Genomic DNA, 60,948 nt, shown 5'->3' on the forward strand with positions numbered 1-60,948 from the left:
AGCGTCTGATGTTTCTCTAAAGACCGCAGGTGAACAGACTCTAGTTCAGGAATGAATTCATCCAGTTTTCACAGCTGAGAGAAGACACCACAGAGGAAATCCTCCCCTTGTGCAAATCAGCAGTGCTTTGCTGAAAAAAGCAGCTTATTTGTTTGGACCCGTGTCTGTACCTTAATTGCCAGTTAGTATATATACTTACTTTTTGTTTGCAATAAATGAAAAAAATGTAATGCACTGACTGCTTCAAAATAAAGAAGCCTGAAATGCTTCAGTATATCATAAAATAAGAACATTTCTCAAAGTGCATGGCTAGGTGAGACGATCTTCTGAGCTTATGTTGGCATACCCCTTTTTCAACCCCTAATATCCCTTTTTTGACAAACCAGAATTGTACTTGCATGGCTGTGGTATTTGCTTTTAAACTATAACTGCCATCTGTATAGCAACATAGCAAAAATACAGCATCTACACAGCAGTAAAGACATTGTAGGAAGTCTGACTTACCAAGTTCAGTGAGGATGTACAGAGTACAGAGATGCGAATAGAGAGGCCTGAATTTCTCTCCTTTTTATATATTTGTCTGACTGAGCCTACTGTGTTTTAAACTCACACTCATCACAAACCAAATTTTCTTATGCACGTCATTCTTTCAATTGGTGTAATTGTTTTTCTTAGTTTGTGACTATTAGTCAGTTCTTGGCTTCCAAAAGCATGACATTGCGTTGCAGTTTTCTTTCATGTTCAGACTTCCTAGATCAATTATATTTGTAGAATTAGTGTGGTGAAATCTGAGTTATAAGAGGAAAGGGAAGGGAAAGAAGGATATTGAGAGAAGAATTGACTGACGTTCACAACCTCAGTTTTGGAGGAATGGACATATTCAGTGTATTAAGTCTGCAATGACTCTGGATTAATTTGAGAAGAATCTCAAAATTTTTGCAGAAATAATAAGCCCTAGAAAAAATTATTGTTTGTTTTTTTTTTATTTAAAAAATACTTTTAATGTCAGAATATTGCCATTATTTGTATTTCTCGTTTGTTTGTATTATTTCCGGCTCAAAACCAGAAGTACAAGAAAGGTGTTTGAATTAGAGAAGAAGTCTGGTCTGTACCTTGCTACAACCAAATACGCATGGATGTGTTCATTGTATGCTGTGACCTGCTACAGGAAAGTAATTCTGTAGAAAATCTTATTTACTTGCTTGCTATACTCAATTACTTTTTCCAAACTTCAAAAGCCACGTCCTAAGACTACGTAGAAGGCAACTGAGGTCCTTTCTGGTGTAAAAACAGTGGAAGTATTTTTCAATAAGGTAGGGATTTGGAGACAAGACTTTATGAGAACTGTAAAGCAGGTAGCAATCAATAATAAATCTAGAGGTTTTCAAGCAGAAACAATGATATTTGAAATTCCCAGGCTTTGCACCATACATAAAATAAACTTATGGAGTCAGTCTTCTGGAGAGTCAACTCGAGCAAGGCAAATTTAATTGGATACAAAAATATCTGCTTAGTGATTGTTTATGCTTTGATCAGAAAATGAATCACTCAGGGGTTCATTAAAAGGAACAAAATAAACCAAACAGCAACACATATCTGTAATAACTGTAGTTTTCCTGAGAATTCCCCCAAATGCTAAATATGGTTTAATGTGACATCTTATTAATGTTCAGGTGTTTAACTTAATGCTATTAATGACAGTGAATAATGCTGAACCCTGTGAATGTGACCTGGTAAGCGGCAACGTCCCGGTCTTTCCTGGTGACCTTCAACTCAAAATATTGCTGTTTACTTGCATCTAAAGGAAGGATAATAACAGGCATGTCAGATGTTCTGGGCCTTTCTCTAAATTTTGAATGTCAAAGCCTTCATTAATGTTTATTAAAGATTCACATGTACAAAGCGATTTATTATTTAAATATTACTGCTATGTTACTGGAGAACGCCCCAGTGTTATGTAACACAGTTTCTAAAAATGTGTATTGGGTTATCCTGCTTCTATAGTTTATTAATGTTGTAATTTATAGCTTCAGAATTGGGTCTCTGAAAGTTTTTTTTCTGAAAATACGTCATATACATACCATTTTAATGCTTATAAGCCAATTTTCTAGATGAATCAATCAGCACAGCAATATCCTATTGCATGACAGCATCAAACCAAAGAGATGGTCTTTCTCCCTTTGGTAGTCACAGAAAATGTTGGAAGGGAATGGTAAGAATACACTGTTTCACATGTCATTAAAGTTATGAAACACATGAAAAGCAGGGACTACCCCTTCCATAGCTATTTCCGAAGAAAAATGTACAACGAAGTACGTGATCAAACATGAATGATGAGGCTTGGCTTCCAAAAATGATATGTTTGGCAATTCATACACCTTTGCATATTCTTTTGACTTGTTGCTGTACTAAATAAGTGAATTCATCATGATGATACCAAGACTTAATTGGCCTATATAGTTTTGAGATGAAAGAAACCTGGAGGGTGTAGCCTGCATGTCACAGTGCTGGACCAATAATCAGAAACCCTGGGGAGAACTGGTGTATCAATGAACTGGAGTCATAAGGGAAGCAAAATGTGTTTGGTAATTAGAGCTGACCCAGGGCACAGACATTCCTTTCACGTGCTGGGCGGGACTGGGAGCTCTATAAAAACCCACGCTGCTAAGAATAGTGCATTCGCTTCTTCTGCATTATCCTTCTTGCAGAAATAGGTAAGTTGGAATAGATTTAGAAAACCTAGTGAATAATGAAAATGTATTTGATACTTCCCCTCTCTTTCCCTACCCTCCTGGTTCCTAATCTACAAATGCTGTAGATTAATGTATTGGGAATTAATGTTGTGATTTATGATAATTATTTATACGTAATATATTCTTTCCTCTCTGAGTTTTCATTAATATCAGTGTTTGAAAATGTGTCAGTCCTGTGCATACCTCTCTTTTCACTTAGAGTCTTTATCTCAATATGGCTATGAAGGATTTTCCAGCTAACTTCCTGACAGCTCCTTTTTGACACAGGTGTCAGGGTTCACAATCACATCTCCCATCATGATCCATGGGTACAGCCAGCGGGGCTGTGCAGGAAAGCTCAGAATGGCTGGTCATGACGGAGGATTAGGGAGACGACCCGGTACTAAAGATCAGGATAAAACAATAGATGATCACAGAGGGTATTGGGCAGCGTGACAGGGTTTTCTGACTCTTTCCTCTCCTTACGTGCTTGCAGCATTTATTTGAGATTTACTTGGAAGCATTACCTTACAGACTTTTTCTTCCCTGCTGTGTTTCAGACTTGCCTCCCTCCATCACACCAAGATGACTTTCTGCTACCAGAACCAGTGCCAGGATGTCTGCTACTCGCCCTGCAACTATGGGACCGTGTACAACTGCCAGACCTACGACTGTGGGAGCCCCTGCAGCTACCAGGGCTATGGGAGTCTGTGCAGCTATCGGGACTGCTACCCCTGCTACAGCTACTGCTACCCCTACTCTTCCCGCTACACCCGTAGATACAGCTGCTACCCCTGCTACCCCTGCTAAACCCAGAAGGATTTCACGGGAAATGACGACTGAGAATTAATTACCAAATTCATGGCTGCTGTCGGGGAAGGGTTTGCAGAAGCTCTAAATCCAAGACTGTGACTGAAAGCTGTAGCATTTTGGAGAGCTCAGTGTTTCTGCAGAACTTCTCCAATGTCCTGTCAAAATATTTTTTCTTCCTTTTTCCCTACTGACTTCTTTACGTAGCTTTGGAGGTGGAAAGGAAACAGAGATTAACATGGATTATTATGGGTAAACAAATTCTTAACTCATTTATAGCTCTTTCCCAGCTAACATTATTGAAATCTAGAGTGTACCTGCACTAGCCTTCCTATGGATATGTTTTTGACTTAACTGCTTTTGAAGCTACATCAAAGAAACTGTAAATCATCTGATCTGGTTTGTTTCATTTGACTTAAAGCAAGTGCAAAAGCTTGAAAATTGATATCGATAGTCAAATGCTACAGCTGTAGCAGCAAAAATGGCACCAACGAAATGGGGAGATTTTCTACAGATATACATTAATCTCTGTATGCATTCTTTCCGCTTCTACTTTCTGTACTATTTTAGATTGTGATAGTGAGCTTTATTCTTATTAAAAATGTTATAGCATCATTACACGTCCCTGTTTTTCCTCTTCTGACTTGGACATACACGGATTTTTGTCCCCCACTTGGTATGTTTTACAGAGACACACTGTGCCCTGTAGCTTTTATGAATGTCAGCTGAACCTGAGCACACATTTTCCAAACTGATAACCCACTAGTATCTCAGAAAATGAAGTTCCCTGTTCTGGAATTTCCTAGGAAGGATTTGGAAATGGTCTTTGAAATTTGCCTAAGCATCACAGTGGATGTGCAGACATTGAACAAAACAGCATGACACCTTCACGATTCGTAAATGCACAGACTGCATGCAGGTAAACAAAATTTAGCTGGGGAATAAGCCAAGAAGTTGAGAGAAAATCCCTCTTTCTCAAGTGCTTTTGTTCTGGCAGTGTTTGGGATGCTTTCTGAATTTAGAGACCTGATCTGTTACAGAGCAGAAAATTGCACACTTCCTGGTCACCTTATTAAGTTCTGATAAGAACAACTGTTTGCAAGTGTAACTGCAAGGCTTCATTTGAATGTCAATGAAATTGCATGAAGTTCCCAGTCTGCACAATCACACATTCGTTATTAGGGTGAGATCCCTTGATGTGAGCGTGAATTGACTTCATGACTGAAGTACCTAACTGGCAGCAGTAGTAAGCTCTTAATAGTACGATGCTGTAACAAAGTCTAGGCGTAAAATAGCCAGTGAAGTGCTTTGAAAGCCCTATTAAACTGCAGAACCCTTATTGTGAATGTAATTGCTGTCCTTTGAACACACACACACACACACACACACACATACAGAGGCACTTTTGAGGGCAATCTCACAAGAGGAACAGAGCTCAATCGTTCTACAACACGCCTGTGCACATGACTACAAAATTAATTGAAAATCTTTGCAAGTAAAGCTGTGGGTTACACTTCCAGCAGCTTTTGGGATGGAGCTTTCTCATGGCTTCTGAGGAACTTTGTTCCTGGGAAGGCACTCACGGACTTTGGTGCCTGACTTGTTCCCTGCAGCAGCACAGTGCAAGCTGCTGTTCAACCTGTATCTTGACATTAAGGTCTATAAATTTAGCTGGAACTGGTCACACTTTCATTTTTTAATTAGCTAAATATGTTAAATAAAATCCGGAAAGTTATGAAAGTAAAAACTGGATAGTACTAAGTGTCTCAGAGTGCACAAGTAAGAATCAATGTTAGCTTAAAATAATTGTTAATATCTCAGTAGTTCGACAGACTGTTATGTACAGGGGACCTAGTTAAAAGAAAGAGTTAGAAATTCATGGAATGCATGGAATTCATGGAAACATATATGTTTCTTCCACTCCAGGAAAACTTAAGATAAGACTAGAAATAAGTCCAGATTTCTGGGATGACAAGGCAAAGTAACTAATTGTAAGGTCTATTACATTTGTTTGTACAGAGCCACATCTGAATGAAAAATTCGAAGGCTATAAAATGAAATTCTGACTAAAGCATATATTGAAATGTCTCAACATGTACTTTTGAAGTGACTATTATTCACCTAACAAGAGCAGTAAGCTTTTAATCAAGTAATAACACACTGGAAATGTATAAAACAGTTACAAGCGTCCAAGAAGTGCTTTGAACTTCTCAGACTCTCATGTGGAAAAACGTAGAGACGTATACTCCTGCTTGAGAAAAGTCCCACTAAGTAACAAATAAATTCACTGATACTTTTCCCTTCAAAAGTTGTCCCTTAATGGGGCTAATAGCGGCTTTGTGTTTATTATTTGCTACAACATAAGGTTGTCTTTCACAAGATGTTGAACCTCTCACAAACCCTGTTTGCTAATCCACTGCCCCTTGGATGTTTAATCACGTGATTTGAGCTTCATTATAACATTTTCCTGACCCATGTGGAAAATAAGAAGAGCAAACTCATACAAACCAACCAAAAGCCAAGTTATTGTTGCAATATAGATTCTTTAATGGGGATGGAAAATGCAATAGACAGTGACAGCAGGAAACAAAACCACATAGAAACAATTAATTGGAAACATGAAAATGACAAGGCTGCAGCAAGGCAAAACTCAGGGCTCCACCACAAAGATTCCCCCTTCCTGTTGCAGGCTGGCAGCCTCAGAGCTGGACAGAGCAGGGGACACTCACGTGGGAGGATGAGTACAGCTTTGTTACATCCCAGCTAGAAGGGGGTTTTTGCAGGTAGTGCTAGAAAATGTAAAGCTGCCAGCTGAAGATGTGCAAGATTATTCTGTGCAAAGTAGCAAGCACCATAAAGTTCAAGTAGCTGCTTTGCTACAGCCTAAAGAGGGACTTAGAGCTTTGTTCTGCTCCTTGTGAAGACCCAGGGCAGAGGCGGTGCTTAACTCCATGGATATCTGGGGCTTAGCAGGGCCCACAGTTGCCATTGAGGTACCTGTGGGCTCGACGCCAGCCACCATATCCACAGCTCCCAAGGGCTCCATAGCCCCCGTAAAGCCCATAGCCCCCAGAAAGCCCGTAGCCCCCATAAAGCCCATAGCCCCCATAGCCTCCAAGGCCTCCAAAACCACCACGGCCTCCAAAAGTGCCGCCATAGCCCCCTCCAACACCAGGGGCTCCCGCCGAGCCAACAACGCTGTGCTGCGGGAAGGAGCTGAGGATGGGCCCAGGGTACGTGACCACCGCAGCCGGGGGCTGGATCACCACAGTGGAGTCGGGGCACTGCCGCACGCAGGGCTCGTTGGTGGTGTCAGCCAGTGGGGCCGGGGTGGCCACCCCACAGGAAGGGACGCACAGGCTGGAGCAGGACATCTTTCAGGCAGGCACGGAGACCTGGAAAACACTCCAAGGATTAGGCAAGACTGCGGGGAAGGGGCTGTATTGAGAGAGGCAGGAAGAGAACCCCAAGAGACTTCCAAGAGCTGGACTTACCCGGTTGATCAGGAGAGTCAAGTAGAGGAAGATGGATAGAGGGCAGTGAAGTCCTCAGCTCTTTTATACATGTCCCAGACCGTCTGGGGCATCAGCCAAGGGGTGGTGGCAGAAGACCCATTGAATCATTAAATCAAGTGACAAGCTTCATGACACTGATTTCATGTGATTTGAGACAATTATCTGCCTCCTCATTGGGGTCACTGGCATGTAGACATGCCCTGAAGAGGATAAAGGTGATGGGAGGGACAGACTGTGACACATCATGACATGAAAGACAAGGTGCTGCTGTAGCTGACCTAGCAGCACCAATAAACTCTGATCTATCCCTAATCCCACCCCTTTACCTAAATGCCAACATCCTGATCATCTTGCAGAAATCCTTTGCAATCCTGTATACAGCCATCACGCGTGTCATAACCTCTCTTTTACAGGCTAGTAAACAGAGACTGAGAGGCTCGCCAAAGGGAGAAGCCACTCCACCTGCTCAGGGTGGCTCCTAAGTGCCCACGTCTCCCAGGACTGGCAAGGGTTGTGGGCTCACAGGGGCTGGTGACATCTCTAAGCCTTGGCTATTTCTATACCCTTGGTGGCTATCTGGGTCTTGCAGGTCCCCTTGATGAAAATGCAAAGAGTATGCTGCCTGACATGCCTGTCCCTCTAGAGAACATGGGCACATGCAGATTGTCTGCTCAGGCAGCCATTCCTGGCCTTACTCTCACTGCCCATCTGAGTAATTGCGTCACTCCAGGGAGGACTAGATGATCTTTCGAGGTCCCTTCCAATCCCTAACATTCTGTGATTCTGTAACTTGGGGAGGACCATGCTAAGCCATGCCCTTCATGGCACCCAGCATGGGCTTGCACTGGTAATCCCAGGCTGTGAGGCATGTGCGGGCAGTGCAGAGGACGCCAGGCATCACCCTGCAGCCTCAGAGTGGTGCTTTATACAAAGGCTCCATCAGTTGGGCGGCAGTGAGGCAGAAAAGCTATCATCACAGCCACAGGCTTCCCTCACTCCACATCCCAACCACGTTGACTCACCAGCCTTGGTCAGCTCCAGCCCTGTTCCTGGCACCGATCCACAGACTGCACAGCACCAATAGGAGTCATTCCCCATGGGCTGCCTGCAGGCCCAGAGCTGTGGGGCTTGGGATATCAAAAGAGCCACCCGAGGGCAAAGGTCCAGGTCAGAGTCATTTGGGAGGCCATAGGTCGATAGGGGAGAGGGTGACCAACCTCCCGCACCTCCACGACTGCCTTGCCTCTATCCTATCCACATTCCTGCACCTCTCCTCTTCCTCCTTCTGCTTCTCTCCGTCTTCCACTGCTCCTTGGAGCACTTTTGGCTTGTCTTGCCTCCACCACGGGAGCAGAACTCCTTTGCAATGTTCCCTGTGTCACCCACTTGCAGCTTGGGTTCATGGCTCTGCCGAGGCAGCACAGGAGAGCTCCCTCAGCCCCGTGCACTGGACCAGACTTTGCTGGCCCTTTGCTGCCCTTCCACACACACCAGCCCACAAACTACTCCACAGTGTCACATGCCCACCCAAAGCACCCAGCCACAGCAACCTTGATAGCATCCCCAAGATCCCCTTCCAACACTGTGCCCTCAGAAGCATGGACGGGACACCGCATGATCCAGGACACAGCAGGTGGTTGAGAGTCAGTGCAGAGGGATCTGGGTAGATATGGGGACAGGCAGAGATGGAAACATCCTCAAGGGGAACCAAAGACATGCAGACTTCTGTTCCAGGAGTGCTCTTGCTGGTTTGCCGCTTCTTTTCCCATCCTCTGTGTTCACAGTTGTACATGACACATCTTTTATTGAGCTTCCCAGCATTGACTGATGTGCTGGCACACTGACCTTCACAATGCCTCCAGCCACAACCGCCTCTGTCCAAGACCATCATGCAGTGCCGAGATCACACATTTAGAAGATACTTGGGAAGGGAGTGATCTCTTGAGGAAAGGCACTCCAACCTCCTGCTCAAAGAGTTCTGTAGTTCCTGTGACTGGATACTCATGGTTGTTTGATGGCTCTGAGAGGAAACTTGGGAAAAGTTGGCTGTGTCTCTTTTACCCCTTGCCAGTGCTCCCAATTCTATCTTGGCTCAGAGGCACGGCCAGCAGCCCTCTACACGCAGTGGTCAGCTCCCCATTTCCCTGGACCTCCAGATGTGACCATGAACAAGCCAAGAAAAGGTGGTAGTGCCAGGTATGCTGGTTGTGCAGAGGATTTGGAAGGGCTTCCTTAAGATGCCTCTGGCACTTTCAGGGTTTTATACTGTGGGCTTTGGGAAGTCATTGTGCTTATAGGTGGTGGGAGAACAGAGAAAGCTCAGTGGGACATGCTCTACATGACCCAGCTGGGACTGTCATCATCAGTTGTAACACACTGACCAAACTGCCCAAAAGTCGCAACACACCTTGTGATTAGGGGGAAACGGGAAAGAACAAGTAAGTATCAAGAAAACCCATGGGTCAACATTGCAATGCAACACAGCTTTTATTGCAGTTTCAAGGGAGGAGGGAGTTGGGAGTAGAGCAGGGCCCTGGCCAGGGCCTTCCCTTATCTCCAGGCAGTGAGGAGAGAGACAGCGAGCCTCAGCTGTGCCGCAGGAGCAGGAACCTAATGCAGGGCTGCGTCATCACGGGCCAGCGAGTCTTGAAGGGATGATCAGCAGGGCAGGAGAAAGGCAGAGTTGGGCCTTAAGTGGGCACAAGGTGTCCAAGGTCCAGAGCACAGCGATGCAGAGGGGAATTTCTTCCTTCAAGCATCAGGTGGGGGTGTGCCAGGGTTTCTGCAGAGCTCTCCTTCTTCTGGGGCTTAGCACGGTCCACAGTTGCCATTGAGGTACCTGTGGCCTCGGGCCCAGCCACCATATCCACAGCTCCCAAGGGCTCCATAGCCCCCAGAAAGCCCATAGCCCCCAGAAAGCCCGTAGCCCCCATAAAGCCCATAGCCCCCATAGCCTCCAAGGCCTCCAAAACCACCACGGCCTCCAAAAGTGCCGCCATAGCCCCCTCCAACACCAGGGGCTCCCGCCGAGCCAACAACGCTGTGCTGCGGGAAGGAGCTGAGGATGGGCCCAGGGTACGTGACCACCGCAGCCGGGGGCTGGATCACCACAGTGGAGTCGGGGCACTGCCGCACGCAGGGCTCGTTGGTGGTGTCAGCCAGTGGGGCCGGGGTGGCCACCCCACAGGAAGGGACGCACAGGCTGGAGCAGGACATCTTTCAGGCAGGCACGGAGACCTGGAAAACACTCCAAGGATTAGGCAAGACTGCGGGGAAGGGGCTGTATTGAGAGAGGCAGGAAGAGAACCCCAAGAGACTTCCAAGAGCTGGACTTACCCGGTTGATCAGGAGAGTCAAGTAGAGGAAGATGGATAGAGGGCAGTGAAGCCCTCAGCTCTTTTATACATGTCCCAGACTGCCTGGAGCATCAGCCAAGGGGTGGTGGCAGAAGACCCATTGAATCATTAAATCAAGTGACAAGCTTCATGACACTGATTTCATGTGATTTGAGACAATTATCTGCCTCCTCATTGGAGTCATTGGTGTGTAAATGTGCCCAGGAGAGGATAGAGGTAATGGGATGGACAGGTCATGACACATTATGACATGAAAGACAATGCACTGCTGTAGCTGACCCGGCCTCCGCAATAAACGCTGATCTATCCCTAATCCCACCACTTTACCTACGTGTCAGTGTCCTGAGCATCTTGCAGAAATACTTTGCAATCCTGTGCACAGCCATCACGCCTGTGATTGCCTCTCTTTTACAGGCTACTAAACAGAGGCACTGTGATGCTGGCCAAAGCAAGAAGCCATTACACATGCTCAGGGTGATTCCCAGAAGCCAGGAGCAACAGGTTAGGAGCATCCCTAACCATGGCCATCTTCATACCTCTACTTGAGATGCTGTATTTGGGGCTCCCTGTTTAATAGCCAGACAAAGAGCAGGGGAATTGTTTGCTGTGTGGAGTGAAGACCCATACACAGAGGGGTCAACACAGACATTAGTGAGAAGTGATGAGATGAGGCAGCAAGTTTGTGTGTGAGCGGAGATGTGCACAGAAGAGCTGGAGGGCAGGAAGGGGACCAGGACAGTCCCAGCTTCCTTGGCCATATGTCTGTGAGTATAGTCCTTCCCAAGCCCTCTCACGAGAGACTTGATTACTCAGATGGGCAGCAAGGGCTGTGCCAGGACACCTGAGCGCCCACAGAGAACCAGGCTGCATGTGGCCATGCTCCCTGCAGACACAGGCATGTGGGTCACTGCTGGACCTGGGCCCGTGGCTGGGCAGCTGCTGAGTACTTTGTCCATGGGATCATCAGCCTGGTGTGGCATCAATGGAGAGAGCAATCTTATGCAAGATGCCTGGGAGTCTTCCATGTAAGCAAAGTGAGGGATTAGGGACAGATTGGCGTTTATTGGTGACGCCAGGTCAGCTACAGCAGTTACATGTCTTCCATGTCATGATGTGTCACAGTCTGTCCCTCCCATAGCCTCTGTCTTCTGGAGAGAACATTTACACACCAATGTCCACAAAAAGGAGGCATGTAATTGTCTTGCATCACATTAAATCAGTGTCATTAATGTTGGATATTTCATTTCATGATTATCTGGGACTTCCGCCCTGGTGCCCTTGGCCAATGCCCCAGACGGTCTGGGACATGTATAAAAGAGCTGAGGGCTTCACTGCCCTCTATCCATCTTCCTCTACTTGACTCTCCTGATCAACCGGGTAAGTCCAGCTCTTGGAAGTCTCTTGGGGTTCTCTTCCTGCCTCTCTCAATACAGCCCCTTCCCCGCAGTCTTGCCTAATCCTTGGAGTGTTTTCCAGGTCTCCGTGCCTGCCTGAAAGATGTCCTGCTCCAGCCTGTGCGTCCCTTCCTGTGGGGTGGCCACCCCGGCCCCACTGGCTGACACCACCAACGAGCCCTGCGTGCGGCAGTGCCCCGACTCCACTGTGGTGATCCAGCCCCCGGCTGCGGTGGTCACGTACCCTGGGCCCATCCTCAGCTCCTTCCCGCAGCACAGCGTTGTTGGCTCGGCGGGAGCCCCTGGTGTTGGAGGGGGCTATGGCGGCACTTTTGGAGGCCGTGGTGGTTTTGGAGGCCTTGGAGGCTATGGGGGCTATGGGCTTTATGGGGGCTACGGGCTTTCTGGGGGCTATGGGCTTTCTGGGGGCTATGGAGCCCTTGGGAGCTGTGGATATGGTGGCTGGGCCCGAGGCCACAGGTACCTCAATGGCAACTGTGGACCGTGCTAAGCCCCAGAAGAAGGAGAGCTCTGCAGAAACCCTGGCACACCCCCACCTGATGCTTGAAGGAAGAAATTCCCCTCTGCATCGCTGTGCTCTGGACCTTGGACACCTTGTGCCCACTTAAGGCCCAACTCTGCCTTTCTCCTGCCCTGCTGATCATCCCTTCAAGACTCGCTGGCCCGTGATGACGCAGCCCTGCATTAGGTTCCTGCTCCTGCGGCACAGCTGAGGCTCGCTGTCTCTCTCCTCACTGCCTGGAGATAAGGGAAGGCCCTGGCCAGGGCCCTGCTCTACTCCCAACTCCCTCCTCCCTTGAAACTGCAATAAAAGCTGTGTTGCATTGCAATGTTGACCCATGGGTTTTCTTGATACTTACTTGTTCTTTCCCGTTTCCCCCTAATCACAAGGTGTGTTGCGACTTTTGGGCAGTTTGGTCAGTGTGTTACAACTGATGATGACAGTCCCAGCTGGGTCATGTAGAGCATGTCCCACTGAGCTTTCTCTGTTCTCCCACCACCTATAAGCACAATGACTTCCCAAAGCCCACAGTATAAAACCCTGAAAGTGCCAGAGGCATCTTAAGGAAGCCCTTCCAAATCCTCTGCACAACCAGCATACCTGGCACTACCACCTTTTCTTGGCTTGTTCATGGTCACATCTGGAGGTCCAGGGAAATGAGGAGCTGACCACTGCGTGTAGAGGGCTGCTGGCCGTGCCTCTGAGCCAAGATAGAATTGGGAGCACTGGCAAGGGGTAAAAGAGACACAGCCAACTTTTCCCAAGTTTCCTCTCAGAGCCATCAAACAACCATGAGTATCCAGTCACAGGAACTACAGAACTCTTTGAGCAGGAGGTTGGAGTGCCTTTCCTCAAGAGATCACTCCCTTCCCAAGTATCTTCTAAATGTGTGATCTCGGCACTGCATGATGGTCTTGGACAGAGGCGGTTGTGGCTGGAGGCATTGTGAAGGTCAGTGTGGCAGCACATCAGTCAATGCTGGGAAGCTCAATAAAAGATGTGTCATGTACAACTGTGAACACAGAGGATGGGAAAAGAAGCGGCAAACCAGCAAGAGCACTCCTGGAACAGAAGTCTGCATGTCTTTGGTTCCCCTTGAGGATGTTTCCATCTCTGCCTGTCCCCATATCTACCCAGATCCCTCTGCACTGACTCTCAACCACCTGCTGTGTCCTGGATCATGCAGTGTCCCGTCCATGCTTCTGAGGGCACAGTGTTGGAAGGGGATCTTGGGGATGCTATCAAGGTTGCTGTGGCTGGGTGCTTTGGGTGGGCATGTGACACTGTGGAGTAGTTTGTGGGCTGGTGTGTGTGGAAGGGCAGCAAAGGGCCAGCAAAGTCTGGTCCAGTGCACGGGGCTGAGGGAGCTCTCCTGTGCTGCCTCGGCAGAGCCATGAACCCAAGCTGCAAGTGGGTGACACAGGGAACATTGCAAAGGAGTTCTGCTCCCGTGGTGGAGGCAAGACAAGCCAAAAGTGCTCCAAGGAGCAGTGGAAGACGGAGAGAAGCAGAAGGAGGAAGAGGAGAGGTGCAGGAATGTGGATAGGATAGAGGCAAGGCAGTCGTGGAGGTGCGGGAGGTTGGTCACCCTCTCCCCTATCGACGTATGGCCTCCCAAATGACTCTGACCTGGACCTTTGCCCTTGGGTAGCTTTGTTGTCATCATATACCCCACAACCCTGGGACTGCAGGCAGCCCATGGTGAATGGCCAGAATGGGCAGTGGACTCACTTTGCATCTCAACATCTTGTCGGCTGCAGAGTCCAGGATGTATGGAGGAGACAGGGATGGCAAAGTGGGACAAGCTGTTTTCAGAGCACATGATCATGTCCCCTCTCTGGGTGAGCCTCTTGCAGAGGGATGTGATGCCCGAGGGCAGGCAGGAGGAAGGGAGACAGCTCCTACAGGTCACCCTGAGAGGTCCCATGTGGGAGCAGATGGGGATGACCCAGGGAGCCAATACTCCCACTTGTGGTACTAGATATAGGGGAATGATCAAGAAAATCCAGTGGTCAACATTGCAATGCAACACAGCTTTTATTGCAGTTCTGGAGAAAGAAGGGAGCTGGGAGAAGAGCAGGACCATGGCCACTGCTTTCCTCTGTCTCCTGGCAGTGGGCAAAGAGACAGCGAGCATCAGCCATGCTGCAGGAGTAGGCACCAAGCACGGGGCTGTGACATCATGGGGCAGCGAGACTTGAAGGAATGATCATGCAGGACAAGAAGAAGGCAGAGCTGGGCCCCAAAGACATATCAGTTGTCCAGACTCCGGAGTCCAGAGATGCAGGTGGGAAATTGCTTCTTAGAGTGTGCTGGGAGTTTTTCTGCACCTCTCCATTATCTGTGACTTAGCAGGGCCCACAGTTGCCATTGAGGTACCTGTGGCCTCGGCGCCAGCCACCATATCCACAGCTCCCGAATGGTCCATAGCCTCCATAAAGCCCATAGCCCCCATATCCACAGCTCCCAAATAGCCCATAGCCCCCATAAAGCCCATAGCCCCCATAGCCTCCAAGGCCTCCAAAACCACCACGGCCTCCAAAAGTGCCGCCATAGCCCCCTCCAACACCAGGGGCTCCCGCCGAGCCAACAACGCTGTGCTGCGGGAAGGAGCTGAGGATGGGCCCAGGGTACGTGACCACCGCAGCCGGGGGCTGGATCACCACAGTGGAGTCGGGGCACTGCCGCACGCAGGGCTCGTTGGTGGTGTCAGCCAGTGGGGCCGGGGTGGCCACCCCACAGGAAGGGACGCACAGGCTGGAGCAGGACATCCTTCGGTTCAGCAGGTGAAGCTGTAAGACAAGGCAGAGCTCAGGTTCAGTGCAAGGCTGATCCCAAATCCCTCCTGCCTCTCTTGCACTTGGAGCCTGTGGCCCAGAACATGCTCTGGATCATCTCAGGCAGTCAGAGCAAAAACACATTCCACAGATGAAATGCTGATGTTGACCCCTTGCTTCCCTCACGCTCCCTCGTCCTGACGCACCCACAGGAGAGAAGAAAAACTCCCTCTTCCATCCAAAGCAGATAGAAAGTCAATGAGCACCTGAAGAACTTGAGGGCATGCTACCTACAGGTTTAAATTTCCATCCTTTCCATAGCTCTGAAACAGTGCCATCACACCCTCATTATGCACTGTGAAAGAGTAGTAGTGCTCACAACAAAAGATACCCCGGGAAAGCCACTGCTGAGGAAGGAAAGAGGGACATCAGACTTAGACTTACCACGATGATCAGGAGAGTCAAGTGGAAGAAGCTGGACAGAGGACAGTGAAGCCCTCAGCTCTTTTATACATGTCCCAGACTGCCTGGAGCATCAGCCAAGGGGTGGTGGCAGAAGCCCTACTGAATTATGAAATCAAGTTGACAAGCTTCATGACACTGATTTCATGTGATGTGAGATAATTATATGCCTCCTCATTGGGGACATTGGTGTATAAACGTGCCCTGGAGAAGAAAGAGGTAATGGGAGGGACAGCCCGTGACACATCACGACATGAAAGAGAAGGCACTGCTGTAGCTGACCTGCAGGCACCAATAAACTCTGACCTGTTTCTAATCTCCCACTTTGTTTATGTAGAAGGGTCCCAGGAATTTTGCAGAAGATTGCTCTGCCCAACCACAGCACAGACAGCAGCAGCCCAGTCATGTGCCCAGGTACAGCGTGCCTGTGCCTTTGGGGACCGTGGCCACGTGCAGCCTGGTTTTCTGTGGGTGGTCAAGCAGCCTCTCCTGGCACAGTTTTTGCTGCCCAAATGAGTAATCAAGTCCCTCTGGAGAGGACTTGAGGAGGACCACCCTCACAGGCATGTGGCTGAAGGACCTCAGAGTATCTTGGTCTTGTTCCTGCCCTCCTGCTTCTTCATGGTCAGTTTCCCTCACACAGGTCCCCCGTGCCTGATCCCACTGCCCTTCCACCCCCAGTCCATGCCAGCACTTTTCATAGATGGCGATTTGTCCCACAAGGGACCCATCTCCTCTGTCCTTTGCATGGCCATGAAGTGAATCAGAGAGCTACAAATCAACATGTTATGTACTGGCAGCAAAATGTTCAAGGCTTAGGGATACCCCTTGCACCTGGTACTGAAATCTCCCCAGGCCTTGCTGGTGTGGGATGATGACTGGAATGTGGGAGCTGCCCAGAGTGGGTGGGATAGCTTCTTTCTTTGCCCAACCTCCAGGTGCCTCAGTTTAACAGCCTGTAAAAGAGATGTAATAGATGGCTGTGCACAGGATTGCAAAGGATTTCTGCAAAATGCTCAGGACGCTGGCATGTAGACAAAGTGGTGGGATTAGGGACAAAATGGGGTTTATTGGTGCTGCCAGGTCAGCTACAGCAGCACCTTGTCTTTCATGTCATGATGTGTCATGCTCTGTCCCTCCCTTCACCTTTATCCTTCAGGACACGTTTGCTTGTTGATATACCCAGTGAGGATGGATATAATTGCCTTGCATCACAATTTGTTTTATGAGGATTGTCTGCTTGATTTCATGATTTGATGGGACTTTGGCCACTGCCCATTAGCCAATGCCCCAGGCAGTCTGGGACATGTATAAAAGAGCTGAGGGCTTCACTGCCCTCTATCCAGCTTCCTTCACTTGACTCTCCTGATCAACCAGGTAAGTCCAGCTCTTGGAAGTCTCTTGGGGTATCTTTTGTTGTGAGCACTACTACTCTTTCATAGTGCATAATGAGGGTGTGATGGCACTGTTTCAGAGCTATGGAAAGGATGGAAATTTAAACCTGTAGGTAGCATGCCCTCAAGTTCTTCAGGTGCTCATTGACTTTCTATCTGCTTTGGATGGAAGAGAGAGTTTTTCTTCTCTCCTGTGGGTGCGTCAGGACGAGGGAGCGTGAGGGAAGCAAGGGGTCAACATCAGCATTTCATCTGTGGAATGTGTTTTTGCTCTGACTGCCTGAGATGATCCAGAGCATGTTCTGGGCCACAGGTTCCAAGTGCAAGAGAGGCAGGAGGGATTTGGGATCAGCCTTGCACTGAACCTGAGCTCTGCCTTGTCTTACAGCTTCACCTGCTGAACCGAAGGATGTCCTGCTCCAGCCTGTGCGTCCCTTCCTGTGGGGTGGCCACCCCGGCCCCACTGGCTGACACCACCAACGAGCCCTGCGTGCGGCAGTGCCCCGACTCCACTGTGGTGATCCAGCCCCCGGCTGCGGTGGTCACGTACCCTGGGCCCATCCTCAGCTCCTTCCCGCAGCACAGCGTTGTTGGCTCGGCGGGAGCCCCTGGTGTTGGAGGGGGCTATGGCGGCACTTTTGGAGGCCGTGGTGGTTTTGGAGGCCTTGGAGGCTATGGGGGCTATGGGCTTTATGGGGGCTACGGGCTTTCTGGGGGCTATGGGCTTTACGGGGGCTATGGAGCCCTTGGGAGCTGTGGATATGGTGGCTGGCGTCGAGCCCACAGGTACCTCAATGGCAACTGTGGGCCCTGCTAAGCCCCAGATATCCATGGAGTTAAGCACCGCCTCTGCCCTGGGTCTTCACAAGGAGCAGAACAAAGCTCTAAGTCCCTCTTTAGGCTGTAGCAAAGCAGCTACTTGAACTTTATGGTGCTTGCTACTTTGCACAGAATAATCTTGCACATCTTCAGCTGGCAGCTTTACATTTTCTAGCACTACCTGCAAAAACCCCCTTCTAGCTGGGATGTAACAAAGCTGTACTCATCCTCCCACGTGAGTGTCCCCTGCTCTGTCCAGCTCTGAGGCTGCCAGCCTGCAACAGGAAGGGGGAATCTTTGTGGTAGAGCCCTTGGGACCCTTTGGGGTGGGTGGCCTCCTTCAGCCTCATTATTGTCATGTTTCCAATTCATTGTTTCTGTGTTATTTCCTGATGTCAATGTCTATTGCCTTTTCCTTCCTAATTAAAGAATCTGCATTGCATGAACATTTTTTTTTAATCTCAATTTGTTCCTCACTGTGGTTGGAACCATGTATAATTGAGTGATGATGCGAAATGTCGGATGTCAATTCATTTGCTAAAAACATTTGTGGAAGTTCTGAATTTCTCTTAGAAAAACTTTTCAAATGCAAGGTAGGGAAGTTAGTAGCAAATTATTAGCTTCATTACAAAAGACAGATTTCAAAGGTGAAATACCACTTTGTGGTTTGTGAGGTCTATAGAAGAATGAAAGCTGAACTAGTGGCTTATTTCTTTCCCATTCATACTCTGCACCCCGCTCCCACTAGTCAGTCATGATGCTTGGGGTGATGCACTGAGCATGCACTCTGCCATGTGGCTTCTGCATTTATGAGTGCCATCGTCTGTGGGCAGCCCTAGGGCATCCTTCCCCCATGAACTAAGGGAACTTTTGCACAATGTATTGGAGGGCTGTGCATGGTCTGCACATTTCTCCACTCTGCTGGCTGCAGCCAGATATTCATGTCTTGTTTTGGGATTGGAGCCAAGTGATGGAAAGATTCTCAGTCCTGAGATGGATATGACAAATTTGGAGCGGAGCTTTACCCAAACCCTTGCAGGAACTGCTGTTACACATGGCTACTGCCAGGGACTCAAGTTGGTTTTGGGGAATGTAAAAAATTCAGCGCATGTTTAATGAAATGGCATAGAAAAGGATTCCTGGGATTTTGTGACATTTGCAAATAAAGAAGAAACATAGAATACCTATGACCATGGATAAATACACTATAAATTCTATTGATAAGTAAAAGAAGAAGGGAATGATTATGTGGCAATGAAAACCAAAAGACATACTTTAGTACACAAAATTTATTTGGAAAGAGAAAGCTTTTCTACAATTCTGGAACAAAATTATACAGAATATAAAAACCATCTTTCCACGGGTTCAGTGAGGCTTCAGCTAATCACAGGATCAAAGTGATGCGGTCTATAAAAAATGTTTTTTTGCCTTTGCAGTTGCTGTGTGCAATTTCTAGCATCCTAAGTCACCTCTTTAAGCTCAGTGTCAGTAATATAACTGAAATAGGACAAAGCACAATGTAAGCAGATGACTAAACTGGAAAGCCAGAGGATAACAGATCTAAACTAAAGGCAGAATGAGAAAATGCACACATGAGCCTGCCTTTCACAGGTGCTGAGCGCTTGCAGCTCTCATTCTTTTCAGCTGGAGCCAGACAACACCCAGCACTTGGGCTGGTCAGCTCAACCCTCAATTTGCATCTTGAGTTTCCTTTGCTACTTCTTTAAAATACTCCGTGCACACTATGGCTGAGTTTAGTATGTCCACCGTTTCCCAGACCGGTATGAGTTACATGGATGTGTCCATTGGGAAGAATAGGTATAGGAGTATTTTGGGGCACACCGTGGCTCAGGTCTGGCAACCAACTGGGGGGCAATTTTCTCAACTGCTGCCTCCAGCCTCCCTGTCACCTCTGCTGGTAGAGGTGCTGCAGTGGGTGGCTCTGCCAGGGCCACCTTGGAGGGCTCTGAGGCTCCCACAACGGTTTGCTGTGGGTAGGTGGTGAGGATGGGCCCTGGGAAGGTGACGACAACAGGTGGTGGGTATATAATCACCCGGGAGTCACCGCAGGCCACGACGCAGGGCTCGTTGCTGCTGGTGGCCAGGGGCTGGGGACACTTTGCCTCGCAGGGGCTGTTGCATGCCAGCTGGTCAGAAGCCATCGCCTGGCTGTGGTAGAGAGGTGCCTGCAATTTATTTGCAGAATTAGAAAAAACCACCACCACCACACACGAAACCCCAAACCAAACTAAAAAACCCCACCAAACAAACAAAAACCCCAAACCCCACCAAAACCTGTGCACTTGGCTATTGAGATTTCTCAACTTAGCTATAAGAGATATTTAGACAGAAATAATTTGGATAAAGACAGCAGTGTAGTTCCTTTCTTTGTATCTGCCACCTTTTACTTAGTCTGCATCTATTTGTCCTTTCTATTTTGCTGCTTTAAGCTTGCTCTCTTCTGTTTCTGTGGGAGCAAAATTCCTCCCCTTTCTTTGCATGCCACCTCCAACACAGACATCTGCTCTAAAGCCTCCCTGTTCTTTGTAATATTTCCTGGAGGCAAGTTTGAACTTGTTCACACGGCGTCTCTTTTCCTCCCACACATGGCTTCTCAGGGCAGTGCCCAGAGTCTGCATTTTACAGGTGGGCTGTAAGAGGGTAAGGGATAAAAAAAATCTGGATTTTCAATAGCTTTGGGTATTGAGTAATTTTTTTAGCAGTCTGCTTCATTTCCTGTATTATTTTCCTTGAAGATTTCTGTTATTATCAGGCAGTAAAATGTTCCACTAAAATACAGGAAAATGAAAGGCTAAGAATAAACGGGGGGTTAAAAATACCAGTTTAATAACTAGGACACATCATTTAAAAAATATATATATATGAGAAAATTGCAGTTTCAGCTTGGGTACAATGCATACTTAACAGTGTTTATTTCTTTCTTTAGATGAAATCTTCAGATAAAAGCTAGTTCTCCATGGTATACCATCACACTAACATTTAAACTTGTAAAAGATATCTTATAGTGATGAAGAAGAAAAAAATTATTTTGCTCTCAGTGAAGTCCTGTGTGCTGCACTATACTAGAACTTCTCTCCTTGAGAGCATTTGGAAGACGAGGATGGGACATAGCAGCTTTGCAGCACTCCTCACAGTAAGTAAACATAAAATGCAGAATGTGCGTAATTTGGAACTAATCTAAAATCAGTAAACCTTATCTATGGAGAAGTGGTATACAGGATCCTAAAATATATAGCCAGCAACACTTTCTAATATATAAACTATTATATTGTCGAGCATAAAGTAAAAATATCCTGAAAGCTATTTTCTCCGCATTCAGAAGCCAAGTGCTGTTTTGCACCAGGTGGTAGCAGCACATTGGCACAGGGGAATGGGCAGGACAATGACCTCTCTGATTTATTTACTTGTCTCAACTGTACTCAGAGGAAAGCAAAAGTATCCTCAAATGCATCATTCTTGGGGGGGAAGAAAAAAAAAGCACATGCATAACATTTTTCCCCAAATACCCTTAGGTTAGAACATAGCTCTGACCTAAAAAGATGCTTAATTTCCTCAGTGTAAAAACACATTAAAATATGAGCAAATTAATATTTTTAATTATTAGAAAGGAAATGTTATTTCTGCAGTTACATTAAGTAATAGTATCTAACTGCCACCTGGTGTATCTTCTTGTAACTCCAATTAAATTAGTTATGGAGGGACAGATTATGAACAATAGCAATGCTACACGTAACTAACTTCAAATAACAATTTTACTTCAGTAGTTACCTATGAAATGCACCCCCCACCCCACCCACTGAATCCCCTAATCACTCCATGTGTGCAAAACCAATTCTAAAACATATTCTCAGAGCTCTTCTGAAAATTTCAGAACGAGGAGATTGAAATTCTGAACTCTCCCATAAAATTAGCAGCCCAAAGGAGTCTTGAAAAGACCTTGTTTTATTTTTACATCTTTTATCCAGCATAGAAAACAATAGTAAGCATATTTCTATAGATGTCTCAGAGTTAGAATATTTATGCAGGATTTAGTCCCAATTTTACCAAAATTCATGCTAAAACAAAATAAACCTGAGGTTTTTATAGTTGTCAAATCAGACTTACTCAGCGTACCGGAGAGAACAAGTCAAAAGAAGTAGTGAGAAAAGCCTTACACAGAGAGAGTATTTATACCCTTTGTCAGATTGCCTGGAGGAGCTGAGACACCCTTTGTGTAAAGGGCTTTAATTACTCATGAAGCAAACTTTGTTGCATGTATTAGTCCTGTAGCTGCTGTAATTGTTTTGCTCACTGTTTATCATTATCTAAAGCTGAGTTAGGTAATAATACAAAACACAGCTTGTAACCTGCAAGTCCTTTTCATCTTGAAATTTCCTGGTTTTACTCCACTGATTTCATTAAGAATTTAAAATGTACTAAGAATTAGTAGACTTGTAGTGGCTCATCTTTGATAAAAACATGACTGCACAGGGAGTCTCAGAGATGTTGGTGGCACAGTGTGTCAGCACACATGAGATTTATTTTCCTATTTGGAAATGCAAGCTAACAGCTAGTATTTGTCCCTGTGCCTAGATAAATCTCTAGAAACACAGGGCTTGTTCTTCATCTGATATGAAGTTAATGAAGTTTAGAGGTATATTCTTCCCTAAGACACAGGAATTATCTGTTGCAAAAACTTTAAAGAGCAAAGCTATCACAGAGTTATCTTTTAAATAAAAATGAAGCCACCTCCAATTATTAAGTTTAAAATGAGGAGTTGATTAAATAAAAGTTTTATGTATTTTATTCTGCATGAGGTCAGAGCAGTTTAAATCCACTAGGGCATTATTACTATTAAAATAAAATAATTTTCATGTATGACATACTAACAGATGTTTGTGAACTACTTTGAAATCTTGTTTCTTGATGTCTCCAGAATATTCCTGATAAACTCCACAGCCCAGGGGATCTTTAGAGGTACCTCTTAAAATAAGAATAATTAATGTCATAAATGCATCATATCATAAACAGCATGATGGTGGTGGTTTCAATCCATTTAAATGTACTTGGCATTTTAATGCATGAAGCTTCCCTGAAAGGGAAGAGTGGAGTGCACTGAACTGATTTCTGGGAAGAGGAGTTTGACAAGGTCATCCTGGTGGCCTCTGCCACCAGAGGGAGCCTCCGTGTTCATGGGATCCTCCCACTGTGCACAGGGGCAGAAGTATGTCCATTAGTACTGGCTGGGGTAGCGGTCAGCCTGTTGGCATGTGCCGTGGAATTATAGAATGTCCTGAGGTGGAAGGGACCCACAAGGATCACCAAGTCCAATTCCTGCCCCCGCATAGGACAACCCCAAAATTCATGGCAGAGGTAGCCTCAGGTTTTCATGATTTGGTCCTAACAAGGTAGGATGAATGTTGTATATGTCAGAGGAGCTCACAATTCAGCTGAAAATACGGAATAGATTTTTTTTTTCTCTAAGATTTCAATGTCTCTTGGTTCTAACTCTTTGGTAATTTCTAACTGGAAGACTTCTTTCCTCCAAGGAAGCATTCCAAAATTACTATTTCAAAATGTGTGTCAAAGCACATATAGTGAGTATGAAGTTCACCCCTACAAAAGGATTCTAGCTCAGCACTCTGGATTCTCCTTTCAGTTGATCTTTTGTGGCATTTGGGTGATCCTGCACAGAACTAGCAACTGAATCCTGGCTGTCATATTAAGATGCAGCCCCTTAACTGCAAGGTAATAAACCCTTCAAAATTCTTCTGTAATGCAGCAATAGCATACAGAATTTCCTTTCCCCTCCCCCAGTTTTTGTGTCATGCTCTAGAGTGACTAACAAAGGTAATAAAGGCAATAAAGGGCAAAGAGTAATGCAGACTGCATACACCACAATACAGAATGTTAATATTGTCAGCGCCTATTCATTTTAAATTGTTTTAGAAAATTATACACTTGTGTAAGTCATGGACAGCATTATTAATGGCTCTTGCCTAGCTAAGATATAGTTTATGTGGTCAAACCAGTTATGTTTAACTTCAGAGTACAGAAATTTTGTTTGTGAAGCTGAGTCAGGAGCACTTGCTAATGAAGAAATTACCAAAGGAAAGTGCTTGGGGATGGATGCTCTGCTGATGAAGATCTGCAACATTTATTCTCTTCACTTCAAAGAAGGTCTGCTTGCTTACGTCATCTGAACACATATTATATCTGCAAGAATTCTGCCCACTAGGCAAATATGAACTGAAATATAGGACCAGATCAGTAGCAAGAGTTAATACTGTGTTGGTGTACAGAACCACGTTTTTACACTATCAGAAACTCTGGATTTCTGATTTTATTCAAATTACAAGTGAAAGTTGAATAATTAAAAATTTGAGGCAGTGATTTACGGTCTAATTAGGACAATGCCAGAAATTACCTTGATATATCTCTTCTAGGGCCGTACTATTGCCCAACACTAGGCGTCACCTACAGCTATTATCATAATACAACCATTTGCATAAGCAACACATTAATAAGTGTTTGTGAAACATTTTCAGTCCTCAGAACATTCCCATGGTGTTTAATTATGCAGGGTGTTTCCAGAAACACCTCGTAAATCCTAAATTATGGCAGAAGAAGCATGATTTAACAAAACTCTACAGCTACTGAAAAAAACAACAATTCATGGACTGAGTATATGGTGGGGTGAAAGATGCTCTTCTCGAGGTGTATTTGCCACCTCAAGAGAACAGATGTTTTTCTGAAGGCCTTTTGACGACATTTAGTGGGTAAAATGGGAAATTTTATTGCATGATGACCTCATGATGTGTGCAGTTGCTGGTTAGATCCTTGCTTTCCAGGCTTGTCAGGACCCCACGAGTACAGAGGGCTGGGGTTTCCTGGCTTTTCCATCTCTTCACCAACACATTTCTAAGACTTGGCAGACTAGCAAAAAACCCCACTGAATAGAGTAGAAGCAGCTAGAAGGGCACTTTTTAATCCCCTTCTAGCTGGGATTAAACTAGATTTTGAATAATGAAAAATGACAAAGAACTGTCAACAAATGATCAGTTGGCATGATAAAGGAAATACATGTTGAATGAGCACAGAAGGAAAGGGAATGAAGGGAGCAGGACAGAGGAGGACACCTCCCTCACCATGTGCTGACCAGAACTGTACTGAAACATATTGTAACACAAGAAAATCAAAATACTGGCTTGTTCAGAACAGGAAAGCAAATTAAATGATTTAAAGGATGTAAAATCTGCCTGGAATATACCTGTGTTGCATGTTCTCCCTGATCACACTGGGGGTTTTTTGTTGTTGTTAATCCTGTTCCTTGGTGTGTAGGTAGAAGCCAGAGTCATGCAGAGGGGTTTACAAGACGCTGAGTTAACCCTGTAATATTTGGCCTCCACAGCTCCCTCTGGTTGTCCCAGATGACATTACACAACCTGCCTCACTTTCCCTTTAAGTCTTGCATTTTTCTTTATTTTTCTCATCCACTTCCCAAACACCCACCTCAGCTCTTCATTGTACAACATTAGGCAGCAGCACATAGGTAGAAGTTTCTAGACAACTACCATAAGTGACCACAGCTAAGATTCAACTGGGGGATAGATGGAGCTGCCGGAGACCCCCTTTGAGTTGGTGTCCTCGGAGCAGTGGGTATGCAGTTGAAGACTCTCCTCCTTAGACTCGCCACCTAAGGAACATTCCCTGGGGATTGAGACACCTCAGCAACCTGGTAAGTGATTATCTGGGTACCCTCGAGAGTCCTCACTTTGACACAGAGCGGGAAGATGTGAATTCTGAATGATCACTCTAGTTTTGGGATCTGATCTCCTTGAGTTTGAGTCGGTTGTGTAGTAATTGAACTTCTAACAGGTATCCGAACCTGTGTTGTATAATGTTATTTGAGTGCTGAAAAATATAGTGCATATAGAAGGTGTTGTACAGCCTTCACAAAGTTCTTTGAAGGTTTTGCACTCAGCCTTAAACAGAATATGTTTAACAAGTGAATCCTTTTCCCCCAGGGGAATCCCACACATTCATCTCAAATTTTAACGACAATTTATAACATGGAAACCTGAAGTTATTTAATCAAGGACAAACCACAGGAATGTAAACAAACTATGCATGAGAATGAATGAAGTATTTTTAGCAATCTGTGGGTGTAGCAGCTAAATCTGATGTGAGTCGTCCTGTGTCCTCCCTGGCAGACCTCACACTTAAAGAGGGTGAGAAATGCTGTCCAGCACACAGACTTCTGCTCCCACATACCTGCCCTGGGGTCTGACTTTTCACAGAAATTGAAATACTCAGAGCTCAAGGACTAGAACTAATGATGACTTCATTAATTAAGTATTATGAATGAAGTTTTAATGCACACTTTAAAGTTATGTTGGTACCTCATACTTGAACTTAAGGAGTCTGATAAGATGTGGTTTGATTCATCCCATTTGTTTGTTCCAACGTTTTGTGCAGGAAAAGCAACCTCAAATTTGAGATGAGGATTTTGAACTTGCTTCTTTTAAAGTAACTGTAGGTGTTTTTGCTCAAAAGTTCCTTGAGAGGGGAGGCCAAAACCTTGAGATGAACAATGTAAAAGAAGTTGCAAATTTAGGAAATAAGTAACGGACAAGAATGCAAATAGCAAGTGGACTATTCTGGTTTTGTACATAGGAGAAAAATTACACTCGCTGTCCTCGTATATGTATTTCAAAAGTGTAGGTGTTGCTCAACATCCGGATATCTAAATCTGAAGGCAGAGGCTTAGTTTTGCAATGCTCTGCACGTGTACAAATTTAATTAATATTTATGAAGCATTCTGAAAACTTCAGCAATATTTGTTTTTACTGAAAGGATCATACAGGAGCTATCTGAAGCTGAGTTTGATTTATGGAACAAGAAAATGCAGATTTAATTTGCAGACTCCAAGAACTTGAGTAGATTAGTATGGAGAAAATATCCAGCAGATGGGGAAGGCCGTTGTAAACACAGTCCCCTGGAAATTACCATGGGGAAAAGGTCTCTGCTTTAAAATCTTGTGAGGTATTAATAACAGCTTTTGTCTCTGACTTAAAGGTGTGAACTTAGGTGTAATTTTTCATGGATTTACTGCTACAGGTCCAGCCAAAAATTATCCACTTATATTTGTTCCTTCCCCCCAGTATTTTGAAAGCACAGAATAATGAGGGAGGGGGAAAAGTGATTGATTCTTCTGAGCCACAAAACATACATAATTAAAAGCCTAATCACTCCTCTGCTGGGTCCACATTGCCCCTTGGGGAGAACATGAGCACATTAATGCTCAGCCTAATAACTCATTAGTCCCAGCTATTACTGTGTGTTGGCCAATATATATATTTGCTTTGCACTGTTAAGTTGCACGTATCCACATTACAGATTCTTGTTGTGCAACTCGTCCCAATGAAACAACCCAAAGAGAGGGTTATACAGCCCTGCTGCTGCCTGTACATGTTTGGTCAGTGATTTTTGTCCTAATTTTGGGGAATAGCCAATAGGCTAGGAAATTCATTCTGGTACTTCAATTAATCCAAAAATCTTAATCTGCTGTGCAGGCACCTGCACTCCTGGCAGCCTGGGAAGGAGTGTGGAGGAGGCTCCATGGTGCTCCATGCTGCTGTAGCCAAACAGATGTCCATTAAATGTTCCAGAGGTGGACCGGCCCTGCACTTTGCAGGGCACAGCACCCTCCAGAGACAGCAGCAACCTTCTTCCAAGCAGAAATGCAGTTTGGATGAATTATTGAAAAATGCAAATGTTAATAATTATTGGGTGGAGATTTATTTAATGCTGGCATGGGTGTTGATTGTCAGGAAGGTCACAATGCCACTTACGGTGGGACTCACAAGTCTTCAAAAATAAAGTGTAGAGAGAAAAGGAAAACCAAAAAGTGCATGCTGCATGACAATGTTTAATGGGAATGAGAAGCTGAATATACTTGTACAACATTAGGTGGATAGGATATAATCAAAAGAGTTCCAGGACTTCATGAGGGGCTACGATGAATCTCCAGTTACATGATTCTGCATAGGTTGCTCATTTTTGATCAGAAATATTTTACAAAGAAATCTGCTATTACAATTGCTTGAAGTTATTTTTGGTTTTGCGCTGGTTTGCATCAAATGGGATATAGGAAGAAAAATAAGCTAGGAGATGGTTGCATTGTGGGGTCTAAGCAGAAATAAAGCACAAGAAAGACTTACAAATGCCTAATATTAAGAAATGCCAAGTAGAGTTGATTTTTTCTTTTAATGGTAAATTCTGGTTCAGCAAAATATACAAGTGAATATAAATTTTGATAACAATTCAGTTTTGAAACCAAGATTTTCCCTCAGATATTTTTGAAATACTTTTTGCTTTCTGTTTTGAGAGTAAATGATAATAAAAAGTCAATATTGGCACAAAAATTTTAATTTATTGAAAGATACATTTTTATCAAACTGAAAAGATATTTTTGAAAATCTTGTTTCTTGGAAAAGTCATTATTTTAAAATTTAATTCTAATTTTGAGTAAGATCAATAGTGAAATTTGTAGTTTGGAATTCTAGTCCTCATGCAGGTCTAGTGCCAGGAAGCCATGTTTTTATTGACTCCACTGGGAACTGTGGGAGCTCAGCACTTCTATAGTCCATCATCCATAAACTTAGTCATGATCCGTCTTACTGTTCAGTTCTGCTTTTCACTTAATCCACAGACATCCATGTTGGATTTAGGTTGGCCTGCCAGTTTTATAGCAAAATGGTTGGGATAAGTGAGCAGAAAAAGGATTACAGTTTCCTGCATCAGAAAATGGTAATCCCGATTTACACGCTGTCCCAGAACCACACACGGCCCTAAACTCAAAAGATCCTCTGGAACTGAGGAAGTTCCTGATATCAAACAACACAGTAGATCCCACTATGGTTTGCTGAGGGAAAGTGGTGAGAGTTGGGCCGGGATATATCACAGAATATGGTGGCACGTCAGGGTCCACTATGTCCACTATTGTATCAGGGTATTTTATGACACAGGTCTCATTGGAGGTGATGGCAAATGGCTCTGGACATGCCACCCCTGGTGGCAGGCAGCACTCATTGTAGGGAGACATGTGACAGATCCAGACCTGAAACACAGGAGGAGGAAAGGGGGGAAGGCAGTCGTTAGTCCAGCAAGGAGTTTACATATTAAATATCAAGATTTTGGGAAGACAGGATTGCATGCTGGGCATCATGATTGCTGGCAAGAAGGGCAATTACAAGGTGCAAATAATCCAGAAGGTAGTTAAATGTTTGTCCAGTTTCCTTTTTCTATCCAGTAAGTCGTCTTCTTCCTAAGTAACCCTTTTGAACTTAATTGTTTCAATATCTGATATTTTCCAGATCCCCACTCTTTTAAGCCTAAAATGCTCCTGTCCTTTTGTTTCACTTCGCTTCTTCCCAGGATTTTGAGTGTGTTGCATTGCTTTGTCTCCTACTCCAAATTCAAAACCCACTGAAAACTGTAACCCCAACTCAACTCCTGTTTTAAATTTCAATTTTAATCCTCACAGCACTGGCAAAACCAAAACATGGGGGTGAAGTAATTTACCTCGTCTCACCTGGTTAGAAGTGGAACAATATGATCTGGAATGAAGATCCACCCATATTTTATTAGTCTCATAATTATATCACCTGGATCACGGTATCTTATCTCTGAAATCACACCACTCTTTAAAACTACACCTGATATCAAGGGCAGATTTTCCTTGGCATTGTATAATTATAGATTAACAGGCCATCCTTGCCCTGAATTGTGCCCACACTAATTAGGCAAGGCAAACAGATTGAGGGGCAAGTCATATTTTTTTTCACTTTATCATCATGAAACTGATGCAGAAGAGATTGAGGGCTAGCAGAAAGGATGGGCCTAAACTGATATCCCAGACTAGTCCTCACATTTACTCTAGGAGTCTGTGGGAGAGACAAAATTCGAGTGAGATTTCTTGTGTCTCCAGCTAAATGTCTCATTTTAGCCACTCGCCATTGTTGCCTGCTCCAATTCTCAGGGCTGCATCTTCAGCTTTTTCCAGTTGACCCTATGTCTTTGACTAGAAGGTAAGAAAAAGACAGCAACAGAATATTTTCTTCCACTAAAATGCGGGATCTGAAATGGCTAGTTCTGCCTTTGGGGAAAGAATTGCTACCACAGATAAGTCTAAGGGTAGGGATCCTTGAGTGGTGCAATGCAGAAAAATAATTTGTCAAAGGTCATCCTAGTCCTCATGAAAGAAGGTGAAGAAGGAACACTTGTACATTCCTCCTGGTTTGAAATTCAGCACTATATTTTAAACAAAACCAGCAGTAAAGTGTTTTTTTTAGTAAGAAAAATGTGAGTTCCAATCTCTGTAGGATTTTGAAAATATTTAGGACAAGTTCTTCAACTGTTAAAAGACAGCGTAGCTTCCCTGAAGACAGCTGAGGGTGAGAACATAATAAAAAATTATTCTTTTCAATGATAATTTGTTTAATGAAATCTAAGTCTTTATAATATGAAAAGAATACTTGCTAGTATGAAATTATTGAGAGTCTTTAGAGTTCTAAGGTAGTTTTATATGCCATCCCTGGTTTAAATGAACTGCTCTCCTGAACACTAATGTAGTTTGCAAACCTCAGCTTTGACCTGTGAATTGTAAAACTTAAATTGACTTAAAACTAAAGGACAATACAAAATATATTTCTGGAACAATAACCCCATGAGAGTTCTTAAGTTCAATCTATCATTTGACAATATTTAGAAAGCAATAAGTAATTGATTGAAAATTGACTTACCCGAATCACCAAGGAGAAGAGTTTAAGAAAAGTGATTAGAAGAGTTCTACGTAGCAAATGCTTTTATACACTTAGTCAAATTGCCTGGAGGATGTGACACCCTTTTTGCTTGGAGTCTTAATTAGTTGCAAAACAATCTTTGCTGCATGCATAACTTCTGCAAGTAATGAAACTGTTTTGCTCGCTGCGTGTGTTTGTTGCCTATTGGATCTTCACATAGTGTGCTAAATGCATACTACACCCTGCAGGCAGGATTCACTTTGCCATTTCATGGATCAAAAAGAACTTGATATAATTCTTTAACCACATTTCAGTTATATCATGAGTTGATCAAGCATTCTTTTATTTGCATTTCTTTCCCTCAAATTCAGCCTGTGAAAAGGATTCAAGGGAGCATCAGTAGCACCATTTACTGTCAGGGAACAGGATTTTATTTTCATTTCCCAAATTTGACATGTTGTCCAGTGTGGAGGAGAAAAATTTTAATTTGAAATGCTTTGCAAGGCATTAAACTTAATAGTATACAACTGTTATCCCTCTCACTGAATATTTACGGATGAGGACAACTCAATAAATTTGTAGCCATTTTCCCAATGAGACTGGTCATCTCTGCACAGGATTGTTTCCTAGGGAGAAAGCTCTATGTTATCTAACATTGACTTCAGTCTTTACAAATAGTGCTTGCATAGGATTTAAGTGGAGCATGTGGATTTATTTCAGGATCTCTTTGCAGGGTTTGACCATGTTGCAATTAAAGGCAGATAGATGCCACCCACATTTCTTTTTTTCGCCACTGACTCAAACTCAAGTCACAGAGCTGGGTGGTTGTTGTTGTTTTGTGTTTTATTTTGGTGTTCCCTTTTCTTTTTCCCCCTTTTTTTTTTCTTCAGCTTTTTGACCAGTTTGGAAAGGGCAATATTATAGGAAAGAGAAGGCTGCAATGGACTGTACTCTGAAACTGGCGTTTCCATCCAGACTGTGTTTTTCTGTGACATTACTGAGGTGAAGAATGAGGTGCAAATAAGTACACAAAAAACCCCTCTGTCCTGATAAGAACTTAGTTTAACACAAATGAGAGATATAAGTTTCATATAAGACTACCAAAAAATCATAGAAAATGGGGGCTGTCAGTTTGTGAAGGTTATTATGAATGAGCCAGATGTATGTATTTAAAAATATTTTTATAAATGCTTTAAAGAGGGAATCAATGTGACAGAAATATCATGTTAAAGAAGGAGAGGAAAATCAGGATTCACATGGAAACAGATTTCTGAAAAAGCTACCAGTTAGTGCAGCTAGGAGTTTTTTTGTGTAACAGTAACCTGACACACCAGTTCATAAATCAGAAACAGTTTTTTTCAAATACATAAAAGGTATTCTTAATTAAAATCTTATGGTAATATCAGGGATAGGGATCATTTACATATTTGGGGACACACTTAGGAAGTACAATACAACTCACTGTGTTCCTTTAGCATACCTGATGCACAATGCTTTGTCTGCATAGAGGACTGGGAATCAGTCTGAAATCTTTTGTTCTGTTAACAAGTTCCCATAAATGCCATGAGATTCCAGGGTCTGATGGTTTCTTTAAGACGGTGAAGTTTAATGTGGGTCTAAAAAGCTTTCTAGGACTGGAGTAACTGAGAAAAGTGATCCAGCTGAGATGACTCCCTGTTCAGAAATGCACCAGCTGCTCTGGAGAAGGTGAAAATCAAAAACTGAAATACATTTTCTGATTAAAGTAGACATTTTGAGTGCTCCAGGCAAAAGGAGAGTAAAGGCAGGTGGGAATGTCCTAAGATTTATCTTTATACTTAATCTGCCTGAGCACTGCTCTGCCACTGGGGAGTTATGTAACCTTAAAGCTGTGCAGCAGGATTCATCTGACTCAAGAGTCACATATATATACATATGTATATATGGAGATTCATATATGTTTATTTTCATTCAGAAATCATTTAGCACGATTCTGGTTCTTGTATTTTAACCACAGATAAAGAGATTGATTGTATCAATATAAAATTCACACAACAAGCTGCTTATAAGCCAAGTGAAGATAAACCTGAAAAACCTGTAAGTAAAAAAACAAACCAAAACAAAACAGTTTCTAACTGATTGTGAACCACTGTAGGCAGTGTTCTTGGGGAAGAAAACTGTTCCCTGCAGTAGATCTCTTAATTACTAGAATTGCCGCAGTAGCCCAGTTCTATAGACAAGGCAGCAAGACACCCTGTGATGGTCCAGGCATGGAGCCCTGCAGCAAGAGATCCCTGCAGGGTTTGTGCAAAGGAGCCTGAGAACGGTGTTGGCTATGGGATCACAGCTCCTCCCCTGTGTTTAGGTGAGCTGAGTGGCCCTGGACATCACCTGGATCAGGACAATGCCCCATGGAGGCTTTTCCACAAGCACTTGGGGCAAATTGCATATGGTCTTTAATAAACATCACAGAAAGATAGCTAGAAATGCCTGGCAAGAAAGACCACAGCTGCTAACTATGCTCATCTTCTGTAGCTGAAGCATTTTGTGCCATTAATCCAGGTTTAGTGTAACTCATGCTCCTCTTATGGGCCTTGTCTTCTGTAAATACTGTCCCAGAGACTGCTCAGTGCTTCATGTTCAATGCATCCTCTTTTTACAGCCCCTTGTGCCATAGGACATTGTGGGATGCCTTGAGACTTTTACTCTCTTTGCAGTTTTTGGGCACTATATAAAACGCTACCTTGCACTTCCCTTGCCACTTAGTTTTTCATTGCCTTTGGCAAATTTTAATTCTAGTTATTATCTAGGTTTAATAGTGAAGCGTAGAAGCTAAATGAATTGTCAGAGGTCACTTGCTGAGCAAATGGAACAGCCTGGAGTAAAACAGGCTTTCCTCATAGGCATTTATCATATTATTTATAATTTGAATTCCAGCAACTCTTTGAAGTCTTAGCAGAGATTGAATTGCATCAGACAAACAAAAGGCAAGTCCCAACGCTGAACAACAAGCATTCAAACTGATTAGACCTGAGAAACAAAAGAGAAGGGATTACTATCACTTTTACAAATGTGACATTAATGCCTACGGATTAAGGGAGGGGCTATCAGTACAGAAAAGTACAGTGAGCACTTTTTATATGTCCTGAAATGATTTTTCCAGTTTTACATAGGAAATCTATGGAGTCAGAAAGTAAATACAGACCTGAGTTTTACTAAATGATTTTAAGTGTATGCATTATATTCACATTCTCCGAGCATAAACTGAGGATTTGGTGTAACAGCTGAGTCTATAGGATGACTGAAGTATGTACAACTGCAGCTAGACCAGTGATTTGGACATGGGATCATCCTTCTCTCTGGGAGAGCCATGTTTGCAGGAGAGGTAAGAGACCTGAAATTAATTGAATCTGAAGAGATAAGTGCCCAAAAGGATTTAAATATATGGCTTCATTTTGAAACTGAAGCTGTCACTTAAGCAATCTTCAGTTACCAATGCCTGCAAATTGCTAACTAAGGAGTAATGATCTTTGTTAAAAAATAATACCCATTTAATGAAAATCCTACATCAAAAATAATCCCTTAGGTAATGGTTCGTTACCAATGAACAATTGTCTCAACAAGGATTTATCTGCTTTTCTGAAGAGAACAGTTAAACAGGGAAAAATAAAGAAAACAAATAAAGGAAAAAATAAGAAAATAAATAGGAGCCCTGTGTTGTGGGAACTTTCTTAAATTGATTGAAAGATTAAAGAAGCCTTTTGTGCATGAAGACCTAATTAGAGACCCAGATATTTTTTTCCAAGAGTAAGTTCTGCATCCTGTTTGCATGTGTCAGACTAACCTAATTTGCACATTTTCTGACGTTTACATTCTCACATTCATTAGAGATGTACAAGAGCCTAATCCTTTGCTGAAATTGTTCTCCTGACTCCTCTGAAAAGGCCTCTGGGTCTTTGTTAAGGGTCTTAGTAAAGGATCTTTATTCCTTTATCAATGTGAGGAGTTCAGCTCTTTCTGAGGCCCCTCCCCTAAATGCAAAAAACATTAGAGAAGATACAGAGGTCATGCATGCTTATACAATTACTTTTCTCTGTTTTCACATGCATAGGAGAGAGCCAAGTGAGCAAGTGCATGTTTGTGTACTGAGAAATCAGTGCTGTCTGAGGATATTCGGGTTTTCTGCAGCAAATTTCTTCAGTTGCCTGTTCTGAGAAATCTGGCAGCAGTGCAAAGCTACTTTTCAAACAAAAGTCAAACAAAAATGTAGTATGATGCAAGCACATTAAAACATAACTAGAGAATGTACATTACTAACCTTGACACAAATTTCAGGGTGACTTTGCAACTCTGTTTTAAATCACTGCAATCATGCTGGATACTTAAAATATAATAATAAGTGTTTTGCATGTATAAATCATTAATGAGAGTTTGCAAAGTGCTTTGAAATACTTTAATCCAAAACTTCCACAGGCTGTTCCCAATGACCGTCATTGCTTTGGGATCTTTACAGAGATATCCACTTCACAGGAATAATTTAGAAGATGAGGACCACAGATTGAATGAATTATTAAAATAAGGAAAATACTAGCAACTAAGAAAATGAAATTATTTTCAGAGAAAGGTAATGGAGCATGAAGCGTTTAATACTGAAATCTCCCAGTCTTCCACAAAACAAGATGGTACCTCAGCAGTGGCAGCATCTTCCCTGAAGAGGTTGACCTGCATAATTACAGCACACCAAACCTGCAACAAGTTTCTTACACCCAGCAACAAATGTAATCCCAGCATTAGGAGAGAGTCGTGTTTGCTGCTCATCAACCTTACCTAAACAACTGACTACTGAGACTGTTTGCTGCTGGCTGAGGGTAGGATCCAGCTTCTTTGGAGTGTAGGAATAGAATCATAGAATGGTTTGGGTTGGAAGGAACCTTAAGGATAATCTCATTCCAACCCTCTGCCGTGGGTAGGGACACTTTCCACTAGACCAGTTTGCTCAAAGTCCCATCCAACCTGGCCTGGAACGCTTCCAGGGATGGGACATCCACAGCTTCCCTAGGCAGCCTATTCCAGTGTCTCACCACCCTCATAGTGAAGAATTTCTTCCTTATATTTAATCTAAATCTACCCTCTTTCAGCTTAAAGCCATTGCCCCTTGTCTTATCACTCCACGCCCTTGTAAAAAGTCCCTCTTCAGCTTTCTTGTAAGTCCCCTTTAGGCACTGGAAAGCTGCTCTAAGTTCTCCCTGGAGCCTTCTCCAGGCTCAACAACCCCAACTCTCTCAGCCTATCTTCATAGGAGAGATGCTCCAGCCCTCTGATCATCTTCATGGCCCTCCTCTGGACTCTCTCCAGCAAGTCCATGTCCTTCTTAGGTTGGGGGCCCCAGAGCTGGGCACAGCATGCAGGTGGGGTCTCACAAGAGTGGAGTAAAAGGGGAGAATCACCTCTTTCAACCTGCTGGTCACAGTGCTTTTGTTGCAGTCCAGGATATGGTTGTCAGGTCATGAGCTTCTCATCAACTGGTGCCCCCAAGTCCTTCTCCTCAGGTCTGCTCTCAATTCGTTCCCTGCCCAGCCCCTATTTGTGCTTGGGGTTGCCCTGACCTATCTGCAGGACCTTACATTTGGCCTTGTTGAACATCATGAGGTTTGCATGAGCCCATCTCTCAAGCCTGTCAAGGTCCCTCTGGATGGCATTCCTTCCCTCCAGCATGTTGACTGTACCACAAAGCTGAGTGTCATCAGCAAACTGAGGATGCACTGAATCTCACTATGTCACCAACAAAGATGTTAAACAGCACTGATCACAATACCAATTACTAAGGAATGTCATTCATCACCGATGACAGGTAGACCACTAAAACCACTAGCAGTTGTGCCACTGGAGAGGGGCCTGCTCTTGAAATACACTTGCAGAAAGGGAAAACAATCTGTCACTGAGATGACTTGTATCCTGAGAAAAAATTGATTAAAATTATAAGGCTTTACCCTTCATGGTAGAAATCATTACAATGACATACAAATCCATGGAATGGAGTTTATTTGCATCTACTTGGATCCAGGGTCACCCAAGACTGTAAGGGGTGAGTGGGATCTAATACAAATGCAGTGTAGGAAAAAGAAAGGCATTATGAGACAAGGAATCATGACCTGATTTGGAGCTGATTAGTGGAATGACATACGTGACTTTGGTCTATTTATCTTAGAGGGATATTATTACTCAAATCATGGGTGTCTCAAGCCACTACTACACTTCAAGTATAATAACACAGCAATCTGCATGCATAAATCATTAATGAATACTTGTGATATGACGTTTGATCAAAGGAGGATGCAGAGCTTCCTGATAAGAGTTGTTGCCCTAGAAATGCCTCCAACACACCTCACAGTTTATGACAGATTTACAGAGAAATCTTTACTGCCCTATTAGAGAAGCAAACGAGTAGCAGATAAATAGCTCCAGACAGGAAATCTGTCTGTAGTGAAGGGCAGATTTCAGGGTACGCAAGACACTTTCCCTGACTAGCTCTTGTGGGCTGACAGCTATGGCTTTTGACACAACAGCCCAAAGATCAGCTATGTGGGGGCAAAAAAGAGTTTTTGACATCTTTGATGGCTGCAGCTTTTCACCTTGCTTCTTACTGGCCAACCCTTTAATCAGGGTTGATACCCATATAAGCATCCCAGGGACCAACCAAAGCTTGAGTGCACAACGACTATTTATCAGAAAGGATTAGGATGGCCACAAATGTCCTTTTCTAAAGAATAAAAAATGAAACACCAATTTCTGTCTAGACAACACATTGAAATAGAAGCGATTACACTATTCCAGGCTCTTCAGTGCAATGAAGTGTCATGGCAAATCTCAGACCCTTCCCTGTTTAGCCTGAAGGAGCCCACTTACAGTGGGGTCACTGGATCTGAATTTTTGCTGTGAATCTGAAACACATGTATGGCTCTAGCTCTGCAGGTAGGCAACTAAATTAGTCTTCTAGTAGAGCTGAGGAAATTATTTTTCACTGAGAAGGACATGCTGTAAAAAACAAAAGGAGAGAAGCAATAAGTTAGGATTTATATAAAACACATTTTTGTGGTAATAGCATGGACAGGCACAGAGCTTGTGGCAGCTGGCTAATGCTTTAGAAAGTGGATGGTTTGTTTTGGTGATATCAAACCTCCCATAATCCAACCTTATTTCATTGCCCAGTGCTGCTGCATTATATAGTCATAAGAATTTAGAGTAACTGTGGATCTGCTCAAGAAGTTTTATAAAGGGTTATTATTATCACACACACAAAACTACTTTTTAATGAAAAAATGAATAACCCTGGTTTCTGAAGCTATTAAAGATTGCCTACTTAGGAATAACCATGAATCTCAAATTTAAAGTGATGTTATTATGCAAGTGACATAACTATTTAAATTTTGTCATATACTTGCAATATTTTCATAATATATACACTTTGTATGTCTCAACCATTAATTAATACTTGGGCCTAACTTTGAAGTTCTTTCCTTTAAAGAAGCCAAGGGAGAAGCATCAATATTGTTATCCAGCCCTAGGGATCTGCAGACAGACACACCTCAGTGACTTCTAAATATGTAATGGAGGTAAATGAAAAACCAAGATTCTGATTAATGCTAGGTAGAAAACTTAAATGAAATATACATTTTTGAATGAAAGAACATTTTATAAAAACGTTTCCATTAATCCTGGAATTGACTTATTCCTCCTTAAAGATTACTGCAGGATGCATTGCTAATGAATTTGGTTTTTCTCCATATTGAATTCTTAAAATAACAAAAATAAAGTCACAGATCTGTGTGTGATGTTTTGTAGGAACTCTGCCGGGTGGATAATTCTATCCCTTCACGGTCATTTGATTCTTGTTTGGTGGTAGTTTTGATGTATTAGGCTCTGCTTTAATGAACGAAATTAAACATTTCTCTCTTCAGAAATGTTCCATGCAATGGTGTAAAAAATTAAGCTTCAGTCTTTATTTGGTTAGCCAAAATTACCAACTCAAATTATTTGGATGTAGTATAAATGATTGTTTGCTACACCACCTGAATGAAGCATTTGGGTTTCTATGTTTGGGTATGACAATAAATTAACTGAAAATATGTGTCCAAGCAATTGCATGGATGTCACCCTCTCGTGTTCTCAATTGCTTTAATTTCTTTCCTACAGGAGAGTTTTCTAAATGCTGTAAGTGGATGTTCTGGACATCAATTTGTTATACCAGTACATAAAACATTAGCATATTACACTTCTAATGAGGCCAGGGAAACAACTTGTCCAGTAGCCCATATCCAACACCAGATGGTGAACAGTTTCCACTGAGAAGTTCTCTGTAGAATGATTCTGGATTGCTTTAAAAAACACACAGATTTGCTGTGCTAAATTCCTACATCAGCATCGCTCAACACCTGCGGCACGTTTTCCATTGAGTTTCATCTCAGCATTTAATAGACTGGTTTTGTATCTTGTACTCTCACATTCTTCACTGCTGTCAGTACATTGTTGAGTTGTAAGAAGAGTTTTTTCTGTACTTCACAGGTATCTGGACAGTCTGATGTTGTACAATGGATTTTAACGGATATCTTGAATGTGCAATTCAGTATCTGGCCAGGTAGAAACAGCTGACCTAACTCATTGTTCTTGCACAGTTTTAACATGAATCCATAAAATCTGAAAGCTTTCAGTCTTGGCTTGGTGAGACAATTCTCAGTCTGACTGATGTCAGGAAAGGATTGTCCTTACGATTAGTTATTCCAATATGTAAAACCATATGATATCCTCCAAACACACCTCAGCTTACTGTTGGAAGAAGGGAAGGGAAAAACACTCTTGGAGTCTTTATAGAAGTTACTCCGAGGGTCAAGGGGCCAATTATTTCTCAAGGTGGCTTGAAGTGTTAAGTTGGCTTGGAAGAACACACTTTTTTTTAAACATTGTGATCATACTATGTCCTGTGTTGGGAATTAAAAGATGTTGGAGATTCTACAAAATTAGAAGGTAGTGACATAATAAGCTATAAACCATAATGTGGTTTCTGAAATAAGAGTTCATGTTGACTGACAAGTTAAAAAATTGCTACTATGTAGGGTATGTGACCTAATTAGGCTTTTATGTAAAAAAATATTTCAGTCTTAACGACAGATTCAAACTAGATATGTGATGCAATCCTAAGAAACAGAGAAAAATACCTGGAAGCATATTTGCAAAAAACATGCAAATTCTCCAATTACGCAACTATCTAAGATGTGTCTCACATAATTCTAATTTGTAAATGGCCATGCAAAAGACAAGCCAGGGACTGAAATGACAGACAGAGAGGGAAAAATGTCTTGCTTTCCTAGCAGATCACCATAAATAGCTAAATTACCTGAACCTATAGTGGAGTGTATGAAATTCATTTGATCTCTGATTACATAACATGAAACAAAACCCTAGGGTAGAATAGGCATGCCATTAGCAAGGAAGTGGGGACGGAGCATTGCAAGTACCAAAACAAAGTCTACTTCAGTTCCAGAGAGCACTTTCCATACAAGATGAGCATGTTGGTAACACACCACATGAGCAAAGGGTGCTTCTGGGCCTGGGGCAGTTTGAACCTGTATAAAAGACAGTCCAGCTGTAGGTTCCCTCAACCACTTCTCTTACCTCCTCCTCCTTGGCGAACAAGGTAAGTAGAAAGTACCTTTATCTGTTTCTCTTCTTTGTCCTTTTTCCCTGTATCTCTGGACAAAGTGTAGCTTTTGCTGAGACTCTTGCTCCTTTGTCCCGTTCCAGGCTCTTAGATCTCTGCCACCACCATGGGAGAAGGTCTTTATCTGCAGGGGCCTCTGGGAACTGGGGCTCATCAATCTCTCTTTCTACCTATTCACACTGTCCCTTCTCCTCAGCCTGTGCCTTCGCTCTTATTGAGGACATTGTGCAGCTGTACCTCACGTACTGCCTGTGCTTTCCCTGCCCTCTCTTCCAGGTGAACTTCCATCTCGCAGCCATGTCCTGCTACGACCTGTGCCGTCCCTGTGGCCCAACTCCACTTGCCAACAGCTGCAACGAGCCCTGCGTCAGGCAGTGCCAGGACTCCCAGGTGATCATTGAACCATCTCCCGTGGTGGTGACCCTGCCCGGACCCATCCTCAGCTCCTTCCCCCAGAACACCGCTGTGGGATCCTCCACCTCCGCTGCTGTTGGCAGCATCCTGAGTGAGCAGGGAGTGCCCATCAACTCCGGGGGCTTTAACCTCTCTGGCCTTGGTGGCCGCTACTACGGCAGAAGGTGCCTGCCCTGCTAAAGCCGGGCTGGACGTCCAGTGAGTGCATTGACCAGGAAGCCCAAAGCCCAGTTCTGGACTGAGGATGGATTTGCTGGCCAGATGGGCTGAGCACCCTCTTGCCTTCTTGTAAAGGTGGGAGGGAGTCAAGGTGCCAACCTGTGCTGTCTGGAAAGATGGCCAACTGATGTCTTCTTCTTCTGCTGCTTTCTCCTCTGCATCATGAGTCCCTTTTTGTCTCCTGCTGTTCTGTGCAATGGGTTCATCCCAAATCAAGCTGAGAGGTGTCCTGCTCATCATCCTGTCCTGATGTGTGTGGGAGGAAGACATGTGTCCAGTCGCTGTGAAGTGGTGCCTGACTGTCAGCTGCCTTTGTAGCAGCCTGCATCGGGTCTCTTCCACCATGCCCTGCTTTGTTTCATTCTTTATATTCATTAAAATTTATGCTGCATTGTAATTGGAGTCTTCTCGTGTTCCTTCCCTATTGGTTTGCCCAGCAAAGCTGCTCAATGGGAAATGACAGAATGACAGCATGACTGAGGTTGGTAGGGACTTCTGGATGTCATCTGGTCCTACTCACTGCTCAAGGAGGTCAGCCCAAAGCTAGTTGCTCTAGATGGGGATGGCTTTTGGATATCTCCAAGAATGGAGGCTCCATAATCTCCCTGGGCAATGTGTTCCAGTGCTTGGTGACCCTCACGTGAAAAGGTTTTCCTGACCTTCAGACAGAGCTTTCTGTGTTTCCTTTTTTTGCCCATTGCCTCTGGTGCTTCCCGTGTGCAGCACAGAGAAGAGCCATACTCTGCCCTCCTTGCACCGTCCCTTCAGGTATCGAAATACATGAATGAGGCCCTACTCCTCTGAACCTGCTCTTCCCTGCTTTCAGTCTTCCCTCATATGTGCAATGTTCCAGTTCCTTTATTGCCTGTGTTGCCCTTCATTTGACTCTGTCCAGTATGTCCGTGTCTCTCTTGCACTGAGGAGCCCAGAACTGGACACGGTACTCCCAGAGTGTCCGCCTGTGTGCTGAGTAAAGGGGAAGGATCAGCTCCCTCAGCCTACCAGAAACACTTCATCTAAGGCAGCCTAGAGCACAATAGTGTGCTGCATTAGTAAATGTGATCCCATACGTGGTAAGGGAGTGGCTGGAAGGATGGGGTTCTTTTTGAGTGATTAAGAGTGGGTGTCCCATTGAAATGTCACCTGGAGGTTGTCTGTCTTTTACATGTGATAAAGCCATCCAAAGTCGCCCACATGCCTTTGCCCTGAACACCAGACTTGTTGTATCTCTCAGCAAACGCCTGTGATGCTTTCCATGGCTCCAAGGCTTGTGTGATGTGTGAGAGATGATGCTCCAGGAGTTTTATCCCTCCACTTCTGCCCCCAGACCATCTCTTTGTACTACCCAGGCCCCGTTCTGAAGTACTCAGTAATGTTGGCAGAGCTGCACAGACACTGTCTTGGGAGTTGGAAAGACCTGTGGCCCATGACATCGGAGGGAGGGCATTTAGCAAGCCCTTTTCTGTCTCTTGTACATGAGAGGAAGGAAAGAAAGAAACCCTCTAGGATGGAGCCGTTGTGTCTTCCTGCCTTTCTGCCCTGAACTGCAGGACCATTGACACCAGGGAGGGAAGTAACCTTGCTTGTGTTAGAAGTTCGCATGTAGTTGGTGATCTACGACTGGAAAAGCTGCCTGTCACTGCCTCCCATGTGCTCTGATCATCCACAGGGTATGTTTGGCCCTGTGCACCCCATTTCTGCTTCAGGTAGAGTGAAGGGAACCTCCTGTGCCCTCCCGTACGCTGTGGAAATGCCTGTGGTGTCTTCCCCCAAATCTATAGCCCTGTCTTGTCTGAAAGACAGCTGCTATCAGCAACCCCCCTGTGCTCTGCTGCGCACAAAGTCACGCAGGAAATGCACTTTGCATCAACACTTGTGATCATGCTGTGCTGACAGCAGAAGCAAGGTGGGGATCAAAAGATTGTAGCAGGGAGGGTAGGCAGCATCTGTACCATGTGATCCCAGAGAGCAGGCTGCGGCGGGACATTGGAGCCTTTGAACAGACCCTCAGTATAGGCGCCAAGTGCAGGGCTAGCATGAGCCAGCGGTAAAATGCATGTTAGAGTGTGTGGGGATGCTTGGGAAGAAGAAAGAGAAATCTGGATGTGTACTTGTGTCCACCATGTTCCTGCTGATGTTCTCAGACCACGTGTTCTTGTGAAGAGGTCTGATGTCTCACGGAAAGCTTTCCAAGCTTTTTGCAGAGCCTGTTATTGAGTTAGGGTGTGGGATCAGAGAAGAAGTGTTTGGTAGCCTTGAGGATGAAGAAGGAGCAGTTGGGTATCCCCAAAACTGGCCGTTGGTGCTGTGCCATGTTAGAGGAAGCAGAGATAATGTGTTTTGCAGGGGAGCTTCTCTGCTTCTCAAGCATTCTTCTCCTGTTGATTGGAGGTTGCTGGAGGCTCTCTGGATAAAGCATGGTAGGGCAATGAGCATATGAATTTCTCTTGATGTTGAACTGCAGAGCCTAAAATCTTCAAGGTGTCCAAGGTGACTGGGAAGTTTATACCAAAATTTGGTGGAGTTAAGTATTAGATTATGCAATGGGTATGGTGACTCCTGTCACGGAAAATTATTTTTAAGGCTGTCCTTGTATTTTTGGATTGCATGAAAACATGCCCTATTCATGATGAGATTCCTTAAAGTGAGGCCCTGGAGGGCAAAAGAATGGCATCACCTGTCAGGGTGGGACACTCCTCATCACTCGCTGTGTCATCTGCCAATGCTGACATGTCATTTCCCCTGGAAACATTGTAGTCTCTAATACTGTCACTTGAAAGAAGCCTGTGTGACTGCACGGGGACATCACGTACAAGGAAATAAAAAAAGCAGTATTGCAGGGAACATAAGTAGTGTCTTCATTTACTAAATTACAATGCTTTGCATGCAAGATGAGCTTGCTGGTAAACACATGTCAGGCACAAAGGATGCCTCTTGGCCTGGGGTGGTCTGGACCAATATAAAAGCCAGTCCAGCTGCAGGCTCCCTCATCCACTTCTCTTGTCTTCTCCTCCTTGGTGAACAAGGTGAGCTGCAACCATCTTTGCCTGTTTCTTGTCTTACTCCTTTCCCACTTTGTCTTCTGGTCTGAACTGAGTCTTTACCTCTGTGCATCTTTTGCTGTGATCCTTGCTCCTCGATCCTGCTCCCAGCATCTCTGTTCTCTTTGCCACATTGTGGGGAGGTGTGAGAAATTCTTGCACTCTTTGCAGGAACCTATGGGTACCGTGCCAGGAAATCCTCTCTTCCTCCCTATGCAGCCTGTCCCTTCTCCTCAGCCTGTGCCTTTTCTCTTGTCGAGGACGCTGTTTGGCTGCAACTCACATGCTGCCTGTGCTTTCCCTGCCCTCTCTTCCAGGTGAACTTCCATCTCGCAGCCATGTCCTGCTACGACCTGTGCCGTCCCTGTGGCCCAACCCCACTTGCCAACAGCTGCAACGAGCCCTGCGTCAGGCAGTGCCAGGACTCCCGGGTGATCATTGAACCATCTCCCGTGGTGGTGACCCTGCCCGGACCCATCCTCAGCTCCTTCCCCCAGAACACCGCTGTGGGATCCTCCACCTCCGCTGCTGTTGGCAGCATCCTGAGTGAGCAGGGAGTGCCCATCAACTCCGGGGGCTTTAACCTCTCTGGCCTTGGTGGCCGCTACTACGGCAGAAGGTGCCTGCCCTGCTAAAGCCGGGCTGGACGTCCAGAGCGTGCATTGACCAGGAAGCCCCAAGCCAGATGCCGGTCTGAGGATGCAGCTGCTGGCCAGGGTTTCCAGATGGACTGAGCACCCTCTTGCCTTCCTGTAAATGAGGGAGGGAGTCAAGATGCCAACCTGTGCTGTCTGGAAACATGGCCAGCTGACGTCTTCTGCTGCTGCTGCTTTCTCCTCTGCATCATGAGTCCCTTTTTGTCTCTTGCTGTTCTGTGCCACAGGTTCATCCCAAATCAAGCTGAGAGGTGTCCTGCTCATCTTCCTCTCCCCATTTGTGTGGGAGGAAGACGTGTCCTGTTGCTGTGAAGGGGTGCCTGTTTGTCAGCTGACTTTGCTGTAGCCTGCACCTGATCCCTTCCACTATGCACTGTTTTATTTCATTCTTCAGTTTCATTAAAATTTATGTTGCATTGTAATTCGAGTCTCCTCCCGTTCCTTCTCTCTTTGGCTGCACAGCCAAGCTGTCCAGAGGGAAATGTGATGCAATGGAGGGGAAGAGGGTGGATGAATAAGGGGCTGTGGTGAACCCTCCTCATCCTCGTAGAAGCTGAGTGCCCTCAAGGTCCATGATCTTTGGAGGAGACATGGGGCAGTTTGGGGGTGTGTGTTATTGTCTGAGAAGCATGGCCTTATCTTCCCCAAGGGACATGAAAGCAACAAGTGATGTTGGAGACTGGCTTCCAGTTGATGAGGCAAACCATTGATGGGCTGGAAGACATTTCTGTGCTGTCTAACACCCACCTGGCCAAGGCTCTGATTGCATGTTACCACTCAGAATGTGTCCTTCACTTCTCTCCTCCAAGCACTTCTTCCAAACCCCAGGTCTTGAGGGAGTCCCAAATGAGTTAAAGGGCCATGTGACACCCAGCTCCACTGTGTAAAAGGAAATATTGTTCTGAATTTCAATGTTGTTCTCATTCCCTCCCTTCTGTGGCTTGTTCCTCCAGTCAGAATGCTTTGCTCCTGGCCTTACAGTCCTTCTTCTGACAGAGCCAAAGACTACACTTGTGCACTATCCTGGGTTTAGAAATACATGTTTTCACTAGATACTATTTCTTGTCTTGGCTGAATGAAAGGTATCTTTCAAAATTCTCCTGCGCCTTTATCTGCTGGGAGACTCTGTAGATATGCACTCTCATCTATGATTGTAAGCCATGCTGAGCCTTCAGCAAAACAACAAGATTGAACCAGGGAAGGAAAGCAACACCCTCAGTACATGCTCTGAGGGAGCAGGGTGTATAAGGATGCTTGAATCTTTACATAGACCCTCACTATGGGGAGTGAGTCGGGGAGAATAGAGAGATGCTAGGAAATGACTTCTTTGCATTTCAAGTTTTGCTTACAGAAGAGTTTATAAGTGGAAGTGTCATGGATAGAAAACTGGTGTGCAGCATTGTTTGACGGTAATGAAAACTCTTTTGTGTTTGAAGGAAATCCTTCCATTACATGCCAGTCTGCAATGTACAGACACACTGGGGATTTCTTCTGCAGGCATATTTGCTTAAACATCTCCTGCCAAACAAAAAGCCCCCTTCATCTTCCTGAATGATGAATTTTTCCTGGACATCTGTGATTAGAGATTTGCCTGCCTCTGTTGGAGTCCCAGCCTAATCGGGGAGGGAGTTTTGTCTACCCTTTGCAATGAGGACCCAGATGGGTTGTGAGAGGAGGGAAGGTGGTGCCCCAAGCAAAGCTGTCATTCCTCTTGGAGACATTCAGCTCCTCTTCTGCCCCAGGAAATGCAGTGCACAGCATTGAATCCTTCCCTTTCTATGCATCTCTGGGGAGATTCTGAGATCTGCAGCTCTCCAGGCTGTCTTTGCTGGCACCACCAGCCCTCACTTGCTTGTGGGGAGTTCTATATGTTGCATGGAAATCTTGCAGACTGCTTGGAAGTGTATGTGCTGTCCTGTCCGTACATAAGGCCTAAGCAGAGGCTGAGGTATGGAAGTAGGAAATGGAAGAAGCAAGAGTTTTGAAGGAAGAAGTAATTCTTGTTAGGGAGTGGTTACTGAAAGTTAACAGCAGTGGCTAACTAATACTTACTTTTGGAAAAGCATTATCATTCTTTCTGAAACATTCCTTTCTGGTGCCTGGGGAAGTCCAGACAATGCTAAAAGAAATGAGAAGGAGAACCAGACAGGCTAATTTGTTCTAAGGGTAATGTGAGATATCAAAGAAAGTTCAAAAGCTCCAGAGCATAGACACCTTGATGAAAAACTGATGATTAAGAAAATTTAAAAAGCCTTGGAGACACAGAGAGCAGTGGATTTGGCCAGTCCCTGAAAAAAGCAGCTCTACCCTTTAATCCTAGATTTATAATGAAAAAAACAACATTCATTACAACAAAGGCCAAAGGCATGCCTCAGGAGAGTAACATGATGACATCACCAGAAAATATGGCACAACTCCACCCAGTTGGCTGAAAGATCTGCCTGAGTTTTGTTGTAAATTCCACCAAAAACATTTTAGCCTCTAATACTGTCACTTGAAAGGAGCTTGTGTGACTCAGTGGACATGTCAAGAACAGGGAAATGAAAAGGCAGCGTTGCAGGGAATGGAAACAAGCATCCCATTTATATCACTGGGAGGCTTAGTATAAAATAAGAGCTTGTCTGGTAAACACATCGTATGTCTAAAGGATGCCTCTGGGCCTAGGGCACTCTGGACATGTATAAAAGTCAGTCCAGCTGCAGGCTGCCTCATCCACTTCTACCTTCTCCTCCTTGGCGAACAAGGTGAATAGCAACCACCTTTGCCTCACTATCCTCTTTAACTTGTTCTCCTCTTCTTCTTTCAAACCTAACTGAGCCTTTTTCTAATGTAGCTTTTCGTGATAGCCGTGCTCCTTGATCCTCTCCCAGCATCTCTGTCCATCTTATTCTCCACGGAAAATAGATGAGAGAAGGTCTGGGCTCTCTTGGCAGGAAGACTTTGGGGACCATGGCTTCTATGGCTCTCTTCCTCCCTGTGAAGTATATCCTTTCTCCTCACCCTGTGCCTTCTCTCTTGCTGAGGATACTGTCCAGCTGTAATTCACATACTACCTGTGCTCTTTTCCTGCCCTCTCTCCCAGGTGCACCTCCATCCCGCAGCCATGTCCTGCTACGATCTGTGCCAGCCCTGTGGCCCAACCCCGCTTGCCAACAGCTGCAACGAGCCCTGTGTCAGGCAGTGCCAGGACTCCCGCGTGGTGATCCAGCCCTCTCCCGTGGTGGTGACCCTGCCCGGACCCATCCTCAGCTCCTTCCCCCAGAACACCGCTGTGGGATCCTCCACCTCCGCTGCTGTTGGCAGCATCCTGAGTGAGCAGGGAGTGCCCATCAACTCCGGGGGCTTTAACCTCTCTGGCCTTGGTGGCCGCTACTATGGCAGAAGGTGCCTGCCCTGCTAAGGCTGGGCTGGATGTCCAGAGTGTGCATTGACCAGGAAGCCCAAAGCCAGGTGCCAGACTGAAGATGCAGCTGCTGGCCTGGGTTTCCAGATAGGGTCAGCAGCCTACTGCCTTCCTGCAAAGGAGAGAAGGAATCAAGGTGCCATCCTGTGCTGTCTGGAAACACAGCCAACTGACATCTTCTTCTTCTCCTGCTTTCTTCTCTGCACCATGAATCCTTTTTGTCTCCTGTCATTCTGTGTTGTGGGCCCATCCTGAAGCAGGCTGCAAGGGGTCATGCTCATCATCCTCTCTTGATGTGTATGAGAGGAGGACATGCTTCCTATTGCTGTGAAGGGGTGCCTGACTGTCAGCCGCCCTTGTAGCAGCCTGCATGGGGTCCCTTCCACCATGCCCTGCTTTGTTTCATTCTTTAGACTCATTAAAGTTTTTGCTGCATTGTAATTTGAGTCTCCTCATGTTCCTTCCCTCTTGGGATGCTCAGCTAAGCTGTCCAGGGTGAAAGATGATGCTATTCAGGGTGTTGTTGATTAGTATCTTTCTTGGGGGATTCAGAGAGTGGGAGTCCCACTGAAATAATCATATGGCGGAGACTGTACATGTCTACATGTGATAATGCCATCCAAAGTCATCCACATCCCTTTGTCTTGAACAGCAGATTGTTGTGTCTCTCAGGAAACCCCACTGATGCTTTCCATGGCACCAACATGAGTGTGATGTGCGAGAGATGCCCAAAGAGTAGAGTCTCCTCACTCCGGCCCACAGATGATATCTTTGTGCCCCTCAGTCACCTTTTCTGAACTATTCAGCCATGTTGGCTGGTTCTTGCACATCACGTCCTGAGTTCAGGAACAAAACACACAGTGGCCCTGATGACCCTCACTCGGCATCTCTCACTCCTCCCTCTCCTCTTTGACCCAGGGCTCTATTTATACTCCATCCTGGACCATAGCCCTTTCTTTAGCTTGGTGGCAGGAGTGTAAGATTTGCTTATGCCTGATTATGAATCCCCTTGGCCTGGACCCTAAGTTGCCCAGTGATTTCTGAGACTTTTCTTGGGTCTGTGTGGGAATTATGGCTCTGGTAAGCAATAAGTGGCCTCTGTTGGGCCAGGTTACCCTCACTGGATCTGGTCCTGATGTGCTGAGTGCGCTGCTTTATGTCAGTTCTGCTCCATCGCCACGAAGCTGGCGGTTGAGCTGGCCTCTGAGCTGCACCTGTCTGCGCATTATCTTTGCTTGGGTACTGTGCAATGTGGCCATTGTTAACGAGGCTGCTGCCCTCCTGGCCTTGTAATCATGCTCACCTCCTGGCTCGCATCCTGCAGGGAGTAACTGGCTCTCACTGAGCCCTGACAGCATTCCTGTTTGTATGGACTTTTACTGTCATCCTCAGGTTAAAGCAGTGCTCCTTCTAAGCTCTCCTCATCATCTTAAATGAGGAATTTGTGCTGGGCATCTGTGATGAGGGAGTAGCCTGTTTGTGGTGGAGTCCCAGCCTAATTGCGGAGGAGTTCTGTCTACCCTCTGCAATGAGGACCCAGATGGGGTGTCAGAGGAGGGCACGTGGTGCCGCAAGCAGGGCTATCATTCCTCTTGGGGACATTCAGCTCCTCTTCCACCCCAGGAAATGCAGTGCAGAGCATTGAATCCTTCCTCTCGTATGCATCTCTGGGGAGATTCTGAGATTTGCATCTCTCCAGGCTGTCTTTGTTGCCACTGCAGGACCTCACTTGCTTGTGGGGAGGTTTATATGTTGCATGTAAATCTTGCTGTTTGTGTGAAAGTGTCTGTGCTGTCCTGTCAGTATGTTGAGCCAAAGCAGAAGCGAAGGTATGGACCATGGGCAAGAGGAAGAAAGGAAATGTATTTGGTGCCCAGCATGTGCCTTTGTTTGCGGGGCACATCCCAGTATAACTGGAGGGATGAAGCAACACTTGGTTGTGGCAGAGCAATGTCCTTCTTTCTGAAACATGTCTGACTGGGGACCTCTAGATGCTGCTGTTAGAGGTGAGAAGGAAAAGAATCATGTTTATTTCTCGGGAGACTGATGCTTGATATCACAGATGGGCTATAACTCAAATGCAGAGCTGACATGCTTGGAAAACTGCTGCCTGAGACAGCCTGAGCTGGTCAATAGGGAAAGCCGAGGATGTGGCTGGTCCTCACAGAGGAACCTTGGTGGAAGTCTGGCCTTTGTTGATAGATTTGGAAGGAAATAAAGTTCCCTATGTTAAAAGGAAACCTCAAAACAAGTCCCAGGATGGTGAGAGTCTGACATCACCTGGCGAGGGAGGTCACCTTCATCTCATTACCTTCATTTTCTTCCTTCTGTGTCATTTCCCCAGAAACATTTTAGCATCTAATGCTGTTGCCCGAAAGGAGCATTTCTGGCTGAATGGGCATGTCAGGAACAGGGAAATGAAAAGGCAACATTGCAGGGAACATAAGCAGCGTCCCCATTTCTTTAATTGTGATGCTTTGCATGCAAGATGAGCTTGTTGGTAAACACATTACATGCACAAAGCGTGGCTCTGGGCCTGGGGCAGTCTGGACCTGTATAAAAGCCAGTCCAACTTTAGGCTGCCTCATCCACTTCTCTTGCCTTCTCCTCCTTGGTGAACAGGTGAGTTGCAACCTCCTTTGCCTCACTCTGTCTTTCTCTTGCTTTCCTCTTTGGCTTCTGAACTTGGTAGAGCTTCTTCTGACAGTGCCTACTTTTTGTGGCTTTTAGCTCCTTGCCCCTACCCTGGGAGGTGGGAGAAGACCTTGAGTTTCTTTGCAGAGAAACCTTGGGAACTGGGGCACTTCGGTCACACTTTCTTTCTACGCTGCCTGTCTCTGCTCTCCAGCCTTTGCCTTTTCACTTGCTGAAGACACGGTCCGGCTGCACCTCACATGCTGCCTGTGCTTTCCCTGCCCTCTCTCCCAGGTGCACCTCCATCCCGCAGCCATGTCCTGCTACGATCTGTGCCAGCCCTGTGGCCCAACCCCGCTTGCCAACAGCTGCAACGAGCCCTGTGTCAGGCAGTGCCAGGACTCCCGCGTGGTGATCCAGCCCTCTCCCGTGGTGGTGACCCTGCCCGGACCCATCCTCAGCTCCTTCCCCCAGAACACCGCTGTGGGATCCTCCACCTCCGCTGCTGTTGGCAGCATCCTGAGTGAGCAGGGAGTGCCCATCAACTCCGGGGGCTTTAACCTCTCTGGCCTTGGTGGCCGCTACTACGGCAGAAGGTGCCTGCCCTGCTAAAGCCGGGCTGGACGTCCAGTGAGTGCATTGACCAGGGAGCCCAAGGCCTGGTGCTGGATCGAGGACGGATCTACTGGTCTGGGGTTCCAGAGGGACTGATCATCCTTGTGCCCTCCTGCAAAGGAGGGAGGGAATCAAGGTACCAGCCTGTGCTGTCTGGAAACACAGCCAACTGATGTCGTCTTCTTCAGCTGCGTTCTTCCCTGCATCATGAGTCTCTGTTTTCTCCTGCTGTCCTGTGCCACCAGTTCACCCTGAAGCAAGCTGAGAGGCCTCCTGGTCATCATCCTCTCTCTATGTGTGTAGGAGGAAGATGTGTGACCCGTTGCTGTGAAGGGGTGTCTGACTGTCAGCCGCCCTTGTAGCAGCCTGCATGGGGTCCCTTCCACCATGCCCTGCTTTGTTTCATTCTTTAGACTCATTAAAATTTATGCTGCATTGTAATTTGAGACTCCTCGTGTTCCTTCTCTCCTGGGATGCCTGGCCAAGCTGACCAGGGGGAAATGTGATGCAATGGGAGGGGAAGAGGGTGGATGAATAAGAGGCTATGGTGGACCTTCCTCATGCTTAGAGAAGCTGAGTACCCTCAAGGGCCACAGTCGTTGGAAGAGACATGCAGCAGTGGAAGGGTATGTGGTAGTGTCTGAGACTGGGCAGGGTGGCTAGGAGCTCTCCCAAGGGATATGTGAGCAAGAAGAGAATCTGGATACTGGCTTCCAGTTGATGAGGCAAGCCATTAACCTGCTGGAAGACATTTCTCTGCAAGCTAACACCCACCTTTCCAAGGCTCTGATTGCATGTTACCACCTGCATTGTGTCCTTCCCTTTTCTCCTCCAAGCACTTCTTCCAAACCCTGGAACTGCAGGAAGTCCCAGAGGAGTGGAAGGGGTATGTGAAAGCCAGCTCAACTGCATAAATGGAGATGTGGGGGCTTGGCCTAGGTTTTGTCACAATAGGGATGGGTTGAGCATGGATGTCTAAAATGGGTAGGGGAGAGGGATGGACACACAGGGATGGTCCTCTGTCATCTGAAAGGAATGGATAGTGTCAGTGGCAAGTCCAGGAAACTCTATGGACACTAGAAGGAAGCAGGGAAGCCATATTTGCCCACAAAAGAGCAGTGTTGTGGACAGAAGCATTCAGTGTTGCACAGTCCTTCCGTGTGTGTCACTGTGTCCTGAAGGGATGCGAGTCTGGAGCAGATGTGCAGTAACTCCTCCAGAACTGCCACTCAACTGCTGAGCAGGCTGTGCCAGGAGAGGTCCCAAAGAGTGATCTTTTTGTCCCTCAAACAAGGTCTTAAGATGTGGAGACTGAAGGATCTGTACCGTACTAGTTCTGTTCTTAGGCCCTCCATCCCATGCCCTTGTCCCGCAGAGGCAACGCTTTGCTTCTGGGAGTCTGACAGTGCTTCAGGTAGAGAAGGAGGCAACTCTGTGCTGTGCTCCTCGAACTGTCCTTGCAAAGACTTGTGGACCCTGTCTGCTGCTGAGCAGGGTTGGGTGTCCTGTGGAAATCGTGTCGAGTACTTGGTCACGCCTGGTGTGCCAGCAGTCTGGATGGCCAAAGCAGAAGTTGTGGCAAAGACAGGGACAGGAAGAAGGACGTGTATGGATTGGCCAGCATGTGCCTTGGACACTGGGGTGCCTCCAGCTTTGCCGGAGGTGTTCAGCAGAGAGCGTTGGGAGGGGAATCGCCTTCATTCCTAACCACTAGTGCTCTGCTGCTTAAGGCAGCTAGGGATGAAGGAGAGAAGGAAGATGGCAAAAGGAGCCTAGCAAGCTTATGTTGAGGGCAAAGTTCAATCTAAGAGAGAGTCTAAAACCCAAGAGCAGAGGTGCCCAGCCTAGAAAGGGGATACCGACTACAGTGTGAGTGAGCAGCGCATGAGAGCGAGCGACCGATGCTGTTGACCCTTGCATGTGTATGTCCAGGTTGAAGCCTCAGGTTTAGGAGGAGACCTGCCTCATTCATCAGGGAACACTTTGAAATGAGGCCCTGGAGGGCAAGAGGCTGGCATCACCTGGCGAGGCAGAACACTCCTCATCACTGGCTGCATCATCAGCCTATGCGAACATGTCATTTTACCCTCTAATGCTGTCACTCGAAAGGAGCCTGTGTGTCTGAATGGACATGTCAGGAACAGGGAAATGAAAAGGCGGCATTGCAGGGAACATAAGCAGCGTCCCCATTTCTTTAATTGTGATGCTTTGCATGCAAGATGAGCTTGTTGGTAAACACATTACATGCACAAAGCGTGGCTCTGGGCCTGGGGCAGTCTGGACCTGTATAAAAGTCAGTCCAACTTTAGGCTCCTCATCCAATTCTCTTGCCTTCTCCTCCTTGGTGAGCAGGTGAGTTGCAACTTGTTTGCCTCAGTCTTTCTCTTGTTCTCCTCTTTGTCTTTTGACTTTACCTGAGCCTTTTTCTTGATGTAGCTTTTCTGATAGCCTTATCCCTTGATTCTGCTCCCAGCATCTCTGTTCTCCTTGTCACAGTGGAAAAGGGTACAGGAAGGTCTTGACAGTGTTTGTAGGGCCCCCTTGGGAACTGTGGCTCTTTACTTACTCTTTCTCCCTATGCAGGCTGTGCCTGCTCTCCAGCCTTTGCCTTTTCTCTTGCTGAAGACACTGTCCGGCTGCACCTCACATGCTGCCTGTGCTTTCCCTGCCCTCTCTCCCAGGTGCACCTCCATCCCGCAGCCATGTCCTGCTACGATCTGTGCCAGCCCTGTGGCCCAACCCCGCTTGCCAACAGCTGCAACGAGCCCTGTGTCAGGCAGTGCCAGGACTCCCGCGTGGTGATCCAGCCCTCTCCCGTGGTGGTGACCCTGCCTGGACCCATCCTCAGCTCCTTCCCCCAGAACACCGCTGTGGGATCCTCCACCTCCGCTGCTGTTGGCAGCATCCTGAGTGAGCAGGGAGTGCCCATCAACTCCGGGGGCTTTAACCTCTCTGGCCTTGGTGGCCGCTACTACGGCAGAAGGTGCCTGCCCTGCTAAAGCCGGGCTGGACGTCCAGTGAGTGCATCGACCAGGGAGCCCAAGGCCTGGTGCCGGACTGAAGATGCAGCTGCTGGCCAGGTTTTCCAGATGAGCTGAGCACCGTCTTGACGTCCTGCAAAGGAGGGAGGGAATCAAGGTACCAGCCCGTGCTGTCTGGAAACACAGCCAACCGATGTCATCTTCTTCTGCTGGTTTCTTCTCTGCATCATGAGTCCCTTTTCTCTCCTGCTGTCCTGTGCCACCGTTTCATCCTAAAACAAGCTGAGCAGGAGTCCTACTCTTCATCCTCTCCCCATGTGTGTGGGAGGAAGAAGCATGTCCCATTGCTGTGAAGGGGTGCCTGCCTTTCAGCTGCCCTTGTAGCAGCTTGCACAATGTCCCTTCCTACCATGCACTGCACTGCTTAATTCTTTAGACTTATTAAAGTTTATGCTGCATTATAATTTGAGTCTCCTTGTGTTCCTTCCTTCCTTGGATGCCCATTCAAGATATCCAGGGTGAAAAGTGATCCTATACAGGCTAAAGGCATAGCTAAATGTGTGTCATTGTCTTGGGGGATTCTGATGACTGCAGTCCCACTGAAATCATCGCTGTGTAGTGATTGCCTTTTCTATGAGACGAAGCCATCCAAACCACCCACATCATTTGGGCCTGAATATCAGACATCCCATGTCTCTTGTCCAATCCAGTGATGATTTCCATCGCTCCAAGATGGGTGTGGTATGTGACAGATTGCCAAAGAGTTTTATTCCTTCACTTCTGTCCCCAGACTGTCTCTTTGTACCTCCAGGCCACTTTCTGAAGTACTGAGCAATGTTGGCAGAGGTGCAGAATCACATTTGGCACTTTGCATGACCTGTGACCCACAATACTGAAGTGAGTACACGTATGAAGTCTCTTTCTGTCCCTTTAAAACCAGAGAAAGTAAGGAAAGAAATACTCCAGGATGCAGCCATTGTGTCTTCCTGCCTTTCTGCCCTGAACTGCAAGACCAGTGATATCAGGGAGGGAAGTAACCTTGCTTATGCATGGAGGTGTCATGTTGTTGGTGTGGTAAACTTGACGAGAACACAGTGGCGAGTTCTGCCACAGTGGGACAAGCTGCCTGTCCCTTCCTTCCACATGCTCTAGTCCTCCACAGATGATGTTTTGACCCACGTCCTCCAGTCTTGCTTCAGGTAAAGTGAGGGGCATCTCCTGTGTTGTCCCATACCCTGTGGGAACCCCTATGGTGTCATTCCCCACAGCTAGAGCCCCGTCTTCCCTGAAAGACGGCTGCTGTCATCAACTCCCCTGTGCCCTGCTGTGCAGGAAGGCCCTCGGGAAATGCACTCTGCATCAAGAGTCATGAGCTATGCTGAGTTAACAGCAGAAGACAGGTAGGGTGAAAAGATCATAGGAGGGAGAGATGGCAGCATCTGCAGCCTGAGATCAGAGAGAGTGGGGTGTGGCAGAACATGGGAGCCTTTGGGCAGACCCTCACCAGATGTGCTGACTGTGAGAGAATCCAGGTGTGCTAGAAGGCTACCTGTGGATTTTCTGGGGCAGGGATATGATTGAAAGGAGCCTCAGAAGAAAAGAGAGATTTTGCACTGATACAATGAATGTAAGCTTCCTTGCTCGAAGGAGGAATTCCTCCCCCACCATTGTTGTGACAGATGGAGCTGGTGTCCTGAGTCCCAGGTGCACAGGAGACTTCCTCTCCTCACACATCAGTGGCCTGAACTCAGGAACAACAGACTCACAGGCCCTGATGAGCCTCACCTGGGGCTCACACACCTCCCTCTCCCCTTTGACCCAGGGCTCTATTTAAGCTCTTGTCCTGAGCCCTGAGCCCTTTCTTAAGTTGGATGGCAGGAGCATAAGCCTCCTGTTGTTTTACAGATTTGCTTATGCCTGATCATGAGTCCCACTGATCTGGACCATAAGTCGCCTACTGATTTTGGAGACTTTTCTTGGGTCTGTGTGGGAGTTATGGCTCTGGTCAGCAATGAGTGAGCTCTGTTGGGCCAGGTTATCATCACTGGATCTGGTCCTGATGTGTGTACTGAGTGCGCTGCTTGTTGCCAGTCCTGCTCCATCACCACAAAGCTGGGGGTTGAGCTGGCCTCTGGGCTGCACCTGCCTGCTGTCTCTGCATTTTCCTTGCTCAGGTACTGTGAATACTGATCATTCCTCTAATATTTCTGTATCAATTGTCTTGCAAAAGTGCTAGCCTCTAATACTGCCACTTGAAAGGAGCCTGTGTGTCTGAATGGGCATGTCAGGAACAGGGAAATGAAAAGGCAGCATTGCAGGGAACATAAGCAGAGTCCCCATTTCTTTAATTGTGATGCTTTGCATGCAAAATGAGCTTGTTGGTAAACACATGACATGCAAAAAGGGTGGCTCTGGGCCTGGGGCAGTCTGAATCTGTATAAAAGCCAGTCCAACTTTAGGCTGCCTCATCCACTTCTCTTGCCTTCTCCTCCTTGGTGAACAGGTGAGTTGCAACCTCCTTTGCCTCACTCTGTCTTTCTCTTGCTTTCCTCTTTGGCTTCTGAACTTGGTAGAGCTTCTTCTGACAGTGCCTACTTTTTGTGGCTTTTAGCTCCTTGCCCCTACCCTGGGAGGTGGGAGAAGACCTTGAGTTTCTTTGCAGAGAAACCTTGGGAACTGGGGCACTTCGGTCACACTTTCTTTCTACGCTGCCTGTCCCTGCTCTCCAGCCTTTGCCTTTTCGCTTGCTGAAGACACGGTCCGGCTGCACCTCACATGCTGCCTGTGCTTTCCCTGCCCTCTCTCCCAGGTGCACCTCCATCCCGCAGCCATGTCCTGCTACGATCTGTGCCAGCCCTGTGGCCCAACCCCGCTTGCCAACAGCTGCAACGAGCCCTGTGTCAGGCAGTGCCAGGACTCCCGCGTGGTGATCCAGCCCTCTCCCGTGGTGGTGACCCTGCCCGGACCCATCCTCAGCTCCTTCCCCCAGAACACCGCTGTGGGATCCTCCACCTCCGCTGCTGTTGGCAGCATCCTGAGTGAGCAGGGAGTGCCCATCAACTCCGGGGGCTTTAACCTCTCTGGCCTTGGTGGCCGCTACTACGGCAGAAGGTGCCTGCCCTGCTAAAGCCGGGCTGGACGTCCAGTGAGTGCATTGACCAGGGAGCCCAAGGCCTGGTGCTGGATCGAGGACGGATCTACTGGTCTGGGGTTCCAGAGGGACTGATCATCCTTGTGCCCTCCTGCAAAGGAGGGAGGGAATCAAGGTACCAGCCTGTGCTGTCTGGAAACACAGCCAACTGATGTCGTCTTCTTCAGCTGCGTTCTTCCCTGCATCATGAGTCTCTGTTTTCTCCTGCTGTCCTGTGCCACCAGTTCACCCTGAAGCAAGCTGAGAGGCCTCCTGGTCATCATCCTCTCTCTATGTGTGTAGGAGGAAGATGTGTGACCCGTTGCTGTGAAGGGGTGTCTGACTGTCAGCCGCCCTTGTAGCAGCCTGCATGGGGTCCCTTCCACCATGCCCTGCTTTGTTTCATTCTTTAGACTCATTAAAATTTATGCTGCATTGTAATTTGAGACTCCTCGTGTTCCTTCTCTCCTGGGATGCCTGGCCAAGCTGACCAGGGGGAAATGTGATGCAATGGGAGGGGAAGAGGGTGGATGAATAAGAGGCTATGGTGGACCTTCCTCATGCTTAGAGAAGCTGAGTACCCTCAAGGGCCACAGTCGTTGGAAGAGACACGCAGCAGTGGAAGGGTATGTGGTAGTGTCTGAGACTGGGCAGGGTGGCTAGGAGCTCTCCCAAGGGATATGTGAGCAAGAAGAGAATCTGGATACTGGCTTCCAGTTGATGAGGCAAGCCATTAACCTGCTGGAAGACATTTCTCTGCAAGCTAACACCCACCTTTCCAAGGCTCTGATTGCATGTTACCACCTGCATTGTGTCCTTCCCTTTTCTCCTCCAAGCACTTCTTCCAAACCCTGGAACTGCAGGAAGTCCCAGAGGAGTGGAAGGGGTATGTGAAAGCCAGCTCAACTGCATAAATGGAGATGTGGGGGCTTGGCCTAGGTTTTGTCACAATAGGGATGGGTTGAGCATGGATGTCTAAAATGGGTAGGGGAGAGGGATGGACACACAGGGATGGTCCTCTGTCATCTGAAAGGAATGGATAGTGTCAGTGGCAAGTCCAGGAAACTCTATGGACACTAGAAGGAAGCAGGGAAGCCATATTTGCCCACAAAAGAGCAGTGTTGTGGACAGAAGCATTCAGTGTTGCACAGTCCTTCCGTGTGTGTCACTGTGTCCTGAAGGGATGCGAGTCTGGAGCAGATGTGCAGTAACTCCTCCAGAACTGCCACTCAACTGCTGAGCAGGCTGTGCCAGGAGAGGTCCCAAAGAGTGATCTTTTTGTCCCTCAAACAAGGTCTTAAGATGTGGAGACTGAAGGATCTGTACCGTACTAGTTCTGTTCTTAGGCCCTCCATCCCATGCCCTTGTCCCGCAGAGGCAACGCTTTGCTTCTGGGAGTCTGACAGTGCTTCAGGTAGAGAAGGAGGCAACTCTGTGCTGTGCTCCTCGAACTGTCCTTGCAAAGACTTGTGGACCCTGTCTGCTGCTGAGCAGGGTTGGGTGTCCTGTGGAAATCGTGTCGAGTACTTGGTCACGCCTGGTGTGCCAGCAGTCTGGATGGCCAAAGCAGAAGTTGTGGCAAAGACAGGGACAGGAAGAAGGACGTGTATGGATTGGCCAGCATGTGCCTTGGACACTGGGGTGCCTCCAGCTTTGCCGGAGGTGTTCAGCAGAGAGCGTTGGGAGGGGAATCGCCTTCATTCCTAACCACTAGTGCTCTGCTGCTTAAGGCAGCTAGGGATGAAGGAGAGAAGGAAGATGGCAAAAGGAGCCTAGCAAGCTTATGTTGAGGGCAAAGTTCAATCTAAGAGAGAGTCTAAAACCCAAGAGCAGAGGTGCCCAGCCTAGAAAGGGGATACCGACTACAGTGTGAGTGAGCAGCGCATGAGAGCGAGCGACCGATGCTGTTGACCCTTGCATGTGTATGTCCAGGTTGAAGCCTCAGGTTTAGGAGGAGACCTGCCTCATTCATCAGGGAACACTTTGAAATGAGGCCCTGGAGGGCAAGAGGCTGGCATCACCTGGCGAGGCAGAACACTCCTCATCACTGGCTGCATCATCAGCCTATGCGAACATGTCATTTTACCCTCTAATGCTGTCACTCGAAAGGAGCCTGTGTGTCTGAATGGACATGTCAGGAACAGGGAAATGAAAAGGCGGCATTGCAGGGAACATAAGCAGCGTCCCCATTTCTTTAATTGTGATGCTTTGCATGCAAGATGAGCTTGTTGGTAAACACATTACATGCACAAAGCGTGGCTCTGGGCCTGGGGCAGTCTGGACCTGTATAAAAGTCAGTCCAACTTTAGGCTCCTCATCCAATTCTCTTGCCTTCTCCTCCTTGGTGAGCAGGTGAGTTGCAACTTGTTTGCCTCAGTCTTTCTCTTGTTCTCCTCTTTGTCTTTTGACTTTACCTGAGCCTTTTTCTTGATGTAGCTTTTCTGATAGCCTTACCCCTTGATTCTGCTCCCAGCATCTCTGTTCTCCTTGCCACAGTGGAAAAGGGTACAGGAAGGTCTTGACAGTGTTTGGAGGGCCCCCTTGGGAACTGTGGCTCTTTACTTACTCTTTCTCCCTATGCAGGCTGTGCCTGCTCTCCAGCCTTTGCCTTTTCGCTTGCTGAAGACACTGTCCGGCTGCACCTCACATGCTGCCTGTGCTTTCCCTGCCCTCTCTCCCAGGTGCACCTCCATCCCGCAGCCATGTCCTGCTACGATCTGTGCCAGCCCTGTGGCCCAACCCCGCTTGCCAACAGCTGCAACGAGCCCTGTGTCAGGCAGTGCCAGGACTCCCGCGTGGTGATCCAGCCCTCTCCCGTGGTGGTGACCCTGCCCGGACCCATCCTCAGCTCCTTCCCCCAGAACACCGCTGTGGGATCCTCCACCTCCGCTGCTGTTGGCAGCATCCTGAGTGAGCAGGGAGTGCCCATCAACTCCGGGGGCTTTAACCTCTCTGGCCTCGGTGGCCGCTACTACGGCAGAAGGTGCCTGCCCTGCTAAAGCCGGGCTGGACGTCCAGTGAGTGCATCGACCAGGGAGCCCAAGGCCTGGTGCCGGACTGAAGATGCAGCTGCTGGCCAGGTTTTCCAGATGAGCTGAGCACCGTCTTGACGTCCTGCAAAGGAGGGAGGGAATCAAGGTACCAGCCCGTGCTGTCTGGAAACACAGCCAACCGATGTCATCTTCTTCTGCTGGTTTCTTCTCTGCATCATGAGTCCCTTTTCTCTCCTGCTGTCCCGTGCCACCGTTTCATCCTAAAACAAGCTGAGCAGGAGTCCTACTCTTCATCCTCTCCCCATGTGTGTGGAAGGAAGAAGCATGTCCCATTGCTGTGAAGGGGTGCCTGCCTTTCAGCTGCCCTTGTAGCAGCTTGCACAATGTCCCTTCCTACCATGCACTGCACTGCTTAATTCTTTAGACTTATTAAAGTTTATGCTGCATTATAATTTGAGTCTCCTTGTGTTCCTTCCTTCCTTGGATGCCCATCCAAGATGTCCAGGGTGAAAAGTGATCCTGTACAGGCTAAAGGCATAGCTAAATGTGTGTCATTGTCTTGGGGGATTCTGATGACTGC

General features: G+C 46.2%; 8 protein-coding genes and 3 pseudogenes across 10 annotated transcripts; 8 read left to right on the forward strand and 3 right to left on the reverse strand.

Annotated features, from left to right (window-relative positions):
• Window positions 1-6,508: 6,508 nt before the first annotated feature.
• LOC136000241 (claw keratin-like) lies at window positions 6,509-6,916 on the reverse strand. The gene has a single exon (XM_065654021.1). The coding sequence runs from the start codon at window positions 6,914-6,916 to the stop codon at window positions 6,509-6,511; it is 408 nt and encodes a 135-aa protein (XP_065510093.1).
• A 2,949-nt stretch (window positions 6,917-9,865) lies between these two features.
• LOC136000243 (claw keratin-like) lies at window positions 9,866-10,273 on the reverse strand. Its single transcript, XM_065654024.1, has one exon. It carries the CDS (start codon window positions 10,271-10,273, stop codon window positions 9,866-9,868), a length of 408 nt encoding a protein of 135 aa, XP_065510096.1.
• A 1,637-nt stretch (window positions 10,274-11,910) lies between these two features.
• LOC136000242 (claw keratin-like) lies at window positions 11,911-12,318 on the forward strand. Its single transcript, XM_065654023.1, has one exon. It carries the CDS (start codon window positions 11,911-11,913, stop codon window positions 12,316-12,318), a length of 408 nt encoding a protein of 135 aa, XP_065510095.1.
• A 2,360-nt stretch (window positions 12,319-14,678) lies between these two features.
• On the reverse strand, window positions 14,679-15,101 carry LOC135999990 (claw keratin-like). Its single transcript, XM_065653613.1, has one exon. The coding sequence runs from the start codon at window positions 15,099-15,101 to the stop codon at window positions 14,679-14,681; it is 423 nt and encodes a 140-aa protein (XP_065509685.1).
• Window positions 15,102-17,372: 2,271 nt separating this feature from the next.
• Window positions 17,373-17,780, forward strand: LOC136000041 (claw keratin-like). Its single transcript, XM_065653716.1, has one exon. The coding sequence runs from the start codon at window positions 17,373-17,375 to the stop codon at window positions 17,778-17,780; it is 408 nt and encodes a 135-aa protein (XP_065509788.1).
• Window positions 17,781-20,894: 3,114 nt separating this feature from the next.
• Window positions 20,895-44,591, forward strand: LOC136000040 (feather beta keratin-like). 3 transcript variants are annotated; one of them, XM_065653714.1, is made up of 3 exons: window positions 20,895-20,936; window positions 40,559-40,672; window positions 44,274-44,591. In XM_065653714.1, exons 1-3 carry the CDS (start codon window positions 20,904-20,906, stop codon window positions 44,589-44,591), a joined length of 465 nt encoding a protein of 154 aa, XP_065509786.1. In that variant the 5' UTR covers window positions 20,895-20,903. The 3 variants fall into 3 exon arrangements, with proteins under 3 accessions (XP_065509786.1, XP_065509787.1, XP_065509784.1); XM_065653715.1 differs by lacking the exons at window positions 20,895-20,936; window positions 44,274-44,591 and adding an exon at window positions 40,149-40,216 and having other exon boundaries at window positions 40,519-40,876; XM_065653712.1 differs by lacking the exons at window positions 20,895-20,936; window positions 40,559-40,672 and adding an exon at window positions 43,791-43,964.
• A 2,658-nt stretch (window positions 44,592-47,249) lies between these two features.
• LOC136000046 (feather beta keratin-like) lies at window positions 47,250-48,012 on the forward strand (annotated as a pseudogene).
• Window positions 48,013-50,528: 2,516 nt separating this feature from the next.
• LOC136000043 (feather beta keratin-like) lies at window positions 50,529-51,261 on the forward strand (annotated as a pseudogene).
• A 2,247-nt stretch (window positions 51,262-53,508) lies between these two features.
• On the forward strand, window positions 53,509-54,263 carry LOC136000042 (feather beta keratin-like). Its single transcript, XM_065653717.1, has 2 exons — window positions 53,509-53,616; window positions 53,946-54,263. The coding sequence occupies exons 1-2, from the start codon at window positions 53,509-53,511 to the stop codon at window positions 54,261-54,263; spliced, it is 426 nt and encodes a 141-aa protein (XP_065509789.1).
• A 2,376-nt stretch (window positions 54,264-56,639) lies between these two features.
• LOC136000044 (feather beta keratin-like) lies at window positions 56,640-57,372 on the forward strand (annotated as a pseudogene).
• Window positions 57,373-59,619: 2,247 nt separating this feature from the next.
• LOC136000045 (feather beta keratin-like) lies at window positions 59,620-60,374 on the forward strand. The gene is made up of 2 exons (XM_065653718.1): window positions 59,620-59,727; window positions 60,057-60,374. The coding sequence occupies exons 1-2, from the start codon at window positions 59,620-59,622 to the stop codon at window positions 60,372-60,374; spliced, it is 426 nt and encodes a 141-aa protein (XP_065509790.1).
• The last annotated feature ends 574 nt before the right edge of the window (window positions 60,375-60,948 follow it).

Source organism: Caloenas nicobarica, chromosome 31, assembly GCF_036013445.1.
Source record: "Caloenas nicobarica isolate bCalNic1 chromosome 31, bCalNic1.hap1, whole genome shotgun sequence".
NCBI classification, from domain to species: domain Eukaryota; kingdom Metazoa; phylum Chordata; class Aves; order Columbiformes; family Columbidae; genus Caloenas; species Caloenas nicobarica.

Bases quoted from the DNA above. Each gene is read 5' to 3' on its own strand.
- LOC136000241 (XM_065654021.1), bottom strand. From the start codon at position 6,916: ATGTCCTGCTCCAGCCTGTGCGTCCCTTCCTGTGGGGTGGCCACCCCG.
- LOC136000243 (XM_065654024.1), bottom strand. From the start codon at position 10,273: ATGTCCTGCTCCAGCCTGTGCGTCCCTTCCTGTGGGGTGGCCACCCCG.
- LOC136000242 (XM_065654023.1), top strand. From the start codon at position 11,911: ATGTCCTGCTCCAGCCTGTGCGTCCCTTCCTGTGGGGTGGCCACCCCG.
- LOC135999990 (XM_065653613.1), bottom strand. From the start codon at position 15,101: ATGTCCTGCTCCAGCCTGTGCGTCCCTTCCTGTGGGGTGGCCACCCCG.
- LOC136000041 (XM_065653716.1), top strand. From the start codon at position 17,373: ATGTCCTGCTCCAGCCTGTGCGTCCCTTCCTGTGGGGTGGCCACCCCG.
- LOC136000040 (XM_065653712.1), top strand. From the start codon at position 43,791: ATGCTTTGCATGCAAGATGAGCTTGCTGGTAAACACATGTCAGGCACA. The intron at 43,965-44,273 runs GTTTCTTGTCTT...CCTCTCTTCCAG, and splicing joins AGCTGCAACCATCTTTGCCT to GTGAACTTCCATCTCGCAGC.
- LOC136000042 (XM_065653717.1), top strand. From the start codon at position 53,509: ATGCACAAAGCGTGGCTCTGGGCCTGGGGCAGTCTGGACCTGTATAAA. The intron at 53,617-53,945 runs GTGAGTTGCAAC...CCTCTCTCCCAG, and splicing joins TTCTCCTCCTTGGTGAGCAG to GTGCACCTCCATCCCGCAGC.
- LOC136000045 (XM_065653718.1), top strand. From the start codon at position 59,620: ATGCACAAAGCGTGGCTCTGGGCCTGGGGCAGTCTGGACCTGTATAAA. The intron at 59,728-60,056 runs GTGAGTTGCAAC...CCTCTCTCCCAG, and splicing joins TTCTCCTCCTTGGTGAGCAG to GTGCACCTCCATCCCGCAGC.